This window comes from Rissa tridactyla, chromosome 4 (assembly GCF_028500815.1).
Source record: "Rissa tridactyla isolate bRisTri1 chromosome 4, bRisTri1.patW.cur.20221130, whole genome shotgun sequence".
Classification (NCBI taxonomy): Eukaryota; Metazoa; Chordata; class Aves; order Charadriiformes; family Laridae; genus Rissa; species Rissa tridactyla.
Window position 1 is genome coordinate 21,121,159 of NC_071469.1, and position 64,429 is coordinate 21,185,587.

Sequence of the window (64,429 nt, forward strand, 5' to 3'; positions counted from 1 at the left end):
ACTTGACATACGAAGACCGTAAGGCCCTGAAGGAAGGGTGAACCTGCTTGTTGTGCTGAAGGCAGGGGTGCTAAAATGTGTGTGCTGCCCAATACAAACCCGTACTGGAAATGGAGATGAGTCCAACTGAAAAAGGTACATCCAGAGACTTCAACTCATAGTTGAACTCTGAACGCTCAAGTCTCTCCCACGGATGACGATAAAAAGGGAAGGTCATCAGGAAGCATGAGATCTGAGATATAAATTCTTTGCAACTGTTAAACATTTCAGTGTTGTTTAGTTTCTTTGGATTCTGTATTACCACATCTAGCTGCAAGTGGAAGCAAGAAGCCTAGTTTGGGTGTCTGAAGACAGTGAGCATGTTGGCTTCCCCTTCCTCAGGCCGTTCTTGCGCAGAGGACCTTTCCTCAAGATCCCTGCTCCAGCATCACAGGTTCATTTGAAAACCACCCTCTTTTGTCGCCAGCTCTTGCACAGTGCAAAGCTCAAAGGCTTGGGAGGCTGCGAGCCGTGAAGCAGCCAGGCAAAGGCAGAAGCGGCACGAGCTGGAGATGGGGGAGCCCCTTCCCTGGAAGGTCCACACCGCTGTGTCGCCACCTCACTCCAGCGCGGAGCATCAACCCATGGTGGCCTGGAGGGGCCCTGGCAGAGCAAGGCCCTGAGGATGCCCCGTGAGCAGTGGTGATTTGTGCAACAGGGGCATTTGTACAACCGCTATTTACAGCGTCTCCAGTTTTGTCTTTCTTTTCTGCCCCTTCCTCTTTTTGGGTCGTCTCTACTTTCTTGGGAAGTGAGAACACAAATCATGACACAAACGGTGGTTTCATATAGAACGCAGTTGGAGCAGGCAGCCATGGAAACTGATGCTAAGGTATGACTTAATAGTTCTTATTTTGTCTTCTTTTCATTAAATTGAACAATAGAAAGGACCATAAGCATGAGATCCACCTGCTTCTCGGGAAACATCCTTACCTGTTGATTACTCAGTACTTCCCTAGGTGTACAAATACCTGTTTATATAAACATTTTGTAAAAGCCTGCATATTTATAAATAAACCTAGCAAAAAAAAAAACAAACCACCAAAACTAGTTGGGGGTGGGGGACAGTCAGAAAGAAAAACAAATGAAGCTGTTATGGAAAACTTTCATTTTACTTTAGGTTGTTCACACTTTCAAACTGGAATGAAAAGATCTCAAAATGAATGTCAAAAACCTGAAGTTTGAATCTTGAGTCTTCATCCAAACGTAATTCAATGCAAATGAGTGGTTTGATTTATTTTATTCCTAAAGAGAAACTAGTATTTTTCCAAACAACTTTACCAAGGGATTTATGAAATGACCCTTTTTTCATTACAGCTGTAGCCTCCTAATTAGACTTTCATTGTGAAGTGAATTTTTAAGACCTGAGACATTACATGCCATCCCCTGTAATCTCTTCCTGAGGAAATTATTGTATTATTTAACACTCTTTGTGTTGGGTAATTACAGCAGGCTTCCTTCCTCCTTTCCATTCCTTGTTCTCTTTACACCTGCAGTAGGCTCATAGGGCCACAATCTCTGCCGACTTCCAGATTCAGCGAGACGCAGCAAGAAGAGAGGAGAACACGGGCTCGGTGGGACTCTTCAACAGGGAAGATTTGGGTTTTTAACACAGAAGCTGCAACACCCTTTCCTTCAGTATCCATAGTCAAGGCAAATACAGCACGTCAGCTTCCTGGCAGGCTGCAGAAGGAAGTGCAATAGCAGGGAGAAAAAAAACCACATGCAGAGGAAACCGAGAGTTCCCGGTTGGCAAACACCGGAGCAGAGGTCAGCAAATGTTTGGGATGGTTGCAGGCAGTGCTTTTTAGGTTAAGTGTCCTGCTAGGCGGGAAGATCTCTGTCTCCAAGGCAGGACACAGGCAACTGGTAACACTTCGACCCTCGTCAAGGCTTGTAGCTTTCGGCTCTGCCGTTTTCCCAACGTGGTGGGAATTGGCACCTTCTCACGGATGCCCTCACAGGACACCAGAGCTCCTGAGCTCTGCTGTGTGCCATGTAAATCCTGCCACTGGGCCACTTCAGACAGCAGTTGCCAGCCCTGACTTCACGGCACCTCAAAAGTTGTGGGCTTTGAAAATTGGGAAGGACGGCTGACTCCTGAGTCATATTTTACTTCCATAAGAAGGGAACAATGAACAGAAGTATCATGCCCCAGGACTAGCAGCAGAGGCAGCGTTTGTAAAGCTTTCCGAGAAGTTATTTAGTCCGGCACACTGGGCTGGAACACCACTGCTGTGTGCTGCTCCCGGCTCTGCCAGAGAGCGCCTGTGGCACGTCCCCTCACCTCCGCTCACCCTCCTGCCTTTCCTCGGGCCATTCCTCAGCCAAGCACTTCAGGGCTGCACCACTCCAAGGCTCAAACCAACTCCCGGTCCAGGATGCTTTCTCCTAAGGCAGGGTTCAATGTATTCTTAGAAGGCAGACTGGACTGCATTCAGACTTTATGGGCCAATCCTTATTTAAGGAGACTGGCAAATCCAAATCATATATACACACACATACGTGGCTTTGTTTGCATGTTATAATACAATTGCACTTAATGCTGAGTCAATAGGAACTCCGCATACTTTAAAAATGGAAGCCATAAAAAGGGAATTTCACATCAGGAAAAAAAAAACCAAGTTGCCCATTTGCTCGTGATCAGCTTTGTTGCCTAGGTACCAAGTACAGTAGCTCCTTTTTGCTCCCTGCCAGGGCTCTGTAAGTGCATGCTGTATTTTATTTCAGTCCAGAACCATTACGGCTATTTATTCATCGCTGGTGAAATGCTCCATTTGCTGCTTCACATGGACCCAGCCTGGCCTCAGAGACGATCCCGCCTGCCTGCTGAGGGAGCTTGCCCAAGGCTGCCTCAAGGATCTTTCAAGGAAGGATTTGAATTCTTAAAAGCCTTATTGTCTTTGTAAGGCACAGCAAACAGTGCTTCGTTTCTTCCTCCTACCTGCTTTTCTGCAAGCCACTGAAACAACGCAGGGCTGTGCTGCGCTGCCTGGCAGCTCCTTGCACCGGCTGGATTTCACGGAGATAGCTGGGTTGTGGTGGAGAAACAGCAGCAGGATCTGTTGACTTCTGGCTGCTGGACCCGTGGTGTTACTGACACTGAAAAGCTGCGCTCATTTGCTGAAGATGTGGTCTGCAAAGAAGACAAGCTGGCACCTTGAGGCAGCAGCAGATTCAGTCGCTGTGATTTAACACAGCATCACTCATCAGCTGAACCTCTGGAACCTACAGCATTGCAGTCGTAAAGCAGAACACATAAGCTCAGACGTGCTGGCACTTGGGCTAAGGACAGTCGATTTTCTTCCTTCTGAGAATTAATTTATTTGCTTTCTCCTCTTTTTGCGAGTCAGAAGATGCATTCTTTACTTCCCATTTTTACAGATTCTTGCAGAATTAAGCTCGGTTCTTTTCTTCCCACCATCATGTCTAGTCAGTGAGACATGGCTTGGTCCTTGGTCCATGGTCCTTGGACAACATGGCTGCAAGCCCCAGCGCCCATGTGGGGTTTCCACAGCCATAATCAGCTACAATAAATAATTACATCCATCTGAAGAAGTGAAACCCAGCTCATTCTATTTAAGCTGTAGTGCAACCTCAGCCAAGTTAACAGGGAGGAAAAAGCAGAAGTTCTTATGGTATTAGCAGATTTAGAGACACACAGACAAAGTTGATCTGCAAAGTAACATTTTCAGGTTATTGCTTTTCAGATTATTGCTTTCCAGAACACTATGACACCTCAAAGAGGAATGCCAAACAGCCGTGGTGAATTCTTCCTGCTAGTTTCTCCAGTGCTGAGGAACGTGGAGTTTCCAAGGTAGCTTCTGACCCTTAAGCGAAGAAGCCTGGCAGTAGAAAACCAACACAGTTCACAGAAAGTGACTGGTGAAAATACTGGTAATCTCAGCTTCTCCCCACTCCGGCAAATAACCATGCATTTGGTTGAAAGACCAAGAGTCACATTACACTGGGCACAAAGGCTGCTCTTGCTTTTCACCACTGCTGTCGGGAAACACAGAGCCCGTTTCCTGACAGATGACCCACACAGACAACTAGCACCAAGCATGTGTGGGCAAGGGAAAGACTTTGCTCTGGCAGAGGCAGGAACTGCGTGCTTGCACCCTGCCTAGCCTCCTGCTGTTGGCCAAGGACACATAGGGACCGAGCTGCCAGGCCCTCTTCTTTTTCCTGGCATATAGAATTGCTCGGTCCCAGCAGATAAAAACAACTGCAGATATTAAAATCCACCTCTTCCCTCTTTGTCTCAAATACTGTAAATGTCTAACTAGGGATGCTAGTACAGTATTTCACAATAAGGAGGACTCAATTACAAACACCCTATAACAGAAGAGAAGCGCCAGCGTCTCACGTTGGCGTTGAGCAAGATGTGAGGGAGGGCATAGCAGATTTGCCTTCATGTCCTCTTGCAGGAGACCCCAGAACAAAGGGTGTTACAGCAGTACAGAGACCACTGCCAAAGCTTTTCATTTCTGTATACAAGCACACACATACCACTAGATGAGAAACATACGCGCAATCCCTGATGATTTACACACGTCATACCACTCAAATGGAATTGCATTAGCAATGAGCATACATTTCCAGATAACATTAATATTGCAACTCCGTGCAAGCAACACCAGATTCACAGACCACCAAACCACACGTTGTAGCCACACCAGTTCGATGCTCCATCCTACTCTGCGTATTGGGGTCCGGCAGTTGAGGACTTGCTACATCCGAGCTTCTCCCATCTAGCAGCAGCAGATGGCAGGGCTGGAAATAAACTGATAAACTGTCTCCTTAATCAATTATCAGAACAGCAACTCTGAAAATATTAGTCTTGCTCTATTTAGTGGCATCACCACTATGAAAGATGTTTAATTTAAGAATCGATTGCATCTAGTTCAGACCAGAAACACCTGGTTTTTTATTCTTTTTTTTTTCTTCCCAGTTTAGAGAGAAGGCAGCACATCTGCTATGGCCCCAAGACTGCAAAGGCTCAATTTTGCAGGCTGAGATCCTTAACAAGCTGTAGTGGGACATTTTCCCCTAAGTCTGAGCATTCAGATTTTCATCTTACATAAATCGCTATAGGAGTGATGGGGGTACACCCTAGACTGCGCCGATCACCCACTGAATCACCTCCAAGTGGCAGGTGAAACTAGCTGTCTGGCTAGACTAGCGACAGTTTCCTTTAAAAGTACAAGGTTGTTTTGTTGAGGGTTTTTTTTTGTTTTGTTTTGTTGGTTTTTTTTTTTAACTGTTATATCAAGTCACCTTTTCACCAGTTAACAGCAGTGACTTGTGAGGCAACGTGGAAATAAAACCCAGCAGTTTCAAGAAGAGCTCAAGCACAAGTTGTATTTACAAATCAACTGAAAAGAGGATTAATCAGTAGTTTTAAACTGCTTTTATAAAAAACAAATCAGATTGACCGTAACTATTTTGAAGTTAAAGAACTAAGAAATGTTACAACTACATTTATACTAAGTCTTATGACTACAGCTTCACAAGACAATATCCCATTACAGAAGTGCCGATAAACTTAAATAGCTGCTTGCTCAGCTTTTAAGTCAGCTTTAACATTCAGGGACTGTGAGCAAGAGAAGACTGTGCTCCAGTTCCGGTTTGTCTACTGAAAGTTCTCAAAGAAAATTTAAAGAACTTGCCCTTATTAGGCAAATCTACCAAAAAAAAATCATACCAGGAAGAGACTAAGCATTGCTCTCTGCTCCTTGGTTTTGACTTACCTGCATCCCCACTAAGCCTGCTACACCACACCTGGGGGATTCCTACCCTCTTTAAAACAAATTTACTTTACAGAAGGCACAAGACGGAGCACGCTGGGCTTTCCTTCAGGGCCTTTCCTTCCCCTCGCCCTCAGAAATCACAGCAGTAATGCCCGAGCTCAACTGCAGCTCTGGGACTTACCTGCAGCAGTCTTGCCAGGGAGCTTTACAGCTTAGTTTCCTCTCAGAATTTAACGAGAGCCAATCTCAACGGTAAGAAAGGGCTTCACCTCTGATGCGACCTTTTATTACAGTTAGTGCTACTGTGACTGAGTCTCCTTCCCTTTTTGGTTTTACTGTGTGCAATAGTACCTGTTAAATGAAGACTTCAATGACCTAGAGAAATCACCTGGCTATTCATACGACAAATACTTCATCTGGTGTGCCAGTAAAACTCAGTATATGCTGGTAACTTTTACCTTTGTTTTTAGCGTAGTTGACAGGACAGATACAGTAAAGTGTTTAAACCTAAACCTTTTCCCACCTCTAAAACTTTATAACTCATCTTCTGTCTACTTGCCACCACTTGCTTTAACTGCCTTTCTTCCCCACACTTTCTAACAGTATTCAGTTACACAATAAATGCTAAAGATGCATTTAAATAGAAGGTATATCCTGTAGCATTGAACCTAAAGTTTAAATTAGTCTGCCTTGAAGATCAGAAAGTATGTCCAGCACAGATTAAGGACACAAACAGCATCTATTTTATCCTGCAGATATAACGAAGACTTAAGAACTATGATGTTTTTAAGTGCTTTATATTTATTATAAAGTATTAATAATTAAGTGTATGGAAAATGATTCTCTATACTAGAGAATAAAATGACAGCTTTTACAAGTTATGCTATACAGTACATGAAAGGCTGCACATTTTTTCAGCTGCTTGAAACAGTATTTGCTATACAAGTGAAAGAGGGTAGACTTAGAAGTTTATTATTTATAATACAGTGTGTTAGAAAGCACAAACAAATAACATTCAAAATAAACAAGTTCTCAAAAATCTAAAGAAATCTTTAGATGACATGTACACAGATTATACTCAAGTTTCAATATACATGTTATTGTTCCCCACGAGACGCTCCACTTTACTGGATTGCTGGAACATGATGAAAACTGAAGGTGCAAGAAAAGCACCTCCCAAGCCACATAAGCATTGGATGGGCAGAACAGCAATTTCCTGAAGTGTTCTCCGCAGTCTTTGGCTCTACTATTTCTTACAGCCATATACTGTGGCAACACAAGAAGAGAGATGGGATCCAATTACAAGTTATTGTCAATGCCAATCCAGTTATCTGGGGAGTTGCTAGAGCAATTCAAGGCACTCTTCCCAGTGCTGCCAGCCCACAGAACCCCCTGTGCAGGACACAGCATTTTGAGAGAACCAGGCTGGGCTAAAGCATGTTCTTGAAGGACATGGAATGAACAGTTCAAGACAAACTCCTTCAGAATGGCCAGTTCAAAGTCCATTCATACTTCACAGGCACACCAGCTTAGAGAAACATTCATGTATATGTAGGTAACACTTTAAAGCGTAGCGCTTCAATGTGTTTAGTTGCTTTACGGTTAAAGTGGTGTAATTTATCAGCAGCTTTGAAGATAGTGTTCATGGGGCATGTTGAACCTACTCTCACAGTAAGATTTTAAGCCTACTTCACAGTTTAACAGTTGTCTCTGCTTTTCTTTCTCATTAAGAGGCAGTGTCTACAATGCATCATCTTTTACAACTGTTCCGCTTACAACATAAGCCATAATGCCAACACCCCCCTAGAAAACATACTCACAGTAACACTGTTTGCTCTGATGCGTGTGGTATTGACACCTAATTGTAAGCTTCTTCCATAATATAAAATACCTTATAGAGCAAAAAGATTTAAAGATATTGCACTGTTGTATTTTACTTTTGCCTCCCAATCTCATTCCAAGTATTTATGAAACTGTAAACAAGTCATTTTTATACAGTCTTCTGTACTGTACACCAGTGTTCCAAGGAACTGGAATTCAGTGACACCTTCGTTAGAGATACAGTAGCCTAAGCACAGTGTAAATTCTGTCCAGCTGCCCTCTTCGTACAGTAACCAACAGGCCACTCCTCCCACATTCACACCTTCAGCTTCCTCTTCTGATCAAAGTATGCATCAAATCTGGATAACGCATATTCCTGGAGAAATAAGGGACATTCAGTACTCAATGCAGTAAACACAGCTGAGTTCACTTATTTGGGATGGGGAAGCATAATGAAGGTATTAACTGTGTTACCTTCCTAATCCATCATCTCAATGCATTAATTAGCTCTATTTGGGAAGGATAATCTCTCCAGAGGTGTTCTTGCCTCTCAGATTTCCTCCAACCTTATTTCAACTCTAACACTATTAGCTGCTGCCAGCACGTCAGGAAAAAAAAAAACAGGAACTAAAAAAGTCAGGATTTCACTAAAAAGGATAGCTTCTGCAGCACTTCCTGCAGGATATTCAGTGCACCTGAAAGTTATATCACTTTACAGTACAGTAAGCATGAATCAAGAGTTAGACTGATCCATTTCTCAAGTACAAGCAGCTCCCTGGCATTGATATTGTTGCACACGGAGTATCAACATGTTGTTAACACATGCACTTTGACTACTCAATTTCCAAATTTACACTTAACTGCTTGCTAGCTTCCCTCTCGCACAGGATCTCTTATTGCAGAAGAATCACTTCACTGCAAGGCATCATTTCACTGCAAGCTATATATATATATGTTTCTATATTCCACTGCACATCGGGCTATAGTATCTCTATGTAACAATGGGGAGAATTTCTGAAGTTTTTGGGATTTTAGATGTTCTTATGTTCTTAAGAAAATAGTACAAACTAGTAACAAATTGATTTTAAAAAGTTTTCCTCCACCTAGAAGATATTAGTTGCTGTGAGAGGCCATTTCATTTACTTTCTGATAATGCATCACAGGTTACTTGAGAGTATACATTTTTAATTACCTGAAACCATGACTAAATAACTTACCAGGTAACCAAACTCAATGGATGAGATCTTTGCTTGTATAATAGACCACAGACCCCAGAAGAAGTGTGATGCAAGGGCAAACCTGAAATTACAAAGCTATGTTTATTGAAATACCCAGCTAGAGTCACAACACCTTATTTCAATATCCTATTAGAATAGTATTCCCTAGTTTGGGCGTGACCACTCCTTTTCTTTAACTATGACTCTTTAAAAATAATTCCATTAGCTTCCCCAGAGTAGTATTTTGTTTACTCCACTAATAAATACTGTATACCACACATCTGAAGGTTACAACGAACAGATTTTTCTTCACCACATATAAATAGCTTAGAATGTCTCTTGGCTGAAGTTTCTCCAGCTAGTGAGGTATACAAGTATAGGTGGAAGTTTCAAGATACAGTTGTGAAAGACAAGTTACCTGTTAACTTCTATCAACATTTCTTCTTCTAGTTTGGACTTCTCTTCATTGCTCAGATTTTCAAAGCCATCATGGAATGCAGACAAGTAACTGGAGATGAAATGGAGCTGGAAGGCAAGTAAACAGAGTTACAACTCTTCATCTCAAGATGTATTTGCTTCTTTCAGAACTAGACAGGACTTCTAATAAGTTGTCATTTTTTTCCAAACACCAACAGTGCTGGAGTTAGCTTTAAGATTAATGGTGGTTTTACTAATTGCTTGGAAGTTTGGTTTAAGAAAAGCCATAATATTAGGACAACACATGACATTTCACTACTGACAACTAATTTCACAGCTGCAATCAACAACTATTGGACTTTGTGGTGGACAGCTACATAGCACATAGTAAATCCTGAATACCTATTATGAAGTTTCTATGATTTTTAAGGCAAAGGTAGTCAGGATTACAGGAAATGGAAGTCATCGACAAAAGGTCTTGGGACAATACAAGTCCAAAACAGAATTTGAAAATAGAGTTAAGATTTGAAGATTGTGAACACTGGCATTTTATTAATTATGTCTTATGTGCCTACCTGTTGCTTCTTTGTAGGATATTTAAGAACACTGGCTTTGAAGAATGGGTACTTCTCATACGTGTAATCATACATCCATTCACAGAAGTGATTTCCAATGTCAAATCCTCTGAAAGAGAGATAAAGGGTGAATACCTCAGTATTTGCATACTAGCAATCTGTTTTTGCTCAAGCAAGCCTAAAATCAAGTTTAAAAGCACAAGGCTACTTAGAACTTACTACTGCAGTTTTGCTAAATGAGGTAGAGAATTGATGACTAGAATACAACTTTTTTTGCAAGTTATTAAAACCAGCTAGTAAAGATGGGCAGTTAAGAATGCCAGCTACAAGAAAATACTAGACTTTGCTACAAAGTTTTATACATATGAAGACAGTTAAGATACTTGAGTATGCACTACTTCTCAGCATGAAGTCAGACGTATCTCTAATCTTAGCATTATTGTAGGCAAAGAGGTCATACTCCAAGTATTTAACATATCCCACTTTCACATTATCAGAATTCAAGGTTCCATGATGTCTGAGCTATGCTAAATGTTTGATGATCCTCATCCTTAAACAAGGGTACTACTAGATAACTGAGGTAAGGACAGAAAGCATTTTGTGTAACCATGTAGCAAAAAACCCTAAGATTACTCTCTCCTACAGAGATGAGAAAGATGTTTGAAATGCCTGAAGATAAAAAAACAGTAAGAGCAAACGTGCCCTACATATGTATGTACACACAATCAACCATTTTCCTTATTACCCACTAGAAAGCAATTTTGACACACAAGCAAGAAGCCATTTGTGCTTAAACAAGCCCTCTAGTCTGGACAACCAAGGAGCTCAAAACCTTCACTCTGGTGTATGCCTATACTCAGTATCATCAGGACCAGAGCTGTTTTGACTAGTTGTATTTGCTGTCCACCACTAATAAAGCAGAACACAATTCACTGGAACAGACACATAATCAGCAGTGCAGCACTTGCTCTCACTGTAGCATGTAGAAAGCAATACATCCTTCTGCTGAATAGAAAATATAGTGATTTACCGGTAATTATAGCTGCTGTATTCAAAGTCAATGAGCATCAGCTTTTGGTTTTCCGAATTCTCTCTGCCTTCCAGAAGCAAGACATTACCTGAAATTTTTAAGATAATACAGCATATTTAATAAAGTCCCCAGAAAATTACAAAAAGCAATACTCTTAAGAAACATTGTTCAGATAATCCCAGTTATCGCTTACATCTGCACAGAAGAATGACAGGAATAGCCAAACTGTACTGGCTGTGTATCAGCTCATTGAATGTTGAGACATATACTATAAAACCTTGTAAAACTGAAAGCACGAAAGTTTTCTTCTGTACAGGCAGAGGTAGATCTATTCTCCCAAGGGTCCTGGCTTCTCCTGTGTTTAGCTTGCAGCTAACTTGGGTGACACTGTCAGCCTTAGCAGTCCTTGCTGAATGGTTTCTTTCCACAGCTTGAGATCTAAATTCTGCAACATCTCTCATACCTGCGTAGCACTATCACTGATCACACAACACGGGGGACAGGAATTGCCTTTCAGCAGCCTGAAAGCCAGACTGATCACTTTGCTATTCTAATATGTGGCACAACCAGTACCTACAGAAAAGCTAAGCCTAACAGGGAAATTGCTTTATCTGTCTTTCAATTTACTTTGTCAGCATAATTAATCTGAAAAAACATCAAGTCTGCCTCTGTCAAGTGCCATCTAGTAAATAAATTTATAGTCATTTCAACTTCCGCAATAGTTTGTCCCCTCTGCACGAGTACATCTGTTCTCTATGCCATATCCTTGCACCAACAGAAGCAGCACAGTATTTCACACCCCCCACCTCTGCCTTGGAAATTTAGGTTCCAAAGCTTGCCCCAGCCCTGTCTTGCTCAGATTCCTCCAGTGTCACACCTTGCCACACCAGCAGCAAGAACTCAAACCCCACCACCACTGAACTACCTCTTCAGACCTCAGATCAGTGGCTTTTTCCCCTCATGCTGCCTACCCTAATGCACCTATCCTCCAGGACAATCCTCTTCCAGGTCGATTCTTCAGCCTTAGCTAAGAAGGCCAGGACTCCTGAGAACACAACAGCCCTGCAGACAGTCCTAGTATAGCATCCTTCCAGTTCAGCCCAGCTTACCCACTGCACAGGTGACAGGCAGCACAAACACCGCACACCTTCAGCCCTGCCTCCTTTTCATCTCTTTAGAGAACTAGCTCAGAAAAATTCTTATTCCCTCCGTGACTCCCAGAGAGAGAACACTAAAAAAAGGTAGATAAGGTTCTCCTAATGTTTCTTATCAGTACAAGCTGAGAACTGCCGAGTCAAACTACCCTAGTCTATTTTCACCATTCACTGCACTTTTTCAGTATCTTTCTCTTAAAAGGACTAAAGTATACCCTACCCTATTCTGATATTGCAGAAAACTAAAAAAGGTATGTCTTAACAGAAAACACCCAAGGCTCCCATTACCAACCGATCTGTACTAACAGAGCACGTATACATGCTTGGCTTAATTCAGTTATGATACTAGATGTTCTCTTAATTAGCCTGAAGGGTTGCTGAAGCCAATGCACTTCACTTTCCAACTGTTGCACACCAGGAGTGCACAGGCTGCTGTTTCAAGTCAGCTGCCAGGGCAGTACCTCGAGAACGTGACAACCTCTCAGAAAGCAAACAAATGACCAGAAGAGTCTTAATACCGCATCACTGAACAAGGTCACGAAGTATTAGCAGTTTACCTTCTTGACAGTCATTGTGGCAAAATACAACTGGTGATGAAGTAGCTTCAAGCATAGCTCTAGAAAACAACAATATAAGATCTTATAAGAAACAAATCACAAAGTTCAGTTCCACTTCCAAGTAAAGAGTGAATTTTGTTGTAAGAATTTGAAGTGCTATTCATTTATAGCAAGACCCTATTTTCTCAATTAGAAGCCCAAGATCAGGACAACAAGTTAGACTTCACTGATCAGCAACTGATCGTATTAATTTGTAGTCACATGAGACTCTGGTTGGTTACAGAACCAAAAAACCAATCCCCAATTTGTAAAGTAAAATGAATATAGGGTATTATAGTATATAATGTGTTTGAACAACTATATAACTTCACACTGAAGCTGTGCAAATATGAAGACAGTGGTAGACAAAATAAGCCTACCTTAGATTTTTCATTTCCTGGGGCAGATTGTAACTGAGGAGTTTGTTCAGCTTCCTTGTTCTGGATTCTCTGGTAAATTTAATCCTCAGCACTTGATTTAGGTATCTATTAAAAATAGAGACAATAGTACAGCATTTGTGACAATAGTTTATTAGACTTCCCATACCAAGATACCATTTAAAACTAAAATCAAGAAAGTCTAAAAAAAAAAAAGAGTTACTAGAGAAAGTGTCACTATTCTTCAAGGTAATTGAAGTTCTTCAAGTAACAATGAAATAGTTTCCGGGTATAGTGAGAGCTTGTGCTCTCAGGCATTCAGGAAGAATGAAATGCTCAGCAAAATTACAACAGGTCACGTTTTTTCCATACTTCGAAGTACTGCATAACTTACTTTTCCATTGTTCCAAAAAGCCACTTAGGTTCTTTATTAAATGGCATTTTCATGCCATGAAATCTAGCCATCTTCTCAGCTATTTCAGCAGATATGTCAGGTAAACTTAGTTCTTCAGTACTTAGTTTCCTGCTCTGTAATAAAATATAGTATTCTTAAAATACAGTTAATGAATCAATTACAAAAGTGTGATTAATTACAGACACTAGCATTAGCTTCTACATACTATACTATAAAATACTTAGCATAGTACTAAAGCAATACACTTTTTTCCTCCCAAACGAACTTACGAAATTGCTGTCTGGAAATCTGAGTTAGCCGGCCTAGCTTACTTACAACTTAGCCAATTCTCTCCTAGATCAAGACCTGGGGAACATCACATCTCACACTAAGAATATCTTCAAAGCAGATTGGGTATAAATATTTAAGAACATCAAAAGCATCTGCTCTTGTTGCTGTTAAAGGAAAGTGTTACTCCATAGTTTCCAATGCTATGTTTGGTATCTAACAGGCTTTTTATCTTCATTTATTAGTCTCTGCTACAGCTGAAGAGTTTTTAGATCTCTCTCCCTGGCAAGAGCTATAATTGGGCTCTCCAACACCCACTATAACTGTATCAAATTACAGCTAGCAATTACTACATGTTGCCAAGTATTCTATTCCCACATCTCTGCTTTTCCGGGCAGTCCAGAGACCTTCTTGTCATGATCAATTAAAACAGCTACCAGCCCACTAAATAACCATGAAGAGGACTTACGGGAATGAATTCCTCCAGTCTCCCTTGTGGAAAGATTCCATACAGCTTTGGGCCAAGAGCTCTCTCTGCAAGAATGGCAAACATAACGCTTTCCAAAACCATGGCTTCTGCCCCCTACAAAAAAAAACATAAATTAAAGCATTAGTTGGTGCTTGCAGAGAAATGAACTTAGGTGTGCACAACAGCTAAACTGCTACAAAATGAGAAATTTTAGGGCCAGCTTTAAAAAGACAACTCAACATTTTACTAACCAAAGTTTGACTAATAACAACTTGTAGTTAGCATGGGAGCAATACAAATATTTTGCTTTCAAGTTTAAAGCTAGGGAGGAAAATTTGTATTACTTAACAGGTACTGTTGGTGGGCCAGGCCAAAGGAAAACTATGCAAAAACCAAAACACCCTCTCCTTCCTAACCTGTGGGAACTCTCTAAATTCATTTCCTGAAGGAGTTTATCCTACTGAAGCACAGGAACTATAAATATTATCCTTGGCTATTTTAACACACTTTGGAACACTGCCTCACAAAAGGACATTTTAACTATGCAAGTGAATGAAGCGAACAACTGAACTAACCAGTTTTTCATTAAGAATGACTTAGGATTTATTTCCATTAAGCACGTTTTAGGTCTTCCCTCTTTTTTTCTTAAAGAGAAAGAGTAATTTAAACTCCTGCTAAGGAACATGTGTGTGTGAATAAGTGTTTTTCCTTTTCTGTCCCCAAACATACCTCAATTTTCAATAACTTTTTTTTCAGTGTTTTCCTTATATCAATAAACTCAGTCCATAACAATCACAAGCAGACAGCTTTTTATTATGAATGTTTAAAAATAGAAATATGAAATAAGTCTCAAAAATACAGTTAAAACCCCTAAAATATAGCTTTCTTGTTGCTTAAGATTTGCAGTAAGTAAACACAGAAGTCACAGTGTAAATCACTACTTCTAGCAATTATGTCAACCAGAATCCAGGTTTACTCAAATCCTAGAGGTCTACTAAGCCTCTGCCTACTTTTGAGCAACTCATCTCAAAGTCTGACCCATGGCACTTAAAAGCATAAGAAGTAAGAGCACAAAATTAAGAAAGTGCTCAGATATTTTGGACTATAAAGCCTTTTGCATTACTGTAATCACTGCAGTCTCAAACACTAAATAACTCTTTCTATCCAAATTCCATTCTTGAGTACACTCCAGGCAGTTCTGTTGATCAATTATTTTTACTACTGGCCCACACCTTATTATTCTGACACCTTCTCAAGAAATTCTAGCATTTCATATTGAAGTGCAGGAAAGACTCACGTACCTATGTTCTCAAGCATTAACTTCAATAAAAAGTGAAAGAGGCATCAAGAATGTAAATTGAGATTTTACGATGATTTGTATATGAATGTATTACATCTGTGTCCTCCATGGTTTTTCATCTCAACTCCTCAAAGCAGAACTAATGCACCAAAAATATGTACTTTTGATCATTTCGCATGCCCCCACCACCACGAATCTGAACTTTTCAGTTCAGTTCTGAAGCCTAATGCCAAGAACCAAAAAGCAAATTAGATACAGGTTACTAAATGTCTACTCCATTACTGGCCGATATTGAATTTGCCTGTGCATGGTACAACACCAGGGTGTTTTCCAAGCCTGATTATAGCAATACTGTGGCTGTTCCCATTAAGATGTCAGTTCCTTGTTTTCACATCTTAATGAAAAATCAACTCATGATACTTGGATAACAGTAAGTGCCAAAGAAAAGAAACAATATCCTACACATAACCAAAATTACTCAGTTCTTGATCTCAGATAATATCCTATTAATGTGATCCACTTTCCACAGAACAGGAGGAAAAATCTGGGTTTTTTCCTGGTTTCACCCTCTTAAGATTCCTTGAGCTCACCTAGCTTGGTAACTTTATCTGAAGAAATTTTAACAATTTAGGATCCATCAAGGAAAGCAAGCTCCAGTTTACAATCATAGCTTTTTTCTATAGTCCTTCACTTACAGACAAAAACCTGGTTATGTTTTATTAGCAGAGCTTAAAGGGGCCATGTTTTTCCACATACCATGTGCCTGTTCTTCATTAAGATGTCCCTTAATGCATCAGAAGCAACAACCAGAAATAGTGAAGTTTCCAATTACTCAACAGTGCACTTCTGGTTTACTTCTGCCACATCTGCCTAGCCCCAGTCCTTTAAGACACGTTAAAGAATTTAGAACCTTCAGCTATGCGATTGTGAGTTAGTAAACTTCTGTGCCAGCAGCGTTAACAAAGATGGCTGCATCTCTCCATGAAAGATCTACTTCAACATTAAAAAGCACAGGCAATTATCTAAAAGCAGCAGTATAAGAATATTCAAGTTTGAATGCTCTGGGGCCTGACTCTTAAAAGACAAAAAGGTTTAGAGCACCAAAAGAACTTCCTCTACTGTAACAGAATGGTCACTTGAGGACAAGTCCAATGACAGCTCTGGAATAACACCATCTATGTGTCTCAGGCACAAAAGCTTGGCTGCTTCTTCATAATACCTGACGGGCCTTTTACCAAGTCCCCACACTACTGTCAAGTACAAGTGTGTAAATAAACTAAGTAAAGGACATTAGAAAATTCTACAGGATACTTCTTATGGACACTGAGCAGATCTAGGTATCTAACTCTTCAGTTAAGTGTTCACCTGATCACTTTTATAAAGGACCAAGCATTATAAATAAGTAAATTATGTATCTCAATGCCTTCAAACAGTGTGCAATATACTTACACTACCAAGACAACAATCTGTTGGTTTAAGCTCTGAAGCTCTCAATTTTAGTCAAGTTTCAACCAGGCATAACCACTAGCACTTGTATTTAAAACAAGGTTCTGGAGAAGATTTGACCACTCATTTTTAAACAAATACTTAGAGCTCAATGTTGCATTTAAAACCTAAGAATTACAAACACTCTTTACAAGACTTTTCCAGTACACAACTCCCATTCAGGCAAGGAAAGATGAAAAGCCTTTCTATACTTCAGTTTCTACACTTTCTATACTTCAACAAAAAGCTCACTAAAAACAGATGAAATAGTAATTCTGAGGAAAATTACCTCTAACTATAGCAAAATCAAGATAAAACATACATAATTGCTGTTAAAAGACCTTATGAGCTGCCAGAAGACAATTCCATCTCTAGTCACAGCTGTCGAACACCAGACAGCTACAATGCTAGTGATCCTGAACATTTTGGTATTACCCAGAGGTTTTTCTTCTCTCCAAAGGATGGACATTAACCCCTCTGATCAAACTTACCTACAATTTTTACTTAGATTCAAGAAAATTAACAAATCCATCCTGGCAGGAATTCCTGAGAAGACTGATCCAACAGTGAAGTTTTGACACTATGAGATGAACAGCAGAAAACAATAACCTACCAGCATAGAATTACTATTTTCAGGCAGCAACGACAGTTCTGAAGTTCAAAGCTTTGCTTCCTGTACTGCAAAACTATGAGCTGCTGGCATCAGGGTGGGGCTTGTTTGGATTTTTGTTTTCTCTTATAACTTTAGGAACTTTTTTTTTTACTGGATTGGGGCAGGGGTGAAATCAAGCCACCTCCATTTTTCATCTTTGAAGAAAACTGAAGAATCAAACCAGTACATTTTTCATTTCAGTCTTGGTTCAACTGATTGAAGTTGTTCCAGTAAACTTAACTGAAAGTTCAACAAAACTTCAAAAGCAGTCATTCAACAAAAATTTTAAAACCAGTTTCAACTCACTAGAAAAGAAATAAATGCTTGAACTGTTTCAGATGACATTCCCACAGGGCAGAAAATAAAAGGGGAGAAAAGCAGCACTTACCAAATGGGTAAGATGTACTTCTCCCTAATCACTGACGAAACCATTACAGAGCTGAAAAACGATCGCACATAACAAGCAAAGCACCTGGCTAACAGGCTGCAACGTTATCCCTTACTGAAAAAATACTGCCAGAGTAAAAAATCTAAATTACCAAATCCTGTTCAGATGACTTTACAAAAAATTACGCTTAGCTAAACATTATGCTGCATAAGCAGAAATGGTTCCAAATGCAACAACTTTAAAGTTTGCAGAACATAGATGATCCAAGCTCAATGCTAATCAGAAACACTTCATATTCAAGAGGAAGTTCTCTCCAGCTCTACATACTTTCCTCAGAAGAGTTCATCAATGTATTATAAAATAGGGATTTGGTAAAGCAGAGTACTGATCTTCCTCTACTAAAGAAAGAAGAGCCTAGTATTAGAAATAGCAGTACTGATACCAATGTTAGAAATGGTAAGAAACCATTTAGGGCAGAATTGGGACGGTGTTTCTGTTCATGTGGAGTGCTTACATCTTTCCAAACTATGCAGACACTCCCATTATATTACTTCTATGAGCAGAAAGATTTCTTTTCTTCATTACTGTTTACAGTTTTTAGAAACACAGCCCAGACACCACATGGAATAACTACTGATTTAGAACAAGCAGGATCGCCACAATTCTCTGTCATCTATAAAATTCTGTGGAATAAGCAAATTTAATTACTCACTTGCAAGTCATTTTCCTTCTGAGACTGTACAGACTCTCCTTTATTACAGGACCTCTATGAATGAGAAAAGGCAAACACAATGAGAAGATGAAATTTAAGATGATTAACCTGCAACCACCAGAACAAAGGGAGTAGAAGTGCCAGCTACAATTAACTAGATGTCTCACTGTCTTGATCTGTGACAGCTACAGCACTAGTATCCATCTGACCTCTGACCACCACACTATTTCAACAATTCCAAAATCTTTCAAAAGGATGTGCCACTGAGACCAAGCTACTCCTGTAAATAGCCTGAGAGCTGATTTTCAGGTATGTTTTTATTGTTTCCTAGTATTTCAAAACAAGATTTCAACGTATCATAAGGTTAGATGAACATTTGTAATTAACAGAAAATTAAGTCCCTCTGCATGACATCTGGGATGATATTCTTCTTGCAGCTAAAGCACTTATGAGATGCATTACACAAATTACATAAAAGCCTTAGAAGGAGTCTTAGAAGAGGTATGTTACAAAGCTTGCAAGGCACTTGCTTTTTTCTATTGCCTTATTTTCCAGATTTTTTGTGACTAGAATTTCCTTATTTACAGTATGCTGTCTAGGCTACATGTAAAATGTACCACTGGCTGTGCAGATCCAAGATTTTTCTTCAAATAACTGGCCATGTAAGCTAAAGATATCTCGGTAAGAACTGCAGCATACTAGCAAATCTTTAACAAATTCCATGCATAAGGTATTGTGCTAGGATTGTTAACAGTCATTATAAAGCAGTTCCAAAGTATCAAACCATACCCTCAGCAACTGAACCCTCAATGGCACATGCTTTTAACAGAGCTGCACATTTAAAATTCAGAATGTAATAAAAACCTTGTCCTTTAAAGGGCTTGAAGGTAAGGAGAAGAGAAAGCAAATATTTGCTTAGAATTAGCGACAGTTTGTGGCTGCTATTTATGTTGCAACTCCACCGTTGACTGTTTAAACCAGACTAGCTTTAGAGGCCCATAAAGGTAGCCTGCATCTCCACCTTCTCAACAAAAACATTTCATTTATAGAACCATGTGCATACCTTTCTGTTCCAAAGCTCTAACATGTCCAAAACAAGGGTGGAAATATGAACTTAATGGAATACAGTTAAGCAACACCAGCTGCCTTAAGTACAATACAACAAACTAATGATTTACACAAACTATGCAGTTACAGTATTTCAGAAGCTACAGAAGTACAGTTAACATGAATCGATGGTCTTTCAGCAAGTACTTCCCATTCCACTAGGATAAGTTTAAAACCAGACAATATGAAAACTACTATTAGTTTATATTCCTTTCAAGGAAATTAATAAAGTCAAAACATATTCACTAAAGCTAAATGCATAACTACTCAATAGTATTAAAGTCATTTACAGAGGGCTTCTCTGAACAAGCATGTCCTACATCAATACCACTCTTGCATCTTACAGATTTTTCTTGAACAGTCAGAAAGTTACTCACCATCCAGGAGTCTTTCCTGATTAATGGTGCTCTCAGAATGGTTCAGTTCATCAGAAGGTAAGCAGATTAGGCTTTTCCCTAGAACCTGAACTGGCATCCACTTTCCAGAAGTCATACTGTATAAAGAGCTAGCCAGTTCTAAAAGTCCACCTCAAATTAGCGTTGGAGATAGCCTAATGGCATCTACTGTGCCATTAGAATGAGACAATTAGGGATACGTACTGCAGAGTCATCAGAAAAGGAGACTTCTGCATCATCCCTTCCTCTTTTCTGTTCCCTCAGCATGGAGCATTAGCGTCCAAAGGAGAATGAATACAAAGTAATTTGTAAGTAACTTGCAAAGATGAATGGGAGCTTGGAGAGGATCAGTCTTCACAAGTGGCCATGTACTCAGCCTAGAATTAGGAAAGTCTCCAGCACATGTGGTCAAATACAATGAAGTAAGCAGGATGCAATTTTATGTAACAGGCTTTTAACAGTTTAACAGATGTTAAAGTGGTAGGATTTGATTGTTTTCTGACTGCACAATCACCTATGAGAACAGTGGTTCAAACTGAAACATCTCCTACCATGAGGTAATTTGATCTACATATTTAGCTCATGTGTTGCTGGCCAAGCCAACCAAAACTTCAGTTTCTCCATAAACTCTAATAGCTCACTGTAATTTATGGCCAATTCTGGGAGCTATTTACTTCCAACAGCAACGAGAAGATTTTAATTACCCAAATAAAAGAATGACTGAATAATTCCTGGAGGTTTTTAATCACTCTCTCTATATGGAAACATTAACTAGAAACGGACATGTGTTCTACATCTTTAAGATTTAATAGTTCAGTACTTTCTTTATTGTGGGAAGGTTTACTCTCAAAGCAGATTAAGAAATCTCACTACAATTTCACTAAGGGAGGACAGCTATACGTACAGAGACAACAGCAGTTGTTATAGAGTCTACTTTGTGATCATGTAAATTAATTTTAAGACAGGGGCCTTCGGGTATAAGAAAGTCCTAGAATGGGAGACATTCCACATTATCTGATCTGTGATTAGAAGGTGACCAGACAGTGTTTATACATCTGGCAGTTTGACATAGAAAATTAAGCTCTTCATTTTCTCCCTAATGTTCCAGATGTATTTGTCTTGTAGCTGGCAGATGAGATCTGTATCAAAAATCCCAAATAATGGTTGGCAGTGAATTCTGTATAGAGAAGGAACTTGCAACTATTTTTTCTCCCCAAGTAACTCTTAGCTCTGCCCAAAAATTTAAATCTTACATTATAACCCCATTTTTCTGAGTTTACTCAGCTTTAGTAATTTTATATTTATATTATACTTTGCTTTAGACAAATCTCTAGGAATTCAAATACTAAGGAATTACAACATTACAAGGAACTGCCTGAAAGGTTAGAGGCTACCTATGCAGGGGAAACTTTTCTTAATTCTAGAAATTGTTGGAAGACATCGATTTGAACTTTGGGGTATAGGAACACAAACAGTTTTAGATTCATCAATAACTGTTCCTCCTTCTATTAATCCGCTGTTGATCACTGATCCCTGCCAGACCTGAAGGAACTGATATTAATTTGCTGAAGTCCTGAAGTCTAGCATGAAGAAGAATTCCCAGTTCAAGCCCTACAAAAGCCACAAAGACATCTCTAATCCTCTTCATGTCAAGTTACCATTCTCTTATGAGGGAGCAGAGGAAAGGAAGGGGCAGTACTCTGATATTTTGTTATTTCTGTAAACATTCAGATGCACAGACAGTAGCTGGTGCTACTTAAGCCTTATTTTTTTTAAACAATGAAATCCAGTACTAAAGAAAATGAAAGCTGTAGAGAATGCTCCAACTTCAGAGATCTCATACTATACCGTGAATCGTGTCTGTCACCTGGAAACCAGAGTGCTCTAGGCACGATCGCATGGGCAAGCCTGCAGCAGAGAACACATGCATATACAACTAAAGTGGTACATTACCCCCAGAATACCCTTAACTCCACCCAACACAAATATATCCCCGTAAGAGGTGCTTGGTTTCTTTCAAGCCGTCTGCCAGTGCCAGGGATTTGTAGTTACTCCATGCTACAAACAGACATGGACACCAACAACCACAGAAGACGTTGATAATTACAGTTACACAGCAGTCTGCATTTTATTTAGTTACAAAAAATAAAAGGCAGCAAGGCAGGTATGGAAAAAGATTTACCACAGAACTGTGGCAACCATTTTACTTATTTTGCGTCTGCTCACATAGAAATTGAGAGACTAAAGAGGAACATTAGGTATACCGGTTTGGTTTTCCTCATTTATATACAAGATTTTGTTTTGGCTGTTGCAAAGTAACAGAGCCCCAGTGATCAGAGTTCAAGGTTCTTTTGACATGTGTAAAAGAAAGGGAATCAATCCCCAAGTTACCTTTTGATAGGTGAACTTCAAAAAATTCACCTTAATTTGAGCTTCTTTTTTTTTTGTTGATGCTAGCTTATGTTGAAATCATATCAGCATTTCTAAAATTTGGGAAGTTTTGGTTGTTCTGAATTTAAGTAGAAACACTACAGTGCCCTGCATATGAAATCCAATCTTAAAGTTTGAACATTAAATGGCATACTGTTGGAGAACCTTTTGTTTCAGTAGTTTTAACACTGATATAGCAAACAGTTAACGACATTTTGTCATGAGGAAGTTTTACTTTCAATGCTCCCCTTTAAATTTAGCAACTAAGCTGGAGCAAGAATAAGTGAAGCAGAGTAAGACATTTCCCTTTTTTCAATGTAGAACATATCTGCATTGTGCCTCAAACATTTGAGTTTTAATGTGGTTAGTACTTTAACCTGTCACAAGCACAAATACTTGTCTTAAAAAAAAAGTTCTGCTCAAGGATATACTCGAGAGAAGTCCTTGATTTTTAAACATCCATGCCAGTGCGACCATTCATAATAATGGCCGAGCCAGTTTGGTTGAGTCTCCCCCCAGCTCCCCCCAAAACAGTCATGCACACAAAAAATTGGCTTAAACGTATCAACTATGACAGAGGAAGGCACAATGCCTTCCCTGTGTGGCAGCTTTAGCCAACTGGCATGGTTTATATTGGATGAGTTTCATGTACTGACATTTGTGTCTTCCAAGATTCATAATAAGCAAACTGGGGCTATTTTCAAACTGCAAAAAAGGCTCCTTTAAAAGGTGGCTGAAAGAATTATGGTGCCAGTATCATTCATTTTCAAGTTAGTATCAGGTATCTATTTTTCATTTCTATTCAAAATTTTAAGTTAAACTTCTCTTCTGTACATACAACAATTTGGTGCAGATTGCTATAGGTCTATAGTATTTACAGTAAAGGAACAAGAAGAGCTGATATTACCCCTGTTTTGTGTTCCAATTTCAACAGAAAGTAAAATGGACAAGAGTTAAAACATGCTACAAAAGGCTCAAGCAAACAAGTGGTAACTACTAATACCCAGTGGCAGTTACAATTAAGTCATCAAGAATTACGTTGTGATTTTAGCAAAAGGTCTCAAAACTCAACTTACTTAAACAGCGTCCCTTAATTTCTATAGGGCTCTAAACTTAAGCAACATTACTAAAAAATATCAAATTTCTCCCTCTTAACAGGCTTGTCATAAGGATCTGCTTATGCCACCCAGAAATTCATAAGAATCCTAAGTGAGGTTTTCAAAATACCCCAATAAAACAGTTTGCTTATATTTTATCTTGCATTTAAGGTAGAGGGGCTGGAAGAGACAAATGTTTGTCGACAAAAATTGTGAACCTCAATGCAATCTGAAAGTTTTACCTTGGGACTTTCTCTGCTTACTTAACCTTTAGTGAACTGCACCAACAAGAGCAGTCAATTTCACTGCCACTACGGAAATAAAGGAAGTTAGACATCTCAAAAGATCCTTCAACACCAAGAGTAGAAAGGTTAGAAAGTTATGAACACACTTTCAATTTTCAAACCAAATTAGTTCTGATTTTAGAGCCCAAAATTTTATTTTGATTTATTCAGTGGATAGGGGCACAGAAAAGGCAAGTTAAAAAAACCCTGAGGGAAGAGGAGGGCAACCAAATTCTAGAGTCTACTTTTCCTTTGAAATATAAGGGAAAGGCCACATTTTTCACAGCTCTTAGGCAACAGAAGTTCTACCACTACAGAAGTTTTACAGCCCATGTTCCTACTCAAGCCTTCTACATATTAAGTCAGCATTACATTAAAGCCATTAGTAATTCTGAAAAAGATTCTTAGCATCAACCCTAGGAGTCATTTCAAAAACAAAGTTTCTCACCACCATTTTTTTCACGTTGTTTTTGGTTTCTGATAAACTAAAGGAAAGACTATTTAAGCTTGAATTAATGAACTTCTACACACTTTTCTTGTTCAACAGATTAACCTTCCCAACACACGTACAGTGGTATAGCCAAGGCTTTTGTGCTATTTCAAACCACTGGAATCTTTTACATATTTCGGTAGTTTCCTACCATGGGAAAGTTAACACCTCACATAGTATAATAAAAGAACACTTTAAGCCAGTTAAGTGACAGTATCCGGTAAGATTTAATAGTAAGTTTAGTCAAGGCAGCAGAAGCAGGAAGAATGGGCTGAAATTTCAGGAACAGTCAATCTCCTGCAGATATTGGATAAGTTATTCAAAGCAAGTGACTGAGTACTGGAAAATATCAAATTAATGGATAATAAAACCAGACCCTGTAAGTCAAATAGAAACAACTGCCAACATCCAAATGTAATTTTATGAAGCTGCAATTTTTCATACGGTTAAACACTTATGATTATTTATTTACAATATAATCAAGTGTCTAGCAGAGATGGGTAAGAGAATATTTGCTGTGTAGTCCTACCGTAACTGCTTGTAAACTTTGGAAGAGATCACCTTTACAAAATACTCTCGATTTTAAACCTTACAATTTGAAAAAGATTTGCCAACCACTTCTCTTAAGGTTTGACAAATTTCAATGCTATTTACATTTTACTAACCAAATAAAAGAAAAGTAACATTAGAAGAGTTCGACAAACATCTGGTTAAGCTTCTATGCCAGCTACAAGGCATATCACACATTTAGGAAAGCATGTTTTGGAATGAGATGGCTGTGCTTCATTTTTATTCTAACACTCTAGATCAAATTTTCCAGCAACACAATTACTCATGAGATCTCTAATAAAATGCTTGAGCACTGTACAAGTTTGACAAAACCTTCAACTTTTATCTCCAAAACTCGTGTTACCAAGATTAAGTGGTTTAGTCTCTTGCAATCTTGCCAGTTATGCCAAAGTCCTACATACTGTACAGAAGCAAACTTTAATAACTTCTGAAACACCACAGTCCAAACTTAACACCATAAACAAAACATTACTGATCAAACAGACAGCAAGTGAGCCTTCAGCTGATATGCGCCAGTCAGGATCTGTATAGAAAGCAGTGTAAGTTCTAGACAATAACAATAAAGAAAACTGCTTTAAGCTAGCAATCTACCCAAATACCACTAGAACACATTCCCAAAAGGATAAAGCAGCACACACTTGCAGTGTGTCACAAATGAAGATCTCCAAACATATTACAATTAAACTACAGAAACCCTCCCACTCCCAAATCACTCTACGTACTCACCATCTGCAGGATTGCACCATATAAGCGCAGGAGAACTTTCCGTGGTTCATCTGCAACTGTCTCAACGGTCTCAGGTAGTGAGCACTGAAACAGCATGTTGCTGAGGCCACCTCTATCAAGAGAAAGGTAAGTTTAACTTCGGATGTGCATACATGTTTTGTTTTCTACATATTAGAGGTGCACTAATCATCCTTGCATGCACTAATCAACTGACCCACTCCGTTCACGAGTGACAATTTTCCAACAGTACCAATAGCTCCTAACATGTAAGGCTTCAGTAAAAAGATTGGCAGCTTCACGTTTCTTAATGTATAGTTCACCATCAAGATCTGTTTATTCAAGCTACAGCTCAGGCTACAAACAAATTGATGTAAAACACACAAGGCAACTAAGACAAAATATAGGCTTCTGTTAATTATTTTCAGGACTTCTAGAAAGTGATGCTGGACTCTTGTCTGATACACTTGGTTGCACAAACAAGCAGGAAGACAGCAGAATAAGCTTAAGCAGTGAGTATAAAACCCTAAGTTTGAATAAAGAGTCAGTATCACTGGGATGGCAGCTACAAAAATTAGCTACAAAGATTTAACGTGAATACCTGTGCTACAGCATCACTGATCAAAGTTGTACTTACGCTATCATTCTTTGGGACTCATTTTCAATTTTGAAATTTGTCTTAAAGAACTGCTTTAATTCTAAAGTAGGGAGTCCTGTGCTTCAATCATTCAGGGGTTATACCAGCATGCTGGCTTTTCCTATAATGACTGTTTTACAACAGTGTTCTTACAAGAAAAAGTGACAGCATTTGTTTTCTGCAGGTTTATCAGGGTAGATAGATAGTAGATTAGAGAAGCTAAGTTTCTTGATTCCTAGTAGCCCACTAAGAACACCAGTCTACTCAACCCACATTTTCTTTACTACATTGTCTTTCTGCATCTTCTTCATTATCAATATGTTCATTAATAAGCTTTCAAATTTCCCTCCTGCAAAAGATTTTCCTCTACTGTAAGGGGGAAAAGTACTGAAACTTCTGATTTACTTGCAAAACAGCAATGTAAGTCAGCTCTACTGAAAAAACTTGTCTGTCTCACCATTAAAGAACGAACTTTAAAGAACAGATACAATCCAAATATAGTAGCTAGTGGTAAAGGGATGAAGTAGCACAGATTTTAAACGTACGTAGTTTTACTTGTAGCATGCTACTTAACTTACTGCAGTAACTCTAGAATTTAAATAGCTGTACCTCTGTCATGTTATGATTTCCTTCACAAAGTAATGCAGTTCTTCATAACACACAAAACGTAAGTATTTAATATTACTTTGCAGTGAGCTTTGATTCCAGGCATACATGGCAGATCCAAAATGCGGTGGCTAAAACGCAGTTTAGTCCTAACCTGATACTCCACTCAATGCTTTCTCAAATAGTTTTCTGGGTTCTCTTACAACACAGTGGAGAAGTAGTAAAGACTTTCTGGAGAAAAAGGCTACCAAGAAGTAGACAATCTGCATGTATTTACTGGGAGATGACACAGAGAAAAAGGGCTGGCCTACATATCCAAAGGCAACAATTGAGAAGGAAAAAAGCGACCTCAAGAAACAGGGTAAAACAGCAGCTGCACAATATGCTCAAGAAAGAAGACAGATGAGAACCAGCTGGCTTGGCAAGCATCCAAAAAAAGGATGTTTAGAGACAAGAGATATGAAGTAACTTTGAACCATAAAAGTGAACAGGTAGGAAAAACAGACAGATGGAAAGGATAACAAACAAAGAGCAAAGCCAGCTTATTCAGACACAATCAGAACATTGGTTACCTATACCAACTACATTTCTGGCTTCATCTAAACTGTGCTAGACAGGTTTTTTTGAAAAACATTTGCCACCTTTTCTAAGCCCCTGTAGACTTTGGTGAAAATATCAATACTTACATAGAACTAAACACACTGAAACCCACTTTACAAAAAGATCCTGGACTAGAGCTCAAAATCCTATAGAAACAGCTGTTGCACATGCTCAGCCTGCATACACTGCATGAAAGCCCAGAACCTCTTATTTTTATATCTCTCCAGCCAAGCAGCAGTGTCTTACTGAGGCTAAACTCCATTAAACAGAAGGTTCACTGTGACTTTATGCACTTAGGACTTCAGAAGTTACCTCTAATCAAGGAAATCCATATGAGAGTCTAATAAAAGGTATTGTTCTCCTGAAAGGTCAGTAGACTCAGCAGCTTGTCCAAAGGTCAACAGGGCATCTCTCACCCTTATACAGATAAAGCTCCCAGTTAGTCTATTGCTAGAAATTACTTAAAGGTAAGCCCTTCCAAAAAGGTCACCTATTTTCAGAGCTTCACAGAGCTTTCCCCAAATCACAGCCACAGCAGTTAAATGTGCTTACATACTTGCATTCTGATTAGATTCAAATCTGTTTCTTTCCTCTCAACAGTAAGGACCATATTCCTTCATCCTAAAATGTCAAGTATCTAACAGCTGTTCATGAACGTGATTTGCACTAATGCACTCAAAATGACAATACTGACAGTGGAGAATACACACTGAGTGCTTGACTTTTGTGAAACCAGAATCAAACCAATATGATGACAAAATTGGTGAAGATACTTTTGCCAAAATAAACGCAACTGCTAATTAGCATGTTTTTACACACCCTAAAATTTCAGCCCATCCTCTCTTCCTCCCAATCCGGAAACCATCAAGCCATTTTGAAGTGGTGTCTCAGAGGGGAAGTTAAAACCAAAGGCTTTAGAAAATAAGTACCAAAGTCAGTAGTACACACTAATAAGGATGAAAACAGAATTAAGCGCCAGATTACAGACATATAATATTATCAGACTAGTCTACTGTCTAGGAACGGTATCAGTCTTTTAAAAATTCTCTCCCTTTATAAACTTATGATGATCATGTCAAGTGAGGAGAACTGATCTAAAAATACAAATACTATCTGCACTGGCTTTCAATAAGTTGCTCGTTTTAATAAGGCTTTAAAAATACATTTAGAAATGAGCATGATGGGTTTTGATTATGCTTTTATAAATCAGAGCTTTGCCAACAGTTTATGCTCTCTTAAGTAACTGAGGGGTAGGTTTGCATGTATTTTGTGTGTGAACAGAAGTAGAAACATTAGGAAAGCAAACTCAGGACTCAAGGGGATAAACTGACAACTATATCCTTTGTGTGCGACTTTGCATTTGATCAGGTAGAATGATCAAACACTAAGACACTAGACAAACAGTCTGTAAAAATGAAATTCTGAAATAACACCGGTTTAACTAGCATCCAGGGCTGATACAAAACCCAGACTATTTAAGTCCACAAAGGTGGCAAGGATCTCCAACACATTACATACAGCTTCTAGAACATCCCCAATTTACATCTTTCTGCTGCCAAAAAATCAGTCTCCTGCAAGCTGCCAGCATGCTGAGTCACAAGTACTTGTTACTATATATGATGAAAGATGATTCACATCATGGATGCACCGCATTCACCTGCTAACCTCGGAATTTCAGCACCCACGCCAAAAAAGGCACTTTTTTTTAATCTCAGGAGGGAGGCTCCACACTCGGTGCAGCGGTTCCTACCGGCTCCATCACCGTCACCGTCAACGCCCCGGCCCCTCCCCCGGCTCAGTGCTGAGGCGCTGGAGCGCCAACACAGACACACCTCCCCCCCGCCCCGGCACCGCCACCCTCCCCCGGGCGGGGGGGGGGCCTGACGCAACGAACCCAGGCCCTTCCGCACCCCCCAGCCCACCCCCCCGCGCCCCAGCGGTGGGTCCGGCCGGCCTCGCCCCGCCGCCAGCCGCGGCCCGCCCCACGCCGGTGTGCGGAAGGGGGCCGGGGCGGGGGGGGGGGGGGAAGATGCCCGCCCCGCCACAGAGCGAGTGCGGAGGCGGATGCGCAGTCGGTCCCCACCGCCTACTGCCCTCCTAAATGCAGATTTATGAAGGATTTTAATTTTTTTTAATAGAAAAAAGGGAAGGAAAAGAGCGAGACCCTCATCCGCCGCACCCCCTGCGCCAGGAAGGGGCTCGGACTCGCAGCGACCAACCGGCCCCGGCCCCGCCCCCTCCCCGCAGGGACCAGCCGCCCCCCGCCCTCCTCAGCGCTGACCTGATGGGGCTGATGCGCAGCTGCTCCTCCCGCAACCCCCGCCAGGCCCCGGGCAGGAACTCCTTGCACCACAGATACGCCTTGCGCCGCGTCCGGGGGTCGAGCGGCGGCTCCTCCTCAGGCGGCGGTAGCAGCAGCGCGGAAGGCGGGGTCGCGGCGCCCCCGCCTCTGCCCGTCGCGACGGGGTCTTTCCCCTCGGGGTCGGCGTGAGCCAGCGGCGAGGGGGGCTGCCCGGACGCGGGAAGGACGACACCGCCCCCGCCGGAGACGGGGCTGCAGCCGAGGAGGAGCCCGAGCGGGGAAGGGTCGGTCTCGCCGTTACAGAACTTGGTCTTCATAGCGTGAGGCGGGCGGGGGGCGGCAGCCGTTCGGACGAAGAGCGGGCGGGACAGCTCGCGCTCTCTCTCTCTCGCTTCGCGTGCACCCCTCCGCCCCGAGCGCCAGCGGCGAGTGAGCCGCGCGCTCGCTCCCGGCTCCGCCTTTTATAGGCCGCGTGGCACGCGGGCCCGCTGGCCTCACGCCTGTTCCCTCCATCCCGATTGGCTGCCGGCGTTCGGCCCCGCCTGGCGCGGGCGTGGGAGGGATGGGGGGGCAGTTGCGGGCGAGCGCGGGGGGCGCGCGCGCCTCCTGCCAGCGCCCGGAGCGCCCGGTGATTGGTGGGCGAGGGAGCGCGAGGCGCTCGCTCGCGGCCTCGACGCTGTGCGCGAGGGGCGGGCAGGCAGCGCGCTGATTGGCCGTTCCCCCGGTGACCGGCGCGCGCGGCTCGGTGCGGGGGGGCGCAGCGCAAGGTGACACCCCCCTTGCCCTCCCCCCCCCCCCCCCGGCCCTCAGCTCCTCACAACGGCGCGGCCGTCGGGCCCGGCCTCCTGCCGCCCGGCCCGTTAGATCCCCTCGGGTCCCGCTTCCCCTTCCCGCCGGGCGCAGCCCTGCCCCCGCCGCCTCCGGGAGCCCCGCTGCCGCTGAGGCCTCGCCCCCCCCCCACACACACCGCCGCTCCCCGGCCCGGCGGCCGCCGCTCAAGCCTGAGGAGGATTTAACGGGGGAGGTTCGGCCACAGCGGGGGCTCGACCGCGGGGGGGGGAGGAGGAGCTGAGGCGGAGGTGAGCACCGAGGACTGAGGGAGGGAGCTGGCCGGGCCGGGGCCTGGGTCACCTCACGGCGTGCTGTGCGGGGGAGCTGGCTTCCTCGCCCCTTTGGTTATGGGGCGTTTAATTGAGCTGGTGCTCCCTCAGGGCCGGCCGAGCCAAGGCTTCGTAAGGTGCCAGTGTCATTCGTTCCCGTGACTTGCCAGGAAAACATGTGAAAAATCCCTGTGCTGTACAAAGGGGATTACAGCAACCAAGAAAATGTTTATTTAAAGTCTGCTTCTTACGGAAAGTTACTGAGTTACTTAGTTATCATGTGTGAGGGCTGACTCATGCTTCTGTGGTAAACTGGTCTCTCTTGGCTCAGGAGAAATTCATACCTGAACAGAAAGGTAAGACATGAGGAGAAAAATAATTTCCACATGCAGTGCTTCGAAGTTGAGGGGTTTTGTTAGTTTTGGTGGTGGAGAGACATTCTGTTACGGAAATGTCAGCGCTTCTTCGCAGCACATGGGGAGCCACAGCTTTCCTGGCCCTCCTGCAGCCGGGGAGGGGGGGGAGTGAGAGTATTGCCTAATGCGTTGTATCACCTCGTCATAAATGAGCAGTAAAAGAATAAATTGCCTTTAAGCTTTGAATTACCTTTGCACTTCCCTGATTCCCTGATGATCTTTATTCCACCTTTGGCTGTTGTCCCTTGGTGGTCTTTTACTGTCTATAAGAGAAGCTTGTGGGATCTTTTAATAATAGTTGCCATTGTCCTGGAGATCATCGTTAAAGCTGGGGATTGCTGGTTTGCAAGGGACTTCCTGATACACTCCTTCCCTTATTCCTTGCCAGACTATTTCACCACATGGGCTGCTCCTTCATCTTGCCTGCACACTTCACTTTGGCACTCCAGTGCTGGAAATACCCAAATAGCCCAGGGATTTTCTGAGAAGTGGCAGGAAAGCTCCAGAACTGGCTTTGGAACTGCTTTGTGCTGGCAAAGCAGCTTCAGCACAACGAAAACCGTCACGGCTGAGGCATACCAGACTTTAGTTTAGAGGAAGAGTGATGTATGGGTTAGGGATGCCAAGCTGGAACAGAAGTGACACAATTTTCTTTTCTCCCCTTTGTGCCTCAGCTCTTCTTTACAAAATGAAATCCCTTAATCTAAGCACAGATTAGGATGCTGGAGAGGGGACATGCAGTCGCTGCTGGTGGTGGCAACACAGGGCTGCGGAGAAGGCTTTTCTTTTGCAGGTCCCTGCTGAAGTACCTGACAACATCACTAATGTTGAATAGCTAAATACTAAAAAGCAGTTATACGTATGGAAAGGCTCATTCGGGAACAAACACCGATGATGTCTCTACACATGGGAAGAAGTGGTGAAAATACCAGAAAACTCTCTTTTGAACTGGCCCTTCTGTTTCCACACGCTCGAGTTTCACACTACTTTGTCATAGCATGGGTACCAGGAATTTATTTTTTTCCCTAGAGTTTTTTCCTAGATTTTTTCTGGATTGCTATTACTGTGGAAAGAGAAGGCAGACAAGTCAGAGAAATAAAAAAGTGTTTTTTCTGGGTAGAGAGAATTCTATCCAATTTTACTAGACAAGAAAACTCCAGCTTGATACCGGCCATTTCGCCGACATTTGTTGATATCAAGTCATAAGCTTTGCTTCAAAACCTCAATCTCTTTCAAAGCCTCGGAGAATTCAGAAGGAGATAGGAAAAATCATGGCTCTATCTGTTTTATATCCTTTTGATTACAACACACCCTTTCTTAGTGTCAGTCTATTTTAGATTTCAGTCCTGTAATCACTTCTGTTTTGGTAAGTATCCAGGATCCATATGAAGCCCATGCACATGTTTCCTTTAGACATTTGTTCTGCTCACTACATCATTTATTGGTTTAACACTTCATTAGTAGTTAGTACCTCATTGTAATCTATTGTTGAGTTTACAAAAAGGGTGTAACTCACTTGAAAACTATTCAGAATGTTTTACAACAAACATGATCTATCTTTTGGGGAGCCACAAGTGTGTACAGTGCAATAAAGGCGAGAACAAAGCGGTAGAGGAACTCATGTAGAAATAAATATGAGTAATCATAAGGGCTTGCAGGTTTAGTTGATATGAAGGCATATCGACATGTTACTCGCCAACATTATTTTTCTTTCATTATTCCCAGCATGTAAGTGGTGCTTGGGGAATTCATTATTGGTTAAGACGGCTTTCATCTTTAAATTCTGGGTGATAGTTCCATATAGCCATGTTGTCGCACCATTGTGCATTTCAAATGTGGTTGATTTGAATGGACAGGCAGCCATGTGGCGACTTGGTCGTATTGAAAGCCTTGGCAGCAATGCCAGAGATGAATGGTCAGAAGGCAGGATGCAAAACCCAGTGGAGTATGTGGAAAGACAGGTTCTGGTTTTGCTAAACATGAAAATAAATAATTTTCTGCTCTTACCCAAGAACTTCCCCTGTTTGGCTCAAAGCACGCAGGAGCAGCAACGTATGAGAAATTTATACTGCTCTTCTTCATGCAGTGTATTTTAAATGAATAAACAGAGAGAGGGGCTCTCATTCTAGAGCTACTAAGATGGTGCTTTTCATAAGTTTTATGTCTGCATTCAGTTAAAACAATCAGAAAAAAAGAAAACAAGCCTATTTTTTTCTACTTGTACATGTGATTTTTTTTCTGCTCCTAAGGAGGAATCTATTGCCCTTAGATAACGCATATAGTCAAATTCAACAAAAGCAAGGCTTCTGCTAACATCAGATTATATTGAAACCTAAAAGGCATCAGAAAAACACTCAGAGAAGGGAATAAAGTACTGAATTACTGGCTCAAACACTCCAAGACTGAATGGTTAGAATACTGGACTCAGACTTGGTTATGGTCTCAGCAGCAACTGGCCCCTGTTTCCATTTCTTGTGCACTAGAAGCACCTTCTCATTAGGTAACAATGCAATATCCTACCCAATGGATTAGTCAATCAACGACCCCTCGTCTTAAGTAATGGAAAGAGGCAAACGTGTCTTCATGTTCCTGATATCAGATTTTACACCATAGCAACCAAGCTGCATTAGCACACTTTTTTTTTTTTTGTGTGGATAGCAGACATGGGTTCCATATCTGTGTTCAATTTCTGATTCCATCTAATAGGTTAATCTACTGTAGCATCTAATAAATGAGCCATTAAGAGAATAATTCTTCAGCTGCCTGTATCCCCTGGATAACCTATCTTTAAAGCCTGTGAAGGAAGTAGTGGTGAGATAAGTAGGGTTAGGGTACAAACAAAACACATAGTGACTAATTACGCTGTAAGCAAGGTACAATCTGGACTAAAGTCCCCTCTTCTGGGGTAGAGCCGGAGGCTTGAGAGTTTGCATGATCTCCGCTGTCAGTATGGAGGGAGACAAAACTACTTATCACAGAAATCTCCTTCCCCACAGACAGTAAAGAAACCACTTATTTTCTCTGTAATTTACTTTTCCCTCATCCCCGTGCCACGACCGTGTAATCTATTACTTCAATGGCTGAACAGAATATAACAGTCAGTGGGTCCGCTACTTCCTTTGAAGTAATGGAGACACCTCTTCACAAAGTCTTGAGGGAAATTTCTGCTTTTCACTGGTTCTGAATGCAGTCTTAATCACATATCCAATCAGGAGAGGGCATATGTCTCTTTTCTATGACGGTATAACATTTGTTTTTATTAATTTGTGTGATTTACTAAAGCTTATTAGAATTTTTTTTTCCCAGTTTTCTGTAATGTTTGTATCTGCAGCAAAGTTGGATTGACGCATGATTTCGTTCACCCCACTTGCATTGGTGCAGTAGAAATTGCTTATTGCTCACAAAAGAGCTAAGTCTAGAATTCTGACTCATAAAGCACTTTATTTTTTTTTTTCCCACAAATCTTTCTCACTATTATACCGAGCAGCAGCAGATTTCACTGGCAAGATCAAATGCCGGCTAAGGTCAGATCTGCCGCATGGCACAGAGAGAATGACACTTTTGTAGAAGGATGCCGATACTTCAGCTGAAAAGCTTGCAGACTTCTTAGTAGCAGCTGTCGATAAGCATTCTTTACGGGCCAGTGGCAGGTTGCTGGTGAATTTGTGAGTCCCATTTCTGAAACTGGGCTGAGGCCAGAGACTTTGCCATGGGAACTGGGCAGTCGTTACAAGAGTGGGAGAGAGTTCGGGGCCGTCCTTGAGTCCCTCAGCCTCTTGGCTCAGCTCCTCAGCCTACCGCTCACGGGGGAGCGTTTTGCGATAGCAAAATGCTCTCAAGCCTAGTTCTGCGTTCACATTGCGCTTGGAGCAGGGAGCCTGCTTTCATTTTTCCACTCCTTGGTTCTAACGTTTGGTAAGACCCTTGATGAATTGTAAACGAACTCTAAGGCTGCTCTTTCTTATTCCCTGCATCAACAGCCAAAAAAAAACCCAAAACACTACTCCGAAAGCCAGGGATTATGAAGATTTGAAGTTCTGTTAGGCACCCAGGCAAGATGCAGCTGCAAGAGAGAGGCTGCACAGCTGTCCCCGCTTCCTCAGTGATAGGAAGGGTAGTAAGATCATGGCAGAAGACATTCTCCTACATCTGTGTCTCCTGCAACAATACTGCATGGAAAAATAGGCAATAAGCAGCTTAGGGAGAATAGGGGAGCAGAGTATTTCACCCAAAGTCCCCTTTGCTCATTCCTTATCACAAGAATTTGCAATGTCTTCTGTGCTTTGACCCTAAGAGAGAGAGAATTTTATGACTAATTTTGAGATAATCATAGGTTGTTTTATTTTCCTTCTGTGTTTGTTTAGTTTTCAGCACAAAACACCATTAAAAAAACAAGCTGCAGCTTTGGGCCCTGAAGTATACCTGCCAGAGCACACAGGGTTAACGCAGGCTAAAGATGAGAGATTTACCCTAGGCACAGACTTGGTATTTATATGTCTCCTGTGAATGCGAGGGAAGTGTTACGCCAGAAGGCAGCCCTACCGAAAGGATAATATGCTCATTCATTTGCTGTGTTGGTCTAAGATAACCACAAAGATCCAGAGCTCGTACAGTGCCAGGTACTCCAAGCAATGTGCTAAGATAACATTACCTGGCTCAAGTCCCAGAGAATGAATTTTCTTGGAGTCAGACTGACCAAGCCTTTATTATATTACAAAAGTTACTTAATTTCTTACTCCGTACCGATTTCATCTCATTGAAGGTACTCAGCTGGGGAGCTTTCTCAGGACCTCAGAGAGATTTAAAAATCCAGTAGGAGTTAGCTAAATATTCTCTTCTTTCTTTTAAAAGCTCCAGCTTTGAAACTCCTGGTTGTACAGGGTACCACAGTACAGTAACAGCTTCAGGCGTAGCTGCAACCCACAGAACAATACACCATGAGGTGATATCACTTTTAATACAGCCCCAGTTCAGTAATCTCTCCCATGAGTTCAGGCACTTCAACATCTGTTTTCCTTTTGGACAAGCTCCTCTGCAAACCTCTCCCAGCTCCCCAGCAGAGTTCAAGAGTGCAGCCACACAGCCTTTGTCAAACGAGATTCCTGAAGCAACCTCCCCTCCCAGCCTGGGGACTCTGCAGAAATCTCTCCGCAAGGGAGTCCTCCCAAGCTATGCTCAAAGAAGAAAACAGTTGCTATAGTAACCGGTTCTCTACCTGCACTGAATCGGCTCTCTCTTCCCTCTTCATCTTCTCTGGCTTTATTAGTTCTGGGTGAGAAGCAGCTCGTCAGGTCAGGGCTGCGCTCGGTTCTGTGGGCTGGAGGAGCTCCGGGAAGGCACCGAGGGCTCCTCACCCACACAATCACAGAGTGGTAGGGGTTGGAAGGGACCTTCGGAGATCATCTAGTCCAACCCCCCTGCCAGAGCAGGGTCACCTAGAGCAGGCTGCACAGGAAGGTTTTGAATGTCTCCAGAGGCGGAGACTCCACCATCTCTCTGGGCAGCCTGTGCCAGTGCTCTGCCACCCTCAAAGTAAAGAAGTTCCTCCTCGTGTTGAGATGGAACTTCCGATGCTCAAGTTTGTGCCCATTACCTCTTGTCCTGTGGCTGGGCACCGCTGAAAAGAGCCTGGCCCCATCCTCCTGACACCCACCCTTTAAGCATTTATAAGTGTTGATAAGGTCCCCCCTCAGCCGTCTTTTTTCCAGACTGAAAAGATCCAAGTCCCTCAGCCTTTCTTCATAAGAGAGGTGTTCCAGTCCCCTAATCATGTTTGTAGCCCTTTGCTGCACCCTCTCCAGCAGTTCCCACCCATCAGGGGGTCCTTGCTTGCTCACTTCGCCTGCTGGAAGATGTCCTGCACGAGGGTTGCCACCGCTGTCGTTTTGTGACAGAGCCACCCAAGCTGCAGAAGAACCAGCTCTTTGCTTCACCTTCTTGCCCCCAGCTTGCGGTGGAGCCTTGTCCGAGAGCAGACCTGCCACTGGTCCGTACGCTCACCTGCACATCCTTTGCAGCCTCACTGGGATAGATTTCAGCCTGCTAGTGGAAAAAGAAACTGTATACAGTCTCCTTTCTGTGATAGCACATTTTTTGCAACTCTTCCTAGGGCTAAAAGTGACCACAATAATCACTGAAAACACTCACAAAGTCATAAACTGTGCTAAATTGCATCTTTTCCAATATGTCTACTGTGGCCAGGCCTTGGACTAATAGTTTTCTGCATTGTGAATTCCACTGCGGAAGTATATAGCTGGGAGCCAAAGAAACCTGCTCTAAGGAAGAACGTGCCAGAGCCACCTCGAGCTGTTTCAAGTGTGCAACACAGGCAAATCGCCTGCGCAAGCTGGGGCACGTTCCCCTGACACCAAGCGGACTAGCACGAGGTGGGTATGATGTGGTGACTAGGGAGGGGGAAAAAAAGCCACAGAATTAATTACCATGGATGTAATAACGGCCACTAATAAAAGGCTGCAGAGAATCCTGTGGGAAGAAGCTGGTAATGCGCTGTAACAAGGCATCGGGCACTGTCACTGCTTGTGTTAAAGGCTCAGAGCTGTGAAGAACCCGAGAGCGTTCACTGGACACTTGCATGGACGGAGCAGGAGCAAAGCGAATTAGAAAACCTCCTTCTTATGTTCATGTAGCTGCCATTAACACAATAGCAAATGCTCTATATTTACATACAACGCAATAAAAAGATCCAAGAGCACACCCACATCAATACGTTGCTTGAACAACAGCCAGTAGTAAAATAAAAACATGCGTACATTTCTAAAATGTTTTAAAAGCTATTATTGACCAAAACAATGAGGTAGGTCACAGACTGATCTGAAAATGACTCAGACTTCTAAAATATCTTTTTTTTTCCCCCTCTCCTTTTGCTCATTATGCAACAATTTGCTATGCTGAGCATGCATAGCAATGGACTAATACCAAGCTGAAATAACTGATTTGTGATGGAACTTGCAACTCCAGTACTGCTGGTTATTCAAGCATGCCGCAGTTTTTTTCCTATGTTAGGATGTAAAAGGGTGGATTCCAGATATGGATTCCAGACGCTGTAGTTTCAACTTGGGCACTGATTGTACTTAAGTAATTGGCTTAGTTTTTATGGCATCCTGGCAGAGTTTATTAAGCCAAAGAATGGTTTCTAGCTGGTTATTTCCTTGTGGATCATCAAACCTCTGTCATGGGCACAATCAGAGTAAGGAGGTGGCAGAGAGGACCTTCCAAATCTTTGGGGAGCCAAGCTGCAGCAATGGCAGCAACGGGACTCTGCTGGCAGAGCTTGCGGCAAGGCACACGTTCCAGGCAATAGCTTAATTTATCAGCCTCACCCAGACGCATTGGTTCCTTCCCAGTGCTAAAAATTAGCAGCCCGAGGTTAAAGGAAGGTCATTACGTTAGAAAATGTTTCCAAATATGCAGCAGTATGATTATTCATCGGGAACTGCATGCCAAAAAAGTTGTCGTGGGACTTAATGCACACACGTGCTGAAGAGCAGACAGGGTAAATAATGGAGGATCAGCAGAGTAAAGAAGTCAAAGCATTTCAGGGAGCTGGCTGTGTTCCTCTTCCTGACGTACACACACACGGTGATTTTCAAGTGTTCCAGGCTAAAACCTGGAAAACAACTGGTCTTGTCTGTTTTACACAGACACTGAAGATTTCTTAGCCTGTCTGAAGAGCTTTAACACATCATTTTCATTTATAGGAGGAAACACGTCACTCTTAAAGTTCCTTGCTAACTTATTTCATTAAAAAAAATAAATCACTTCCAAAGGATCAAATAGCATTTGCAAAGTATCTTTGCCCTAGTATCTTTGGCTAACAAAATCTTCTTGTTGTAAAGGTCTTTAGACTTTCAATATTCTTTTTATTGAATGAGTGAAAATGAGTGGATTTTTCTGTGATTCACTCCATGTCATCCAGACAAACAGCCTTCATTCAGAAACAATCACTGGTAATGCCCTGAAGGTGAGGGTAATTTTATATACAGCCAAAGTGACTTGGTGATATACCTAAACTTCAAAGCTGCTGGTTTTTGACCACAGAATTAAACTCACTGTTAATTGCTACTGGAATAGTGTTGCACACTATAAAGGTTTTTTTACTGTGGTGTTTCGAAATTAACTAATTTATTCCTACTTTTTTTCCATTTTGACACAGAGGAATAACACAATTACTCAAGACAACTAGAAAACAGTCACCAAGCAATTAATCCAGGTTAGAAATCCTCTGGAAACAGAATGGAACCCATTGCCTCTTTGAACAGAGCATGTTGTACTCCACTACAGGTATTTAAGAGATTTATGAACTAAATACAACATGATATAATGAATTTCTCCTTTCCAATCTGATGATAACTTGTGCCAACTGAATTTACAAATCTGGCTCGTTATGTATTAACCAGTCATCTGGGAATCCGGTTGAGTAACACAGCAGTTGTTGCAATACCAAGACTCCCATATAAATCATGCCTGAGTCCTAAGTAAATATTGGTTCAAATATTGATTCACATGAGAGATACGAGTGCAGTTTAAGAGGTTGCAGGTGCCGTCCGAACCGCTCTAGAGAGGACCACTCCCTCCCTGTTCATTTGAGATTCACATCAAAGTGCTCACTTCACTTTGAGTTCACGGGAACAGAGCATTTCCCTTCGTTTTTGATGCTGACACTCTCTATATCAGAACCTATTTTTGATGCTATAAAACCAAAGGCACCACAACATGTACAAGTACTAAGTTATTCAGTTATTTACACTCCAGACAGAGGTAACATCTGGGAAGAGGGGAGTGAGACACGAGAAGTTATTTTTTTATGGGTCACCGAAAGCAGGAGGAGAGGGGGACACGCAGGTGTTTTCCTGACATACAGATGCTGTAACAACTGCTACCCAAAAAATCCAGAAGAAGGAATCTGAGGTGAAGGAAACGACAAAATGAGAAGCTATCATCTTCCACACTTTGGAAAACAGAAGGAGTCTGTCATCAGCTGCAAGAAGCTCATGGGAAAAGGAGTGGTCCATCTCATTTGTTTCTACACTAACTATTGTGAGCCACATCCACGCTAGAGATCTACTCCTCTGCTGCAATATAGATATCTCCTTCGCTTAGCCTTGAATCCCAATTGTTCTTCCGAGCAGGACCAACACAGATCCTTCTGGATACATTTCACAGTTACAGATCTAAACGAGAATGAGCTTCCCCCAAGCCTCCTGGGCACTTCTGCCTTAGCAAGTCATAAGCCAGCAACTAGAGAAAAGAGCGTGTATGCTCCATTCCAAACCAGTCTGAGTAAGTGGACTGTGAATAACACAAGCCAGCTGCTCTAAACCTCCACGTCCTGTGGATATTCACGTTTAAGAGTGGCTCTTTAGTTGCTATATTCACTAAGCAAATTGTTAAGAACAAAGTTTACACCACAGAAATGAAGTTCTTGTTTTGAGCAATTTACGATAAGTACGTTTACATCAAAAGAGCTCAACCTTTTAAATGTAGGAAGCCTGGCACACCTTTGTCTCTTAGATTAGCTCATTGCTTTTCTTTTTTAAAGGCACAGAAAATAAACCTATGCGTGATCTTATCTTATAGAGTAACACTGCTTTCTTAATTAAATTTGTAAGAGGAGTGGCCGGCATCAAAGCTTAGAGCATCGCACCACATGAGACATGACATCAGTCCTAAAAGTTCGCGAGTAAAGAACCAATACCTAACGGGCCACTGATTTCAGAGCAATTAGAATCACAGAATACCCTGAGCTGGAAGGGGCCACGAGGCTCATCGAGTCCAACTTCTGACTGCACACAAAGCAACCTAAAAGTTAAACCATGTATCTAACAGTATTGTCCAAATTCTTGTTGACCACCGACAGCCTTGGTGCCATGACCACTTCCCCAGGGAGCTTGTTCCAGTGCTTGACCATGCCCTCAGTGAGGAACTTCTTCCTAATATCCAATTACCCCACCAAAATATTCTCCAAGTGACATCTTTACTACGGTATGCTTTCCACTATGCCATAGCACATGCAGAAAAACCCCTGTGCTTTGAACTTCTCTCTGCACAGACTCTCCTTGCCATGGACACATCCCACGTGTGCAAAACTGAATACTTTTGGCCTGCAGTATCTGCTGTGATTGAGCCTCCCTGCGCTCCGAGCAATGAAGGACAGAGTGAATTCAGTTATCTCTCCATTCCTTCTAATTGCCAATAGCTGTGAGAAAAAATCCCCACTCGTATCATTCCTCAGCACATTGTGCAATTTTAAACCCTTTCCTTACACGTGTAGTTAGCTAGCGTATTGCTTGGAATCGTGCAAGAAATTCTTTTGTCCACTGGCTGACAAACTAGTTAGTGTTAAGGACCTTCTTGCTGTTGCAAGCTAGCGTCTGCGGCTGAAACAAACTTCTCTTGGTTCCCAGCTGGTCTCTAGCCACTTTTTTTTGCCCTACAGAAGCTGCCTTTTCTGCCACGGGAGTTCAGTTTGCCAGTTCTCTTCAAAATGAGTCTCCTTTTTGGGATAGGATTTGGCCAGATGGAGATCTGCCTCAGCTTTTCCACAGGCTCTGACATGAGCCCGGTGAATCTACCCGCCCTGAAGGAGCACGGGACGTCCAGCAGCGTGTGGGACCTCCCTGGTACGGCTTCCAAGGGGAGGACAGGGACCTCAGCTACGCACCTCACCAAAGCGTGGCGTGTCTCACAGCCCATCATCAGATCCTGCACCCGGTGGTTCATTGCTGCATCTGAGTGGGAGGATGAGGGCAGCCACAGCACCCATCCCTCTGCATATTACTGTGGCATCCGCACCCCAGCTGCCTCTGGGAAAGCTTGTGCTGCCATTCGGAGAAGCCACAGCGGCAAATTCAGTGGCAGCGAGCATCAGGTTGGGGGAACTAGAGCTGTGTGGTTCCCAGCAGAACGACAACCACATCAGGCGTACGCTGAACCGACTAATTTAGGAAGTAACTTCAAGAAGGGCTGCTCGGGACCCGATGTGCACCTTTCCTGCTCGGGGAAAAAAGATCTCCTCAGCCACTTTGCAGTTCTCAGTGCAAGACTGGGGCAGAGAAAGTGTTGTGAGCCAGGTGTGGTCAGTTATTGTGTAATTCCCTCTCAGCCCTTCTCTCCTGCCTGGGTTCAGGGAAAGGCGGCAATTTTGTACCGGTGTCGCAGACATTACTATATTTAGAGGATTTTCTCCCAGCTTGTAAACAATAACATGTAAAAGTTAAGACGTGCTTTCTGGGCATGCTTGACATAGAGATCTATTTTGATACTTGTCCATCTCAGCAACTGGGTCTACTACAAGAAATAATTCTAGATCGTCGACCATGTAGACTCAAAATTATTGTGATTACAGGCCTCTGCATCAACAGAAAAAAATCCAACTTAATTATGACTCGAAGCACAATATCTGCAAGATCACTGGCACTCTGAGGTCTTCAGGAGACTCTCTTACAGAGACACATTCAAACAAGAATAAGCTCTTCTAAGACAAGTAGGTAATTTTTTGTCTTACTCCTGTATCATAGACTTTGCCAGACATTGTTTTGCAAGGCTCTTTGAAACCAGCGTTTCTGCCAAGCAAGGAGCTAGTGGACAAGAAATCTTTTCCTTGGGGAATGGATGAAAAGGCCTACTTAAGCCTTCATAAGGGGTTTCCTTCTTTCACTTGTGCCTGCCAAGGCTATGGCTGCCAACGTTACTGCGAAAAAAAACGTTTTGATGCAAGGATGGATAATTTGCTTAGCACACTGACAGACTGTGCGGGATCTTGGTAAGATCTTGGTAAGATGCTCCTCAAGTATGGGGAAGCCTGTTTTAAGACGTCTTGAAGCATGCAGCTATCCTCTTTTCCTGTGCCTTACCATTCCCCTTCTCCTGGAGGTCCGCTCTCAAGGGCCTGACAGACAAAAGCACAGCCACGTAGCATGTCAACAGAAGAGCAGAGCCAGGCCATCTCTTCCCTGTCATTAGCCTGTTTGGCTTGGGACTTTGTGTGTTTGTCCTTAGAGGACACCGGTGTCCCTGTACCTGCCAGGCAGTTGGTGTTCCCTGGTACAGCCCCAGCCGTCCTGTTATCCCATGGAGGTGGGAGGCAGATGCTCAGTGGTGGTGGCCCCAGCCTGGGTCAGGCCATTCTGGCACTTGTGCACGACTGGTCTGTCAGCGTAGCCCAAAGGACACTGCCAGTGCTGCCTCTTACTGCCCTTTGGAATCCTTCCTCGTGGCTGCATGGCTAACTGCCACAGAAAGATGCCTCTTAGTTAAAGTTCAAACAAAGTTTGTAGCCAAAAAAAAGAACTCCTGCTCCCTTCCGGCCCTGAATTAGAATGACTTCAAAACAAACAGAATGACCTCAAAAATCAAAAATAGAAGCACTATTCAATCACCACCTGACTTCCTAGAAAATCCTATTTCCATCATTTACTCTTACTGGCAAGCCCAACAGGGGCTTTCGATCAGCGTCCTAGGGCTACGCAATCCAGCAAGCTAGCCCTGAAATGGATGACTTGCTGTCTGCAGTGTTTTGTCCCCCATATTGAAGACTACAGTGGCCTGTTACGCTTATTTTTCCCTATTGGAAAACCATCCCTCTCTGTGTAAGCTTGGTAGAGTCACAACTTTAACAGGACTTTCTTCCTCTTAAGAGATTGTTCGTTTACAGTCTTCCTGTGCTCCACGTGTTCCTTTCGCAGTGCAGAACAACTCAGGTCCGAGGATCTCCTCCAAGAATTTATTGTACCAAGGGTGGGATTTCACCACAGACATATGCAAATCAGCTCAGCCCAAACTCTTGTTTACAGTCAACAGCACCAAAGGCAAGGTTCATTTACCCTGAAAATTTTTCAAACAAGTGCTAATTTCTTTCCGTTGGCTATTAAAGGAACCCAGACCGGGCAGCTTGGGTGTACATATGTACTTTGCAGATGTCTAGGATGAAGATGAATGCCATCCAAAGTGACTCTGAATTCTGCCTGAGCAGGATTGACCTCCTGATTATTTTCCTACTGTTCACACAAATGAAGGGAACACTAAGCCACACACCGGCAGCACGCCAGGAGCATGCTCTTTTTCCCAGTAGGAGGGTGAGACTTCCTTTCGCTTTGTAACCTTTGCAGCAGGGACTCTTTCCTTAAAAGCATGCCATAAACAAATGAGATTAGATACACCCAAATCCAGTATAGTCCTCAACACCGTGGGTGAGACAGTCTCTGTTATTTCCTTAAGGAGCATCTGCCCTCCGGAACGATGCAAAATGCCCGCATGAGAAGTCCGTGTATTTTCCCAGTTCTGGCCCTTACGGGGACTTTTTGGACAGACACACGTCCTTTCTCCTCCTTGCTTTCAAACTTGGCAACTTGATTGCGATAGGGGCCCCTTGAAAAAGGCAGAAGACTGTCACACACACAGAGGAAGAAGAGGTAGCAACTGCTAGAGGCAGATACAGACAGCTGTAAAAAACCTACCACGTCTTAATAGCAAAAGCAAGATAGGAGAGAAGGGAGGTACTGCTGGTTTGCACTGGGAGGGCGGGAGAGCATCAGCCTGCTAGGAAGAGGGCAGGAGGCCAAGGATAGGTAGACCAGGTTGTTTGGGATGGGTGAAGGTCTCTGGGTCCCTTTGTCTCCTCAGGAAAGATCTAGAGAAGCGTCAGTGCATCAGCACAAAGACCCAGCACACGTGCTGCAAAAGCAGAAGGAGTGACGTTTTCTGGTTTAGCCTAGCCTTTGCTTTCGGCAGATAACCGGTAAAAGTAACGCTTTGCTGTTATTATTACCACATTTGAGAGATCAGTGTGAAGGACAACCCTGCTACCAAGCAGAGTGTAACACAGTGGAGAATCTAATAGCCCCCTCCTAGCCTTTTCTTTTAGACTGTGCTAAAATGATAACACTCGCCTTATCTGCAAACTAACAATGGCTCTGCAGCGGCACGGGAAAGTTAAACAAGCCTTAAGTCAAGGGGATGTAGCCATTACCCCTGTGCTCTGACTAAAGCTATAGACCACGTACTCTTCTAGGAAAAAATTTGCAAAAGGAACAGCCCTGTGGTCCATCATGTTCCGCCTACAAATATCTCCCCCAGGTCCTTACCACAGGCTAGCAAAAGAACAGATTTGGAGTTTTGTGCATTTGAATCATAATGTAGCCCCCATCAGTAGCAGATAGTGCTCTAACAGGGGATTTCACCCATGCGACAACAAAAATAGAAAAGCAAAAACTCTGACATCAAGCCAGTCATCAATAGACAGGCACCGCACGGTGACTGAACTAACGTGCCCCCAGGGTCTATACCGCCACAGAAGGGTTTGTTGCATATGGCAGAGCAGGGAAGAGGTAAACTGGGAAATTTCTGCTCTTTTCTCTGCGTTCACAGTCAGGCACTTTGCAGATGACTGGTCAAGTCTCTTAAAGCACTTTTAAAGGAAAGACAGAAATGTAGTTTGGAGCGTGTGGTTTCCTTGCTAGAGCTGCATTAAGTCTGAGTAACTCCGCTGCACTGCGTCACGCTAAGCAGAATAGGATCCCTCTGCTTCTAGAAAGTTTTTGTGCTACTAGTTACTGAAATCCCAGGCAATATACTTTGCACAGGGCGCACGGTATGTGTATGATTCTCCTCCTATGCAGCATAGATTTAATCAAAATATTACAGACTTCTGGGCAGGGCTTTGTTTGTTCCAAGATGTAATTCTTTTAATGTTCTGAGCTTTCCTCTCCGTAAGGTGTGTTCTCCCACACCCACCCTTTGGCCTTGAGAAGGCCAGTCCCTTAACAAACCACTCCACACTCTGTTTGTTTTACTAATTCTTACCCAAGGTCTTTATCTTAGAATCCTGTTTGTGCAGCTTTGGACAAGATTCAGTACTTGGTGGGGAGGGTGAGTGAGGCGGGACGGATTTCTTAGTGCCTTAAGTATTTCTTGTGTTTTCTTACCTGTGACTATTAAGTAGAAGATTTATAAGCTTGTTGACACTGAGATGGTGTGAATCTCTGCCCCTTACAGTAGGTGTAAATACAACCTGACGCAGCACCTGTGGGAGGGGATAAGGGCCGTGGAGAACTAACAGTTTCTGGACGGTGCAGCAAGCACCCAGGAAACCTTAGGAGAAAACATCGTGGTGGACATCCCACTGCATGTGCTAAAACCACATCCATCTTCTCTTGCAGTTGCAGCTGCAAATCCACAGCTTGCAGCGCTACTCCACGCAGTAACTTGGCTAATTAGAGCAGTGGATCTGAGAGTCCGTGACTGAGCAAGAGCCACTTGCTGCAGCCTGAGCAGTACGAGCTGCCGCTGTGTGAGCTTCGCCGCACGGCACAGGAACGCCTGGAATGTTTCAGCCAGCAGGTACTTCGGAGATCTCGCTCTAGGAAATGTCTGCACTTCTCACAGAAATAGTCCTCCTGCCCATTGCCTCTCTGAGACAGTAACAGTGCCCCCTCCGAGCCCCACGCAAATCAAAATCTCTCCAGCTCCCCTTTCTGAGGCAAAATCATCACCGGGAAATGGAAATCCCACAAGTCAGCAACATACCAGTGCCTTTCCAAACATGCAAGGTCCGGACAGTGCCTTGGACGGCAGGCTGCTTTTAGAGGATGGTCTCCTCCGCAGCAGCGAGGCCAAACGTCTGCAGCCCATCAATTCAACAGCTTCAAACAGCCAGAAAAAGAAGCTGCCTGTCTGCCTGTTTGAGACAGGTAGAACTACCATAGTTGTAAAAAAGATCATCTCCCCTTTTGTAGTAATCTTCCCTATGCTGTCCTCATCTTCCTCCACCTCTCCAACACCTCGGAGACATTATGAATAAAATTTTGTGACAAAGCGCTTTTCCGATTTTCCATGTTTTTTAAACTTCCCACCTCTACAAAGCAATGTTTGGTAAAAGAAGGTTGTCCCTACCACACTAACCACCAGACCTGCACTCACTGCCAGGACCGCCAAGAACAGCAAGGTCTTGCACTCCAGTGTCCATTCTGGGAAAGAAGGAGATACAGTATGAAGCCCTTTTTAATACCATATCCTAAAGATATACTTTTTCCTCAGGAAACATTTCCTTGCAAGATTCCCAAACTGTCGCAAGTGCGAAATACCTCTCTGTTCATTCAAGTGTTAATTGTTATCACTTCTGGACAGATAAAATGACTGGCAAGAAACATCTTTTGCTCATTTATAATTGGTTAAGAAACTTCACTTCTGGAAGGGAAGAGAGTAAATCACTGTAGCTGACACTAAAACTGACATGAAGTGTAGATGTGTTGATTTGGGGGGAAATAAAAGCAGGGCTAGTTGCCAACTCAGCAGTGTAAACCTCCGGTAACACACCAGTGAATAACATCTCCTTTCTTGTCTCTAAGTTCACTTGTGTCACTTAAGACAAGATGCCATCAGCCAAACCAAACACTTGCAAGTTCTGAAAGAGTTCTTATATCCACCGTCTGCCCCATTCATGAAGTTTGTGTTAGGAACACGCTGCCAGGGACAAACGAACCAGCTATTCCAAAATACTTTATTGGTCACTGCAGGCAAATAGAGGTCTCCTAAGTAAGCTGTAGGTAGGTATCTTGTATATCAGCAGGATAAGCAGAACTTTCTGAAAGAAGAATTAAAGCAAACTCCAATGTTTCTTGCACAGTGGCAGGCACAGCTAATTGACTTGCTAAATAGAAAATACTAATTCAACACATAAACATGAGAAGAAGGAAGAAGTAAATTCACTTGACGCAAGTCTTCTCTACGTTGGGAGTCTATTAAAAGGTAGTCATCTCAGTGTTCAAAGGAGAGATTCCTCCAATGTTCAACCCATTCATCTTCACTGCCAACCTATAGCACTGGCAGAGGGCAGCTCAATCCACCCCAGGCGTGTAGAGCACCGAAAGGCTATTTGGATAGGATGCCTCCATTTCAGTAGGAGGAAACCCATCCTAAGACAAGCAGCTGCTGCTTGGGGCTCAGAAGGAAAGGGGCTCTGACAAAGTACTTGGACCAAGGGTCTTCAGGAGTGGCCGTGTTAGTTACTCAGACGCAGCTCCAGACCTCAGCCCAGCAGCCTGCAGATCAAAGCTGCAGCCCCAGCAACGGCGAGAGGTGGGCTGCTACTTCTTGCTGGAACACCTAGGGCTGTGGCGTGCCAGGAAAGCTGCCTTGGCCAGGTTTCTGAAACGCTCTGTACCCAGAGACAGACTCTACAGAGCATGCCCCGTGCAGAGAAGACTACAGCTGTGCAGTAGCTATTCCTCTGGGACCCAATGTCACACACAAGATGGGGAAATCCATCTGCCAAGGACACATCCAGGGAAACTCTGAACTACAGCAGCATCTCTAAATGAAAAGTGTTTGCTGCTGTTAAACAAATGCACAAGGAGAGGGGAGCAGCCGGGAGAAGTGGCGTGCAGCTTTAGCACTTCGTATTGAGGAAACGTCCACTTCTGTAAACAGAGCGTCCATTTCATGACTCAAGAAGAGCTGGGGGAGGAGGAAATAAGTGAGACGAAAACCAAAAGCAGGCTGAAAGGCAGGTGGATCTGCCTGATGAGAGCTGCTTAGCTGTGATTACACACTGCTACTGTACGCCCTTCGACCCTACTGTACTGCCCTGTAGTAATTTGATTGCTTTCTTATTTTCTTCTCTCCCAGTGTCCCATTCTTTACTCAACTCTCTTGCTGTTTTTCTTCCACGGTCTCAGCTGAGATTAGTGAGGCAACTCCCCTCAGCCAAAACACACACAGCTTGTTTGTTGCTCTCAGCACGCGCTGTAGTGCTGTGTCCCAGGGCTCTTACATCCTGTACTAGAGAGCCAACTCGCTCTTCTGATGCAATTCAGCGTAAGAAAGGGCGAATCCTAAGCACCCCTTGCTTACTCCTCTCTACACCTCAGTCACGCACTCACTACTTTACCTGCAGCCAATGCTGTGGACGATTAAGGGTTCTGTCAGGTCCTGGGTGTCTCTATGACACTTGTGTGAGTTTGTTATTTAGCAGATAAAGCCAATGATGTTATTCTTTCATGTTCACAACTTGCGCAAAACCCTTGACAATTCATGGCCAAGTTCTCTCGGAGCCTGTGGTGATCAGTAACGCCTGGATCCCAGCTCTTCAGCCCTCTTGGACCAGGTGCTCCCGCCATCAGTGTTTCTCTTTCAGTTGACTAGGGTGTAGTGGACATTGAACAGCAAAAGCTGTTCAGCTAGCAAAAGCTAGCAATCATTCAAATTAACAGGAGCCTTCCTTTTACTTCCAAGGTCTGAAGTAATCCCAAAAAGCTCAGCAAAGAGGATCTAAGAAGTGAGGGGTAGTCCTCCATTATTTGGGGCAAAAGAGCTTTCTAATAAGGTAAAAGTATCAGCACCAAAAGCACCTTGTTTAGAGTCCAGGTTTTTAAGTCTTCTTTTAAACAACCCCTCTTACGCAAAGTAAGTGAACATGAAAGCAGGAGCATCTGCCAAAGCTCTTAAGCCAGAAGGACCATCTGTTCTGAATGCTGAGGCCTTCACTGAGGTCACTCTGATCCGACCAAGCCTCATGATCTTGCTTTTGAGAAGCATCTGGCCAAAGGCAGCCCAGAAGTTGCAGATCTTGGATTGAGCTTGGATTGTGCCAGCTGTCACATAGACCAGAGCAAGCTGAGAGCTGCCGCCGTGACCCATGTGGGACACATGCTGTAGGAAAGCACTGCCTGTCAGTAGCTGCTAGAATGATCTCCAGCTTTCTTCTGGCTGCGTCAGCCCACCCCCAAACTCTTTCAGTGTAGAGACTGACTGGAAATACCAAGGGAGATGGTATTGGATATGGAGGGTGGACAGTGTCCAGTCCAGGTGCTTCATGTTCCTTTTGTGCTCCTTCAGGCAAGACAATCCATCCTCAACTTTTCCCTGAGGCAAAGCTGAGTAACGGGACCTTTCCTAGATCGCCAAAGGGAAAGTAGGGCCACTCCCCCATGTGCACCCGAGCGAACTTGATGAAAAAGGTAAGAAACAACCACCTGAGCTCTCGCATGCCACTTCTGGGCCCCAAGACAGAATGAAATCAGCAAAACTAGGGCAATTCAAAATTTTACTGAGTCAACAGTGCAGCAATATCGACCCCGCAGTCTTCTGTGAACCTGCTAAGTGAGTGGCAGAGCTGGCAGGACGGATTTCTCTCAGTCCCTCAGTGGGTCTGATCCGCCGCTGACTGGAACCTCAAAGCAGATAAGAAATGTCACCTGCTCCAACTAGTTGCCTTGCTTGCACGGGTGGTGGCACAAGCTTCAGGGGAGGGGTGAACTCGGCATGCCTTGATTTGTACAGAGAGGGGAATTTCCTTTAAATCATTATTACTTTATTACTCGACCAGCTGTAAAAACTCAGATTTCTCTTTTTGCACAACACTTCTCCAAACAAAGGCACTACACAGACGTGTGTAATTAAAGTCCACGCTCTGGGGAACTGCAAAATTGACTATGCCTTCTGAAGAAGTAGCTTCTAGAAGAAAAGTCAGCAACTCCAGAGAAAGGGCAAACTTTTTCACAAAATTGGGGCAGGAAACAAAAAAATCCCTTACTCTTAGATTTCTGCTCTCTGTCACACGGGGTGTGTGTGTTTATCTCCTTCACTACATAACAAAATGGTTGCACAGTTGCCTGGAAATCTCCATGCAAGGTCCCTCCTCCTCAGTACAGTTTAGTCTTGTTAATCTTTCCAAAGTCTCCGCTTTCCACTGCCTATTGCACTTCCCTCTCCTGGGCCATCACTGCCTGGTATTCTCTCCTGTCAAGGTCACTCTTACCGCTGTTCGGGTCCCATTCTTTCTACCTCCCCTGTTCTCCTGTTGCCATCTTTCATGCAAGTGCCACTCAGGCCCCTCTGTCGTCTCACTTGCTAACTCAGCTGGCCTTGATCCATTTCCAGAGCATCTGAAAGAGAGGAAATTGGTAGAAGTTGGAGAAACCAAAGCCTTCAAACCTGGCTACGGGACCGATGTTTTTGCTGTCCCTCGTAAGTGGAAGTCATTGCAGAGAAACTCTTGCCCTTCTGCTCTGGGTGAAGACGTCGTGTTCTCACGTAGCGTCCCAGTTCATAACAAAAAGGCTTGTGCACGCTGAATATAATGGCAGATGAGAAACAGAGCAGAAAGGGTTGGGAGGCTGTGTTCAGCTTGAACCACGGCAAACAGTATTTCCAACTGCAGTGGGTTGACCTTGGCTGGGTGCCAGGTGCCCACCAAGCCGCTCTGCCACTCCCCTTCTCAGCAGGACAGGGAGAAAACAAGATGGAAAGAAACCTTGTGTGTCAAGATAAAGGCAGTTTTAGAAAGCGAAAGCGAAGGCCGTGTGCAGAAGCAAAGGAAAAGAAAAGATCTGTTTTCTACTCTTCATCAGCAGGCGATGCCCAGTTTAGGTCAGCTGTCCTGGTTATGTCCCTTCCCAAGATCTCGCCCACTTCCAGCAGCCTACTGGTGATGGGGGGAATGTTGGAGAGACAGCCTCGAAGTTGTGTGAGCGCGGCTCAGCAGAAGACAAAATACTGGTGTGTTATGAACGCCTTTCCAGCTACCAGTGTGATACACAGCACCATGGGGATTTCCCCATGCTATGGGGAAAATTTACTCCACCTCGACCAGACCCAATACACCGACCAAGAATAAGGTTAGTCCGTAGTGTCAGCTGCTGTGTTTCTCTCTCTGATTAACAGATCAAGAAGACACCATTTTCCACCACCCTGCGTTCTGCAGCTAGAGCGGCAGCATGAACTTCTGCAAATACCAAAACAGACAGTGGCGCTCACTGGCTGGCAGCGGTCTGGCCACGGCTATTTCTCAATTAGATATTTAGCTCCATCCCTGCACACTGAGTTTAACAGCTTAAAGCACTATTGCCACCCTTGCTGCATAGTTTGCCCTCAGAGCGCAAGTGACACAAGGTGTCCTCTTACTGCCCCAGAAGCAGGAAAACAGCACAGGATTTACAGACCCTGGAGGAACCATTTTCTGGAGTATATAATGTTGCCCTTCTGCCGCTACCGTGGAGGTCAGGGATGAACCTGCCATTGGCTTTTGTGGCAGCTGGTAGTATCAAAAAATGCCAGCCTTGGGCTCTGTGAACTTGGGCTGCTTCCTCTATCCCACAGTAGAACTGAAAACTTCTTTCATCCCCAACCCTGTGGACAGGATGGGCAGTAGAGAAGAGCTATCCAGGCAAATATCCTTTTCTTCCTAAGAGCACTTTGAGATCTGCCCTTTAACCAGAATCCTCCACAAAGGAACAAAATCACAACAAAACCTTTTTTTCTCTACATAGATTTTCATCCAAGTAGAATTCAAAAAGAGCCCACGAGTTGTCAGAACCCATCTAAGACCTTACCCAAAACTTCAGCTGAACTTAGCTTCTTGCAACAGCTTACCCTGTTCGGTAATTTTTCTCCTTGTTTAAATAGGTGCCCAGACTTAAACAAAAAGTGACGAAATCAAACTCATAGAATCACAGAATACCAGGTTGGAAGGGACCTCAAGGATCATCTGGTCCAACCTTCTTGGCAAAAGCATGGTCTGGACAAGGTGGCCCAGCACCCTGTCCAGCTGAATCCTAAAAGTGTCCGATGATGGGGAATCCACCACTTCCCTGGGGACATTATTCCAATGGCTGATTCTTCTCATTGTGAAAAATTTTCCTCTTGTGTCCAATCGGAATCGCCCCAGGAGTAACTTGTACCCGTTACCCCTCATCTTTTCTATGGGACTCCTTGGAAAAAGGGAGTCTCCATGTACATGACTATCACAGTCTAAGCATTGCTGTTGTGCTTTCAGACACAGTCATATCCAGGCAGTGCGGTGCCAGCAGGCAGAATAGACCATCTGAAAAGAATTTTAAAACTCAAGACACACAACTGAAGGAATGAAACATCCAAGCAAAGAGCTAGAAAGGCACTAAAATGAAGCCTGCAGAGACTTGCTAATGTCAACAGAGAAAATCTGCTGCACGCCCAGCCTTAACAGGAAGCAGGAATTCCTTGCCTAGAGCTGTCTTCTGAATGGAAAGCCCTGGAGATGATGAGCTCTGTAAAAGCACTGGCCCTTGGATGGTCCCAGCCAACAGGTCTATGGTGAGATGGCAAAATGGCTTCCTGTGAAGTAACACATGCCGTTATCTCAGAGCACATTACAAAGCCGAGGTGGACATGACATCTACATCAAAGTTCGAGTCATCCTTGTTTCAGCGGACATATCATTCTGCAGCCCTTTAGTAATTCCTCAACTGTGGAAGTTCAGAGTTTAAGGTCAGGCCCTCATAAATGGTAATTTACTCACACTCAGCTGATTCTGATGTTGCCCTTTGAATGGACACATCAACAATACGAGTTAAACTGCCTCACCCACTTCCACTCAACCCCTCCCTTTTTTATACCATTTTGGCAACGCAAACTGGAAGCAGAGATGACAACTCAGACCCGCTAGAGTGAACTTTGGCTGCGGCGTGAACTGTTTGCCCTGACCACCGGATAGGATCACCCACCAGGCTCCAAAATCAACATGAACTGCATGATCTGAGGGGCTTAGATAACATTCACTAACAGCAAAGCAACACTAGAGAAGTAAACTGTCATACTCCGACTACTGCCTCGAGAATTGCAACACTGTTCAGGTGTAATATACTCCTCTAGCCAAAGGAAGGACACACACAGCTTTACGTCTGAAATTCCAACTCACTCATGTACAGAAGAGGGGACTTCAGCACGGGCCTAGATACTGTTAAATCGGAGTATTGGGAGCCGCTCGTAACACAAGCTGTTTGCGAGCACTTGATCGTGCCTGCTTGTACTAACTTATAAAAAGCTACACATTGAAAACTGTACCCCCTTTCAGGCTACATCTCTAGCACAGTAGTATCCCAGGACTGATACCTTGCACTGTTCTCAGTCTGTCCTTCAGAACTCTGCCTGGCGCTGCCTGGAAGATTTCCCAGAGTGGTTCAGCTGACAGCAGCATTAAAAATCACAGCGTGTGCCTGTAGACTTCTTTGTAGCACGCACTCAGAGATAGCACACAGCAGAGATGTAATTGTTGCAGCTACGCTCTTCAAAGACGGCTGTCTCAGGGCATGCCTTTACCAGCGATGACCATCTCCAAGCAGACAGCTGCGGATCTCACCCCAGTGAAAATATTTTATTCCCCTACCAGCCGTATAACTTCAAGTCTTTGCTGCAAAATCCACTACTCAAGTTTTGCTCTTAATTTGAGGCTCATCCACACAGAAAACCTCTTACATCTTTCCGCCGGCACACCACGATAGAGAGTAACGCTGTTATTAATGCCAGTCACTGCTACAGCAGCCTCCCTGCCACGCTCGTTTCCCAGGACTGCTGTTGAACAGATACCTCGTGCTGTCCTCCTTGTCTCGTCCTTGAGAATTCTGCCCGTTATTCCTTGGAAATTTTCCCAGAGCAGTTCAGCTTACAGCAGCACTAAGAATCACAGCACATGTCAGTAGATGTTTTTGTATCAGATGTACTGAGATACAATGCCACAGAGGCTTAATTATCACAAGGTTTGCTCCATTATATCCCCTCTTGGTTATTTAGAAACAAGAAAGAAAGAAGGAAAGAAAGGAATAAAGAAAGAAGGAAAGAAAGGAATAAAGAAAGAAGGAAAGAAAGGAATAAAGAAAGAAGTTGTCAGCAAGAAACCGCAAACCCTTCCTTAAGCGGTAACCAGGCTACCGTTTTTTGGAACTTTTCCTGATATAACAAAAGACACCATGAAGACAGGAACTTTGGCAGCAGTGGTTTTGAACTCCACAACCCCTAGTTTTCCTCTGGTTTTCTATGCATGTGTCACCAGGAATATAATCCACAGCCAGGGAAACAGTTGACCTCCAAATAGATACCTACGCAGCAACAAGCCTCTGGAGGTTACTTTTGCTAGAATTGAAAGTTTTTCCCCAAAGCAGCCCCAAATTCCAGAGTAAGCCGTTGTCGCGTTTAGCCCGATCACTGTCACCATAGTGACTGCAGGAGCTGCTGCCGAGCCATGGCGCTGCGGCTTGGGGCAGAGACGCACGGGACGCAGCGCTGGGAAGGAAGTGACTTGAACCCAGGGACCGGTGACAGAGACGTGGGCTGTGGGACGTGGCGTTGGAAGCAGCCTTGGGGTGTGCGGTGGTGGGAAAGGCAGTTTAAAAACTTTTTAAACAGCTTTTCCCCACCACCGCGCACCCCAAGCACTTTCACTGAACGCCAGCCTCAACGGCCTAGCACAAAGGTGCTCCAATGCTGTGAGAGGAGGCAGAAGGTGAAGGAAGGGGAGCTGAAGATGAGGGCCATGACAGAAGACGGCGTTCGCAGCAACGCAGTTTAGCTGGAGCTGGAACAAGCTCATTCATTTCCCTTGACATCATTTGTGTGGAATGTCCCCTCCCCCCAAAAAAAATTAAAAAGAAAAAAAAAAAAATCACATCCCAAACCATTTCTTCAAGCAAACAGTGCACCCACGGAGCTCACAGGCGGACAGTCCCCATGCTCGCAGGTTGAAGCTGGGGAGGGCAGGGTGCGAGACCCCCCATGCTGCCCTTCCCAGTGCGCGGCTCTGTCCTGGCTAGAGGAGCCCGGGGTGGTCACACAAGCTGTCACCTCCAGGCGCCGGTGCAGAGCCCAGCACCGCACCAGCCTGCACAGACAACAGCAACGTTGTCTTCCTCCTGCTACGGCACTGCTGCCAAGCACCGCCCAGAACGTCCTCCACGCTCCAACCAGTGGAGCTACCCAGTGGCGCAGTAGGCCAGGATCCAGGAAACAGTGCCTGCAAGCACTTTTCAAAATTATAGAATCAGTTAGATTGGAAGAGACCTTCAGGATCATCAAATACAACCGTTAGCCTAGCACTGCCAAGCCCACCACTAAACCATGTCCCTGTGCACCACATTTAAATGTCTCCAGGGCTGGGGACTCAACCACTTCCCTGGGCAGCCTGTTCACCCTTCACCCTTTTGGTGAAGAATTTTTTCCTAATATCTGATCTAAACCTCCCCTGGCGCAACTTGAGGCTGTTTCCTCTTGTCCTATTGCTTGTTACCTGGGACAAGAGACCGACCCCCACCTGGCTACAGCCTCCTTTCAGGTAGTTGTAGAGAGTGACAAGGTCTCCCCTCAGCCTCCTTTTCTCCAGGCCAAACAACCCCAGCTGATAATCTCTGCTGTACAAAAAGTTATTATTTAAATACACATGATTGAAAATGAGAGAAGAATTATTTCCGTTTTACAGAGGAGAAAAGGGGGACAGGTTTGCCCGGCGGCAGGAAGCAGTGGCAGGGCTACGAAAAAAACTAACGCTTTCCAAATCCCTGGAGTTTGACCAAAGTCATCCACCTTGTCTGGTTGCACATGCTACGCCAGCTGCATGGAAGCTTTCATCCGGGTGATGCAAGGATGAAAAAAAAAGTCTTGTTTGATTCGTAATAGGCTACAAGAGGCATCACGTGATACCACATTGGGCAACCACGCCATCGGCAAAGGTCACAAGACACAGGGCTATTCCTCTTGGTTTTACAGCTGCTTTCCAGAGCCAAGACTCCTCCTTCTTACACCATTTTGCAGTCAAGCGCAGCAGCGCTCCTGTCTGCCAAGCACTGGGAAACTGCCGCCATAACAGTCAGGCCCTGGAAGAGGCACACCAATTTTTTTTTTTTTTTTTTTTTGGTCTACAGGTGCCAACAAGAGAACCAGAATGTATTTGCAAAATCTAATTAGCCTAAAGAGATTCTTACTGACTGCAACTGCTTGGCAACATAAAAAAGGTGCGAGTCTTCATTTTTACAGATATGCTAGGTTTGTATAGGGGGGAAGGGGGGGAAAGAGCTTTTCAAAAAGATAAAAAGGAATGGAAGAAAGTTACTGTTGCCCTACATCTCCTACCAGCTAAAAGAGGAAAGAGGTCTTCTAATTATTTTACTGTTGTAACTATGGGAGTTATAGCTACCGATTTCAAGACTCCTAATACACACATAGAAGTTTACATAACGTGGAAAAGTCCTTGTCCCGAGGAGCTTATAGCTTTATTAGACTGGTGACAGGTAGTGTCATCCCCGTTTTACAGACAGAACACATATCAGGAGCCAGACTTCAAACGCTTCAGTGACGTGTGAGGCAAGTCTAGCCAGGCAAGTGCGAAGGACACACGGGAGAAGGGTTGGAAAAGCTCAAGGATAGAAAAAATAATATACATTGCAGCCTTCCCTGAGCAAAGCAACCACGCGGCCTGATTCCCAGGCACTCGAACAGACTGCTCCTTTCCCCCCGGGGCTGCCATCTCTGCTGCTGGGACTGCGGCACGGGACGGTAGCGCTCCGCAGTGCACAGCCCTCTGCTCTGTCCCCCACCCGCCCACCTCCACCAGTGAGCACGTAACACAACCTGGGTGGCTGAGGTGGGGGCGCAGGTTGCCTTCCGCCTCCCTTGGCCTGCTGCTTCTGGCAGAGGCATTTCTCTCAGCAAGCTCTGGAAAAGCTCAGCTCTCGGGGCCCTCACCCCACCGATATCCGTGGCTATTTCATCACTGATTAAAAGCATCTACATATGCTTTAGATTTGGCAGGGCCTCCTGTCACCCTCACCTTCCTTTCCGCGAGTCAATTTGACTTTCTGGAGCACACAACCCGAGCCAGACTTTCCGAGCAGATCAGATTTGGGTATTGTTCTGCTTTCTTTTTCTACACAAGTGAAATTCAGATTCTGGGGCCCAGCTCAAGAGCACAAAACCAGCCTTTAACAGCCAGGCGAGATTTCCTGCATCTCTGACCACTGTCGTCCCACTGGACCAGCCAGTCAGTGTCAGGGAATGCTTAAACCCGCACAGAAGATGACGCATGAAGTCTTTTCTCTGCACTTTAAGCAGTGTTTAGGAGATCAGTGCTGTTTCAGAGTCTGCCACTTCCCTGCTACGTTCCCTTAAGGAAGCCGGTTTGCGTTTCAGTGCCCCGGTGCCTCCACCCCTTCGCCACTGTAACTCTGATCTCCTTCGCAGATAATTGTGATACCGGGTAGATTATTGCTGCATTGTTCTTGGTAATTCTTGATCCAAAAAAGGCACAGGGCAAAAGTAAGAGTCCTGAGACTTAACCCCATGGTTTCCGTGAGAGCAGCGAGCCAGGGCTGCGGTACAAAGGAAAAAGGCGACAAAGCCTGGATTGAAGGAAGGCCGGGCCGCGTTCGGCTGCATCCTTCACTGCTTGTATTCCTCCATAGTTTTCATTAATACTTCATAGAAATTAATCTACTAGGTCAGTTTAGATAATAAATAACCTTGCAGCGTGGGGAAGAACATCAAGTAAAGCAAACAGGAGAGCTCGGTATTCCAGAAAGAGATGCTGACTAGGGGGCCGGGATCTTCCTGCTGCTGATAGCACAGAGGTGCAACCCCTCAGCAAATATTGATTTTGAAGTGCCGCACGGCAACAGAACAGGCAGCAGCCAACTTGTTCTCCCTTGATTTTGGGAGCTGTGGGACCAGCCAGCAACCCCTCCCCCGCAAGAACGCACACAGCATTCTTGAGGCAAGTGTTAATGCTGGCTCCCGACCAAGAAAGGATTCCTACAGAACTCGGCGGACGAGAGGAGGATGTTCCGCTGCTCGCCTCTTTCCACTCTTTCCCTCACTAGCCCCATTCCTCCTCTACTTGCACTTCCCCTCGTCTGAGGGCCTTTCACACCGCGGCTCCCAGCAGGACGCGAGGCGCAGCGCACACACGGCCTGCCCTGGCCAGGACTTATTCCGACTAATGGAAACAGCAGAAACTCAGGAGACAGGCATGCATAAGGCTGGAAAGGGGAAACCACCTCCTGCTGGAATGCGAAAGGATTAAAACGAGCAAGAGGCACAGCTGCATTCAGCATCGAGTTATTCCCCGATTCCCCAGGGCCGAGCGTAAATCGGATCGCTCCCTCCCCTCCAGATCGCTGCTGGCTGGTTGTTTTCTCCCCCCTCCGCGTATCATTCAGATGCACTCCCCGGGTATCACACAATAAAAAGCAATGAATGGCCAAACAGCTTGTAACTAAGACGTACTGGTTTCCAAAGGGGAGCTGGGCCGCAGGGAAACCCCTCTCCTGGAACGCGAGTGCCGCCTTGTGCCGGGAACACGCAATGAGCAGCCAATGGATGGAAACCAACTTGTCGAGAGAAGCCAAGCGAACGAGAGGAGGCAGAGAAAAAGCCGTCTTTGGAGCAAAGCCGCATCAGGCGTTTGGGCTTTTGGAGATCTTTCCTCCAGGTACCAACCAGCATCACCCTCAACATCCCGCTCTAGGGTAGATTCGGCTTTTCGAAGGGACTAATGGGTCGCAGTGGGCGGCTCTTTGCGGGCAGACTCTGACCCCAAACAGCAGCACGAAGGCCCACCTCAGACGTAACCCTGCCCCAACAGCTGCAGCCGGCGGGTGCCAGCTCTGTCCTCAGCACAGACAAGCCCAGGGAGAAACCAGGTGTCACCTCTGACAGTAAAATTTTGCCGAGCGTTACCGACATCCACGCTGGAGCCTGGCTTGCAACAGACAAGCCCCTACTAGAGGTACGGAAGATGAACCGCTAAAACGCAACAAGCGTATTTACAGAGCAATTTTCCAAATGCAAAATACTGCTATCCTAAACCAACGGGCAGGCGGGAGGAGCCAGCTGGCTTGCTAGGGGAAAAGAAAAGCAGGGTGTGAGTTTCTTACTTGTTTCTTTAAAATTCACTTTGAGGCTTTTACTCTACGGGTGGATTAAGTTTCATGTGAGGTGCCTCAAATGAGCTTCTGAAAACGCACGCTTTTTACACTGATTTATAGGGGAGCTTTAACATGGTCAGCCTCACGGAAATCTGTTTGTTTTTCAAAAGCAGGAGGTTGTTACTGTGTGAAAATACATTTCAAAGTCAGCCGAAAAGATTTTGCGCTGAGTTTGATTTGAGTTTAATCTTTTTATAACTTGGAGTATTTTCGCAAGCTGGCTATAAGGCTTGGAGACAGCGTTGCTTTGAGTTTTGTTTGCTTCAGGGTTTCTTCACAAACTTAACAGGAAAAAAAAATGGCTTCCGGAAAATATTTCTGCAGCAAAGTAGGAATTCCTTTGCAAACACCTTGGAAAGGAACAGGGTGTGGGTATCCTGTTCATGAAAACTGCTCACAGTCAGAATCCAGTAACCTGAAATTTGAAGTTAAGACTACAATTAAGTACTCTAAGGATTAAAACGCCACAAGGACAATACTGTTTTCTCTCAGAGCAAGAGTGATAAACCCAGGAAACTCAGAATTCAAGTTATGTTCAAAAGGGATCTGCCTGTGCCACAGAAATGCAATTAGAGCACACGGCTCTTATCCCAAAGGGTCTCGCACAAAGCGCAATTCCAAAGCGACACATCTAAGCAGTCCCTCCCTCTCCAGCAAGGCCAGAGATGCGTGCAAGGGTTACCCTCTACGTACACACTCATGAGGCTGAGTCGAACTGAGAGAGCTAGGGGGATCATTTCCCTGTTAGTGATTAACCACCACAGCCGTGTCTGGGCAGGGGGAGCACATCTCAGCTTTTCAGCAGAACAACACAAGGTAACGCCACGTCCTGAGGGGGGAGGGAGGACCATCAACAGAAACATCAGAGTGCTGAAGGCAGAGAGCTGCACCACCAGAGGTGAACTTTGGTCTCCCACTTCCCTTTCCCAGACTCCTGCCTCCTCCGGCATTTGCAGCACGCCAGCTTTGATGTAACAGGATACACGAACATCGTTAGTGATGTCACCCAGTTCGGCAACCAAGGCGGCAAAGAGGTGCTGATGTTGGTTCCCAGCAACAGGGCCACCGTTGACCTGGCTTCGGTGCTGCCAGCACAACTCACCAGAGGGATGGGACTGCGCTGCAGCTGCACGGGGGTGAAGGTCTCCGTTTGACCAAGGCAGTGGTCCTTAAGGTGATGCTTGGCACCAACCATCCACAGCGGCATGAGGACAAAGATTAGTGCCTGCTGGGAGCTCCGTTCGGGGTTCTTGCTGACTGCGGGAACTGACTTGCTGCTCTGCACTCCTAGGCACAAGCCGTCAGGTCTTTTTGTCCCAATCTCCAGACGCCTCTCTCCTCCCTCTGTAGATGCACCACTTCTAGGGCGGCAGCTGCATCTTGTATTCAGGTCGGCTGCACGGGATGGAAGTGTGATATTGGAAAAGCTGAGGATGGAGGAAAACACTGAAGTCCTAGATGGAAGCAGTACACAGGACTGCGTGACCCAGCAGGGATCGTCCCATTTAATGGGATGCTTGATGCCATTGCCGTGATATCCAAGCGCTCTGCCTGACAGAGCTGTGAGACGGGGTACGTATATATGAACTAATTACTGATTAGCCTAATAACACTAGCCATAGTATTTGATTACACCACTTTTACTGACAGTGTAATTACTGCCCAACCTAACAAACAGAAGCGTTACACACAAGCAAGCACAAGACAGCGATCAGCTCATCCCTTATCTCACCTGTGGGCTCTCACTAGCCGACGGCGATCACTGTCCCTTCCTTCCCACCAACCACTCCTCACAGCTCTTCCCTCTTCAACCCTCTGGAAGCCCTGTCCGTCCTGACACACCTTGTATGAGCAAAGCTGTACTGACTCAGGCCAAAAAAGGTCCATCTCTCCCCGCATGCAGTCTCTGACAGTGACCGGTAGCGTAAGATTTGCACATAGATAACAGGTTCACACACTCCTTTTAAGAGTAATCCTGCCGCTGTTTCCCCACAACTGGCTGAAGCTCAGTGGTGTAAACTCACTCCTTGTTAAGTGACTGTACTTAAAATACTACTGCCGTCAGCGTTTCAGAGGTATAAGCACAGATTTAGAATCTGTGTATTACAAACCTCGGAAATATTAATGTCTTGTGTATTTTTTCTACCAAGAATAAGACTAAGTTTTGACCTTTTTTTTTTTTTTTAAATAAAAAGATGCTACATTTCAGGTTTTCTTGAAACTTTTAAAAGTGTTCAGAACACCATCAGCATCCCAATACTTTAACCTTTCCTTAATCCTTCTCCCTTCTCTCCTGCTGTTTTTCCTCTATCTTGAGTTCACGCTTGATGCTATTTTTATCTACCAAAACACACACGTATGATTAGCTTCACCAGAAATTATGTTTGTCATCCGGTGCTGTAAATTAAAAGTAGATATACCAACAGCTTTGGGCTTTTTTGCTAGAAATCTAATAAACCTGAAAAAAGATTTTTGTTTTATTACACAACATATTCCCCAAGCCGGAATCCTTCCCCATTAGTCACTTAACTCCAGACAGCTGAATCATCTCTGCTACTCAATACCAACCTCGTCATTCAGAGTTACCAGAACTACCAGATGAGGACTTACTCTGGGCTTAAACCTTACACAACGCAGCATGGAACAGCATGGGTTTTGAGGGGGGTGCGTGAAACTGTTTTTCCACTTGATTTTACAAGCCACAATTTCAATATAAAAGTTAAGGCAGCAGCTCTGAGAGAGGATGGGAAAAGATAAAAAACTACTCTGCCTCAAAACATATCCCTTCCTTCCCCCTCCTCCCCAACAGAAGAACACAAAAATATTTTTTCCCTTTCAAAACGCTTTTAAATGAAAGCCAGAAAATGCATGGGACATCTACAGATTCTGTAACAACTGAAGACTTCAAAAAAAACCTCATGTGTTATTCAGCCATCAACAGATACGCAACTGTGAAAAATAAAGAAAATATATTGGATTTTCAGGAGTGACCAACATGACCTCAGAACCTGCGTTCGGTCCCGTATTTAAACGGGATACAAATAGTTTGGCTTCTGGATTTCACTGTAGATACAAAACAGGTGAACCCAGCAGTCGTGTCCTAATGCTGTATACACATGGGTTATGCAGATACGAATAAAATCATCTCCTATCCAATGCCGTTCCAACAGCTGTCATTCTCTACCTTAGATCTAGCAGCTTACAAGCAATTCTGTTGTAAAATGTCGCAGGCAAACACAGTAATTGGAGCAGAAAAGACTATAAATCTAATTACGAAATAGAACTGACTTCTAATGAACATCATAAAGCACCAGTGGAAAAATCTATGGCTTGTTGGACCCATTGATAGCTCCACACTTGACTGAAACTCACTACCAAAACCATGAATCTTTGCTTGTTAAGCTAAAACAATTCCCGAGCAACACTGTTTAATTGGCCCCGTACCTGTTCCAGCGCTGACATACCTGTAACGCCAACACCACCACTTGAGCTACCGCTCCTGTGGCAGGAACTGTTCCGATCAGGTTTCGTGCAGGGATGAAAACGAGTAAAATTACAGTTAAATCAAACGTAGCTGCCTGGGAAAAAGTCATGGATTTTCTTTGCCTGTGGGGAGGAGGAGTAACACTGAAAAAAACCCATGTATACCTTGCAATAATAAAAATATTTCATGGGATTAGTGTAAATAAGATATGTGAACTCCAGCATGGCTACCACAGGACAAAAAGCAGCAGCTGCAACAGGCAAAAAAAGTAAATACGTAGGTAGTGTCGCTGCCATGAAACGATGCTGCAGACAGACAAGCTACCATAACCCTGTTAACTTGGGAAATCAAGAGTTTAGGAAGGGGCAACAGAGACTACGTGAGGCCACAGGTTTACTTATGGCCAGGCCCAAACAAGAGAATTCTCACTGGGGAAGGGGATTTAGGAAAATACGTGATGCTAACAGATACAATGCATACTTCAGTGACTTTACGCTCCCAAACCTTCACCCTTTCATTCTAAAAAGGGCGACCAACCACACAGATATGAGAAGCAAAAGAATTCCATTTCTGAGCTTATTTTAAAGAGCATGCACTGGCAGCGCTAGGCAAGACAGACAAAAAGAAACCAGAAAAAAAAAAAAAAGGCAAGCAGCCGCGAATACATACTTTGTGGAATACCTTGGATGTGTATTACACATAGTGGCTGGCAATGTGACCGCATAAAGCCAATGCATTGTGAACAACAGCGTAACACTGTGCGACTGTACCCTGTAAACCTC

General features: G+C 43.8%; 1 protein-coding gene and 1 long non-coding RNA gene across 4 annotated transcripts; one reads left to right on the forward strand and one right to left on the reverse strand.

Annotated features, from left to right (window-relative positions):
* Positions 1-6,744: 6,744 nt before the first annotated feature.
* Positions 6,745-30,347, reverse strand: CHKA (choline kinase alpha). 2 transcript variants are annotated; one of them, XM_054200219.1, is made up of 12 exons: positions 29,888-30,347; positions 25,767-25,878; positions 18,668-18,721; positions 14,131-14,244; positions 13,374-13,507; positions 12,983-13,087; positions 12,564-12,622; positions 10,853-10,940; positions 9,823-9,931; positions 9,249-9,355; positions 8,831-8,912; positions 6,745-7,989 (listed from the first exon to the last, which is right to left on the reverse strand). In XM_054200219.1, exons 1-12 carry the CDS (start codon positions 30,223-30,225, stop codon positions 7,930-7,932), a joined length of 1,362 nt encoding a protein of 453 aa, XP_054056194.1. In that variant the 5' UTR covers positions 30,226-30,347; the 3' UTR covers positions 6,745-7,929. The 2 variants fall into 2 exon arrangements, with proteins under 2 accessions (XP_054056194.1, XP_054056195.1); XM_054200220.1 differs by lacking the exon at positions 18,668-18,721.
* Positions 30,348-31,017: 670 nt separating this feature from the next.
* Positions 31,018-47,224, forward strand: LOC128908142 (uncharacterized). Of its 2 annotated transcripts, none has more exons than XR_008465873.1 (3): positions 31,018-31,364; positions 39,598-39,725; positions 46,601-47,224. It is a non-coding gene; the product is annotated as an uncharacterized LOC128908142 (long non-coding RNA). The 2 variants fall into 2 exon arrangements; XR_008465874.1 differs by lacking the exon at positions 31,018-31,364 and adding an exon at positions 37,555-37,810.
* Positions 47,225-64,429: the final 17,205 nt, after the last annotated feature.

Coding starts and splice junctions, on each gene's coding strand:
- CHKA (XM_054200219.1), bottom strand. CDS start 30,225: ATGAAGACCAAGTTCTGTAACGGCGAGACCGACCCTTCCCCGCTCGGG. Junction 18,722..25,766: donor ATGGTGCAATCCTGCAGATG/GTGAGTACGTAG, acceptor TCTCATTCATAG/AGGTCCTGTAATAAAGGAGA. Junction 8,913..9,248: donor ATGTTGATAGAAGTTAACAG/GTAACTTGTCTT, acceptor TTGTAATTTCAG/GTTTGCCCTTGCATCACACT.